Genomic DNA, 72,089 nt, shown 5'->3' with positions numbered 1-72,089 from the left:
GTGACAAGCTGCAGCGGCGGCCCCCCCTCTCCACCCCCCACCCGGAGTTCACTCCGAGTCCCGCCGCCACACTCCGCTCCGGATCAGCAGTGTGCACTCGCAACAGCTTCGGGTCCCCCCCCCCCACTCTGATCGGCACATTGAGGTGGGGGGGACCTGAAGCTGTTGCGAGTGCACACTGCTGATCCGGAGCGGAGTGGGTCTGGGCGGCAGGACTCGGAGTGAACTGGGGGGGGGGGAGGGGGGCTGCTGCTGCTGCTTGTCAGTTGTCACTGAACTTAGATGACAGAGCTCGGAGTGAACTGGGGGGGGGGAGGGGGGCTACTGCTTCTGTTTCTGCTTGTCACTGAACTTACACACTGACAGGACTCGGAGTGAACTAGGGGGGGAGGGGAGGGGCCCCCTCCCCCCCTAGTTCACTCCGAGTCCTGTCATTGTGTAAGTCTCCTCTCCTCCCCCCCACTTTCTCTGAAGTTCACACTGCCTGAGCGGAGCGGAGCTGGCGCTGCTAAGGTAAGCCAGCCAAGACACAGAATTCAGTTCAAAATGGATTTGATTTGATTGATCGCCCCATTAGGTCATCAGCGGACAGCGGTGCACTGCCTGATCCCCACCCATCCACCTTGGAGCCTGTTATTGTATTTAGACTGCTGGGACTTGTAGTTCTCCATCATCTCCTGGGGCTCAGGTGCATGCAATCCACCAGCAGTGAGAAAAACTGAACAAATATGGTGGATTGCATGCACCTGAGCCCCAGGAGATGATGGAGAACTACAAGTCCCAGCAGGTTATAATATAAAGCTCCGAGGTGGATGGATGTCTGGACAGTGACAATTGATGGGCACAGTGGTGACAATTGATGGGCACAGTGGTGACAATTGATGGGCACAGTGGTAACAATTGGTGGCATGGCACAGTGGTGACAATTGATGGCACAGTGGTGACAATTGATGGCACAGTGGTAACAATTGATGGCATGGCACAGTGGTAACAATTGATGGCATGGCACAGTGGTGACAATTGATGGCACAGTGGTAACAATTGATGGCATGGCACAGTGGTGACAATTGATGGGCACAGTGGTGACAATTGGTGGCACAGTGGTGACAATTGGTGGCACAGTGGTGACAATTGATGGCACAGTGGTAACAATTGATGGCACAGTGGTAACAATTGATGGCATGGCACAGTGGTGACAATTGATGGCACAGTGGTAACAATTGATGGCATGGCACAGTGGTGACAATTGATGGCACAGTGGTAACAATTGATGGCATGGCAGAGTGGTAACAATTGATGGCATGGCACAGTGGTAACAATTGATGGCATGGCACAGTGGTGACAATTGATGGCACAGTGGTAACAATTGATGGCATGGCACAGTGGTAACAATTGATGGCATGGCACAGTGGTGACAATTGATGGCACAGTGGTGACAATTGATGGCATGGCACAGTGGTGACAATTGATGGCATGGCAAAGTGGTGACAATTGATGGCATGGAAAAGTGGTGACAATTGATGGCATGGCAAAGTGGTGACAATTGATGGCATAGTGGCTGTGTTTGATGGCATGGCACAGTTGTTGCGTTTTGATGGCATGGCACAGTGGCTGCGTTTGATAGCATGGCACAGTGGTGATAATTGATGGGCCCAGTGAGGCTGCAATTGTTTTATTTTTTTCGTTTGCGCCCCCCCAAACAATTTGAGCACCAGCCGCCACTGCTGGAAACAAGTGCAAGCATCCAAACAGCATAAACAAAATCAAACATAAAATAAACCCTGGCCACCTGGGGCGTCTACCTTCACCACACAGGAACCTATCTATGGAGTCTAGCACAGCCTACTGCTGGGTAGACACTGCTGGTCATAAAGCAGAAAAACAATAGTCTCTTTTTGATTTTTATCACACAGAAAAATCAATCACCACCTCACCTCCTCAGAAGACTTTCAGCTACTGCTCTCCTTACTCACAAAGCCTCAGGATGCAGCAATCAGTGGTAATCCTCTGGATTACTTATAGAGGCCTTAATTGCCTCATTCTGAACAGCTGAAGTTTTCCAATGCCCTTAAACCTTTTCTGGCTACTTCTGCAGCCGACGCCTTATAACAATTGATGTATTGTCTATACAAGGCAGAAATGTATCTCCCGTCTGTGACAACACCCACAGATTTACCTGACTTCCTGTCACAACGTGCAGAGCCCGCCAGGAAGTGAGCACGGCACTGTGCTAATCACAGCCAGGGAGACATTGTCCCGATGCTCGGCTGCAGGGATCGTGAAATGTCTCCCTGGCTGTTATTAGCGCAGCGCCGTGCACACTTCCTGGCGGGCTCTGCACGCGTTCTATGCGAACACGCTGGAGCTCATCCTTAGTGTACAGCATGGCTCTCTGGTGGTGTGGTACAGCGTGGCTCTCTCTGGTGGTGTGGTACAGTGTGGCTCTCTCTGGTGGTGTGGTACAGCGTGGCTCTCTCTGGTGGTGCGGTACAGGGTGGCTCTCTCTGGTGGTGCTGGGGCTATTAGTTCCCCCAGCACAGTCCTCTCTTTCATTTTTCATGTCTCCTAAAATAGCTGCTATAAGCACTCCTCAGCGTGTTTTTGGTTTTCTCCCCCCCCCCCAGCAGAGTGCATGCTGGGTAGTGTAATCAGCTTCCTGCTATCTCTGCCCACCTATTTCTGGTGCGGCTCTCTCTCTGGTGGTGCGGTACAGCGTGGCTCCCTCTCTGGTGGTGCGGTACAGTGTGGCTCTCTCTGGTGGTGCGGTACAGCGTGGCTCTCTCTGGTGGTGCAGGAACAGTGTGGCTCTCTCTCTGGTGGTGTGGTACAGCGTGGCTCTCTCTCTGGTGGTGCGGTACAGCACAGCATGGTTCTCTGGTGGTGTGGGTACAGCGTGGCTCTCTGGTGGTGTGGTACAGCGTGGCTCTCTCTCTCTCTGGTGGTGCGGGAACAGTGTGGCTCTCTCTCTGGTGGTGTGGTACAGCGTGGCTCTCTCTCTGGTGGTGCGGTACAGCACAGCATGGTTCTCTGATGGTGTGGGTACAGCGTGGCTCTCTCTGGTGGTGTAGTACAGTGTGGCTCTCTCTCTGGTGGTGCGGTACAGCGTGGCTCTCTCTCTGGTGGTGTGGTACAGTGTGGCTCTCTCTGGTGGTGCGGTACAGCGTGGCTCTCTCTGGTGGTGTGGTACAGCGTGGCTCTCTCTGGTTGTGCGGTACAGCGTGGCTCTTCTTTTGGTGGTGCAGTACAGCATGGCTCTCTCTGGTGGTGTGGTACAGCGTGGCTCTCTCTGGTGGTGCGGTAAAGCGTGTCTCTCTCTGGTGGTGCGGTACAGCATGGCTCTCTCTGGTGGTGCGGTACAGCATGGCTCTCTCTGGTAGTGCGGTACAGCGTGGCTCTCTCTGGTGGTGCGGTAAAGCGTGGCTCTCTCTCTGGTGGTGCGGTAAAGCATGGCTCTCTCTGGTGGTGCGATACAGCGTGGCTCTCTCTGGTGGTGCGATACAGCGTGGCTCTCTCTGGTGGTGCGGTACAGTGTTGCTCTCTCTGGTGGTGCGGTACAGGGTGGCTCTCTCTGGTGGTGCTGGGGCTATTAGTTCCCCCAGCACAGTCCTCTGTTTCATTTTTCATGTCTCCTAAAATAGCTGCTATAAGCACTCCTCAGCGTGTTTTTGGTTTTCCCCCCCCCCCCCCCCAGCAGAGTGCATGCTGGGGAGTGTAATCAGCTTCCTGCTATCTCTGCCCACCTATTTCTGGGACTACATTTCCCATGATACCCCTCTATTTCTTCCGATTGGCTGCTGTTGTGGGGACATATCCTTACATGTGCTGCCGAGTCCCGACAAAAGAAGGGGAGGGGGGTGAGCGGGGGGAAACATCCTGCCAGCAGCCTGCAGCTCTCCCCCTTGCCCAACAGTGCAGACACCTTGGCTGGAGGAGGAGCAGTCCCTGGGAGCAGAGAGCGGAACTGTTCGTATCGACGTGCGCGGCCCTGGAAGTTCAAAGCTTCCACGCATGCGTCGAATCACTTTGACGCATGCGAGGGATGGCGGCCGATCGGACATGTACGGTGAGTCTGTACAGACGACCGAACATGTCCGACGGACAGGCTTCCAGCGGACATGTTTTTTAGCATGCTAAGAAACATTTGTCCGCTGCAAAACGGTCGGCTGGAAAAATGTCAGCTTGAAACCCGTTCCGGTCGGCCGTACACAAGACCGAACATGTCTGCTGAAACTGGTCCACGGACCAGTTTCAGCAGACATGTTCGGTCGTGTGTACAAGGCCTTAGGTGTATGCACTATGATCATTTTTATATTCTTTATTATTTTTACACCTTATATGTTGCCATACCCATATACCTTTCTTTGGCATAGATATTAGGCCTCATATTTATCTCCATAATATATTATTAACACTCTCTGATTGCACTTATTACGTACGGACTAATTTCCACTATCAGGAAAATGGACCCTGACGTCCTCCTGGATCTCTTACACTATACACTCCATGCATGATCCTGTTTGGAATGTATTATCTTTAATCATCACCAGGGGGCTCTTTCCAGGCCCGTTTATGCTTTGGATTGATTATCCCACTTGGCATGCTCGAATTATAGCCATATGCTTGCAGGCCTGTATCAAGCTTTGCACTCATAGCCATATGCTTGTAAGCCTCTATCAAGCATCATATACAATTTTTATTTTTATTTATTTTTTGTATACTATTTTTATTAAATACAATTTTGTCTATAAATCTTTATGTTCTACATATATGCATATTTTGAGTGTTGGTCCTAACAACTATTTCATTTTATTATGTATTATCATAAGTCTCATCATTAGTATCTGATTGCTCATCTTATCAAGGGTTTCCTTCTGAATCCAAACTGAAATGTCACTGGTAAAATTGTTTTCAACAGCGGTATGTGAATACCCCATTCCTAGTTTCGATCACGCCAAGGGTTAATGGGGGAGGATTGCTTACACCTACGGGAATAATTAACTTACGGACCAACACAAACTATCCCACCCGCCCCTTAGAAGGAGGGACGCACCTGCCGCTGTGTTTAAAGAGTGAGCGTGCGTACGGTGCTCCAATCACCTTTATTGAAAACAATTTTTATTGGTTTTTTGACATACACATCCGGAAAGGAAAAAAGGCACATTAGTTGTTACAAAATCTGCATGAAGTGGCATAAAACTAACATTTCAAACCCCCACGCCTTGTCCCCTCCCGGAACGTAACTGCACCAGTCCCTCAACGGAGGGACAATTTGTCACCAGGTGACCCAGCCTGAGCCCAAACTGGTCCTCCAGCGCAAATACTTGACTGTCAGTAAAAGAGACAGATAGAAACATGACATACCATCCACCACCAACATTCACACCAGCTCACACCCACATACAACCATACTGGCCTCCCAGCCCACCCCCCCCCACACACACCCCGGCCCAGGCCGCCCGGAGCCCCCCCCACCCACAGCCAGTTATGGCTGAGAGAGCGGGGTATCCCCCCAAAAGGAGTCCGCTATGTCCAGCCAGGGCTGCCAAATCTTGTAAAACTTCTTGGGACAGGCCCTTCCCTTATATATACACTTAAACATAGGTAATACCTTATTCACCATACGATACAACATTTGGGTATTCGGGGCAGAGGCACTCTTCCAATGTAACAAAATCAGTTTCCTGGCATAGAATAGAACAATTCGTATCAAAGTTCGAGCATGGGTGGTAGGTACAGAGTCATTGAGCACCCCCAACAATCCGATCTCCGGGGTGAGAGGAACAGAGATGTGTAAAGTGTCCTTAAAAAAAGAAAATAATTCCCTCCAGTATAATAAAACAGCGGGACATGACCAAAACATATGTGAATAGTCGGCCTCAGTGGAGTCACACCTGGGGCAGGAAGCACTGGGATTCAGACCCATACGGGCCAACCTGGCAGGAGTATAGTGCAACTGGTGAATGAATTTAAATTGCATGTATTGATCATTAGAGCCAATAAGATCAAGGAAGCACACCTCCGAGGCCTCCTCCCACCCCTCCTCGGACAGCCCCGGAATGTCCACCTCCCACTTCCGTTGAGCAATCTGAAAGGGCTTAACCGCCACCGATTGTAGGCGTGTATAGAACGCTGTAACCAGTTTCTCTATGTCTGAGTAGGACATGAGTGCCTCCAGAGGCGATTCCGTGAGCCCCTGGGTCAAACCCCCAAACTGAGCCCGAACCGCATGGCGGAGGGACATATATCTGAATAGAAATTTCGCCTATACCCCATTGCGAGCCCGCAATTCTTCAAACGAAAGAAACTGGTCATTAATAAAAATGTGGGAAGCACGCGTGATCCCAACCTGGGTCCACCACCCAGAGTCGGGATGGCCCAGGAGCTCAGGGAGATTTGAATTGTACCATAGGGGGGCCCTAGGAGACACCCCACCTGAATCAGTGAGCAAGCCGTTGCCCTCGTGCCACGCCAACCAGCCAACCTCTGACGGAGCGTAACGGGAACATCGTCCGGCCTTTGACCTGAGAAGGTCATCGACCAACGAGTCCCTGGAGCCCACTTGAGCGGTCAGTAGAGCAGTGGAGCATGATGGGGAGGCCTCCAGGAACCAATCATAAACATACGTTAGTTGAGACGCTATAAAATACCGACGTAGGTTAGGGCAAGCCAGACCCCCCTCCAGCTTAGCCGCCTGGAGAGAGGCCCTGGCCATGCGAGGGCTCGACCCCTGCCACAAAAAGGTGAAAAGGATCGAGTCAATTTTTTTAAAAAGTTTCTTTAACAAAAAAATTGGGGATGCCCGAAACACATATAAAAATTTTGGTAGGTATATCATCTTAAAAATGTTCACCCGGCCAATAAGGTTAAGTGGTAGAGAGGTCCAGGTTTTGAGCCTAGTCTCCATATGTGCAACAATTGGGGTAACATTAAGAGTTTCGTAGGAAGACAGGTCTGCGTTAATATTTATCCCCAAGTATTTAAAGGTAGGTTGAATGGACAATTTGGACCTTGAGAGGTAGGAATAATCAAGCATAGGGCCTATAGGGAATGCAACCGATTTTTCCCAACCTACCCTCAACCCGGAGACCTTCCCGAATTCCTCCACCACCCTCATCAGGGAGACAAAGGACCGCTCCGTACCGTCGAGGTAAATTAGGGCGTCGTCCGCGAATAGAGAAATCTTTTCGGAGAGGGAACCGTAACAGATCCCAGCCACCTCCGCCGTCTGTCGCACCGCCAGAGCCAAAGGCTCAATGGCCAATGCGAACAGGAGTGGCGAGAGCGGACAGCCCTGCCTGGTACCCCTCTGCAAAGTAAAAACATCGGAGACATCTTTATTAGTGCTAACCCTGGCTCTGGGATTGGTGTACAGCAAGCGGACCCACTTGATGAATCGGGCGCTGAAGCCCATTCGGTGCATGGCCTCCCACAGGAACGACCAATTGACAGTGTCAAAGGCCTTTAGTACGTCTAAAGACAGCACCAAGCCCCCCTTTTTCGTGGCCTCAGCCCTGTGGATGTGCAAATATAGTCGCCGGATGTTATCGTACGTACTCCTCTCAGGCATGAACCCCGCCTGATCTCTGTGGATGAGATGGAGAATAACCTTCTGCAACCTCAGGGCCAAAACTTTTGCTAGCACCTTCACATCGCTGTTTAGTTTCGAAATGGGGCGATACGACCCACACAACAATTTGTCCTTGTCAGGCTTAGGGAGAAGCACAATTAGGGCTTCACACATGGAGGAGGGGAGCTCACCCTCCTGCAGAGCCTGCCCAAACAAGGAGTGTAGCTTCTGTGCCAACTCTTCCGCATAGTTTTTGTACAACTCGGCGGGCAAGCTGTCTAACCCAGGGGCCCTATTTGGAGGAAGTGAATAAATAGCCTCGGTGACTTCTTCTACTGTTAGGGGTTTGTCCAAGATCGAAACATGTGATTCCTCTAGGACTGGGAACTGAAGAGATTCAAGGAATCCCAATGTCTCTTCCTCGTCTGGGGGGGGGGGGGGGGGGCGGAGTACAGGCTCTCATAAAAGGATTTAAAGGCCTGATTTATGGCTATGGGATCCGAAGTGACAGAGCCATCCAGTAACTGAATACGGGGTATCGTCCGATCCACGTACTCCGTGCGGGACAGATATGCCAACATCTTGCCATTCTTACCACTATGCTCAAATATCCTGGCTGACAAATATAACTGTTGTTTCCGCGTCACATCCACCCTGTGAAGGTCCAGGGCCCTGTGCGCCCCCACCAGGGCCCCATGGGAGCCCGGGGTGGGGTGCGCAGAGTATTGAGCCCTGGCGTTCTCCAGGGAGGACTCCAAGGCCAAAAGAGCGGCCCGGGAGGACTTTCTATGGCTGGCGATGTTAGAAATGTATGAACCCCTCACCGTCGCCTTAAAGGCATCCCAAGTGGGACCAAAGGAGGCCGATCCAGCATTGTCCCCCCAATAGTGGGACATATCCTGCCGGACCGGCTCCTGAAACTCAGGCGCGGAGACCCAAAGAGGACTGAGCCGCCACACCCGAAAGGAGGGCCTATGACCCAGCACCAAATCCACAGTCATTGCGGAATGGTCAGATAATGTCTGAGGTAAGTGAGAAACTGTCTGTACACTGGGAATCAAGTCTGGAGTCCCCAAAGCATAGTCCAACCTGGAAAGAGTACGATACGTCTGGGACTGGCATGTATATTCCTGAGCCCCTGGGTGACTGAGCCTCCAGAGATCTACATAACCAAAGGAGTCACACCACTGACTAAACAGCTTAGAATCATACTGGATGGGCCTCAAGCGGTCCCGAGCAGGGTCAAGCACCGAGTTGAAGTCACCCACTATAAGGGCAGCCATAGCCGGGAAGGCAGCAAATTGCACACTTAAGTCTGTAAAGATGTCCGCCGTGACGGGGGGGGGGCATATACCACCACCAACAATAGTGGCGTGGCATGCACTGTGCATTGGAGGAACACATACCGACCCTTAGGGTCTAACACCACCCGTTCGCAGGAGAAAGGGAGACCCTTCCGCACCAGAATGGATACCCCCCGTGCATAACTAGAGTAGGTGGAATGGAAACCATACATAACCCAACATTTCTTCAATGCCATAACCTTTGAACCCAAGAGATGCGTTTCCTGCAGACATAAAATATGGGGGTTGTATGTCTTAAGGAAATCAAACAATAAAGCCCTCTTGAATTTAGAATTTAACCCCCGAACATTCCATGAAATACACTTTACCACAGACAGGTTAAAGCTTTAAATACAATGGGACACAGGGCGGATCGAGTGACAGTGACCCAGACAGGGCGCAGGCAGGGGCAGAGAGAGGGCCAGAAACACACGCACACAAGCACACAACACACAACTTCATCCCCTGATGAAGTCACGTGATCGTGACGATACGCGTCGGGATTGGTAGGCAGGACACACCACAAACATCTGACGAACGGACATACGAGTTCGCCGCTCGTAAGGATTGTTGCTGAGTTCCCGCATTGATATGTGAGTTTTAACTGTTGCTTTTAATAAAATCGGTTTACATTGCTGACTGGGCTATACTATGGGTATGTTTCTTTCACCCCTTTTCACATTGCAAACGCCACCTGAGCGCTCCATCTGAGCTAATGAGAGAGGGATAGGAGTTACTACAAGCCCACAGCAGCTGAGACAGTGTCACACACTGAGAAACCCTGGGGAGATCAAAACAGCCAGCATCTGAACCCTGAGAATTAGTGGAAAGAAGCAGAGGAAAGATAGAGGGACCGACGAGTGCGGTACTCGTGGATATGAGTCTGAGATCTCTCACTCACATGTGAGTGCATTCCCATTCGCCAAGATCCCATTTGCTAATATCTTTTTTGTGACGGTATTTCACCATCAGCCTCTTTTTGTCTTTTTACTTTGTTTTTTCATGTTAAACATCGGATGGAGACTTACATGTGTTATTTGTGGATTGTAACCATCTAGACCATTTTAACCTGGACATATTGTGGTCAACTCGAGGTGAGCAGCTGGGTTCACCAAAGGTGTTTACATATAACTTTGGTGTTGGCTCAACTATCCTATTTTCACCTATATTACGGATCTAAGGGTCTCATATATATTTCCTTCAGGACTGTTTTCCGTGTACTTTTCGTATCTTCATTTTTTGATTGCATTTTTATTTTTACACTGGAGATTAGGATTTATCTCCGTTTGGAGCACATTAATGCACGGCAGGACTGCACTGGATCTGGACCTTCCTAGAGTGCAGACTTGCTCATTAAGGACTGTCCTTGTATTGGTCTCACTGTTATATGTTTTATAATATTGTTTTCACCAAATAATATTTTCACCAGTCACTCATAAATATTACTGTCCATTACATACTCCCTGTCCCACACCTTACAGCGCAAGTATTGCAATTTAATCTTTCTGTCACACAACACACAACGCCACATGCAGGAAATCAGTCACACCCCAAAACATACACATCCTAGACAGCAACCCAGTACAATTAACCCCTGCCAGACCCCCAAAAAAACACGGGGCTGGCTTTAACCCCGAACTACCTGTGGACACAGGGAACATGGCCCGCCGCAGGCAAGCCAGCAAGCGAGGTAGGAACAGTCAATGTTCACTTGACTAACATAAAGGTATTTCAAACAGAACGGTTATAACCAAAATAGTAGCAGCACAGTCACCTTGAGGAGACCTTAGTCCTCTTGTCACGGTGAGTATCTGAAAAACCTCCTGCCCCGGAGGCACTCTGGTGGAGCGGAGTTCAGCAAAAAAAAATGAAATACAAAAAAGGCCAAGGGGGGCTATCCCAGGTAAGAAAAACGGATGCAGGAAAATAAAACAATGAAAGTAGAGGAATCACCCATCGGATGCCCTGTCAGACGCACGGCCAGGCTGGTGCAGGGATTCAAACCAGTATAAGGCGTTGGCAGGGGTTTGGAAGAAATTCACCTGGCCCTGGTGCACCACTCTCAACGTAGCAGGAAACAGCATGGAATACTGGATGGTCTCCTCCCTCAGCTTCTGCTTGACATGCTGGTATTTGGCTCTCGAGGCACGGACAGCAGGGCAGTAGTCCGGGAAGAGAGACACCGAGGCGTTGTTGATCTTTAGGCTCCCCTTAATCCGGGCAGCCCTCAGGATAGAGTCCCGGTCCCTGTAATTAAGGAGGCGCATTATCATGGTACGAGGGGGGCCTCCGGCAGGCAGCGACCTGCCCGGCACTCTGTGGGCCCGTTCCAGGACAAAGCAGGGGGATAGGCAGTCCTTCCCAAATTCCTGGGTGAACCAGCTCTCCAGAAAAGCTACCGGGTCAGATCCCTCGACCCACTCAGGAAGGCCCACCAAGCGCAGGTTATTCATGCGTAAGCGATTCTCCAAATCGTCCATTTTGTCCTCTAGTGAGCGAATTTTTGCGCCCTGGGCTTTAACAGTAGGAAGGACGGGGCCCACAGTATCCTCCAGGTCACCGATACGGCGCTCTGTCTCCTTAACGCGGTCCCGCATCTTGTGCATGTCCTGGCGCATAATGGTCCAGCTTAAGTTCCTCCATCTTTCCCATAGTATCCGAATGGTTTACCTTCATTAACTTGAGGACCTCCAGCAGCGTAGGCTCCGGCTCCGGGCCTTCCTCCAGGCCATCCTCGCTGGGCGACCCAGGGGCAGGCAGCGCTGGTGTAGTGGAGGACTCGGGAGAGGGTGGGGGAGATGTTTCCGGATCCTCTGCAAACAACTCCGGCGTAGATGCCAGAGAGGAGAGTGGCGCGATGCTGCGGCGGCCATCATGGCCGGAGCGCGTGGTGACATTCATCCTGGCCGCGGGCTGTTTTTTCCGCTTTCCCATCCACCAGACTCCTCCGAAAAGTATCCCAGGGGGTCCCCCGAGGGATTAGCAAGGCTATCAGTCGGTGTATAAGGGCAGGATGGCAGGATGGTGCAGGATTGTACAGAGGGATCTCGGAGCTGCTAGGAAAGACGTCCGCTTACATGCCGCTCCAGGCCACGCCCCCGCTCCAATCACCTTTGAGAACGTCCAATGACGGCACGCGTCACGTGATCTCTACGTCAGCACGCACGCATGCACGCAAACCTGCACGCTCGCACGGCCACATCCTAGCCGGCTCGGAGGCTGAGGAGTAAATACACGGCGCTGCCAGCCGTCAGCAATCCCAGCCCGCCAGGGACAGTTGGCCAACTCTGCTGAGTCTTTTTTAATTTTTATTTTCAATTTTAAAGTTATTTATCACTTTTTGCCTACATCTGGTGAGATCCAGTGTTTTCTGGAGACATCAGTTGCTGTTTTTCTATATATCAATATTTTTTCTACGATAAATTACCTCCTGGAAGTTTTACAAATATACTACACTATGTGGACCTCGTTTTTTTCATTCTGAGTGACACACTGCAATCTGACGCCAGAGACAGTGCATTGGTCTCTGAGGAGCCGCACGGAAGGCAGACACCAGCTGGAATCCCATAGAGGGGAGTGCATAACAACAAGGAGCAAGGTACCACCACCAATCGCTTTCAATCCCAGCTGGGGCACCAATATCTGGTGAGTGGGGACCTAGGAGGGGGAGCACCAAAGTCACCTTAATATTGGATTGTTTGAAACCAGCACCAAGTCACCTCATTTTCGACTGCTATAGGAGCAATATTGATTGCACATGTGTGTTCATTTTTTATCCACATATTTCTGTCAGCCCAACCAACTGTTCATCATGGATTAATGGAACTTGCAGTAATATCTAAACTTACTGGGCCAGATTCATGTAGCTCAGCGGATCTTTAGATCCGCCAGATCTACCTGTTTTACGATCTGCCGGTGCAATTTAGCGAGGCTAGTGCATGATTCATAAAGCACTTACCTCGCAAATTGCACCGTCGGATCCTAACTCCCCCCGGCGGAATGCAAATTCCGCGGCTAGGGGGAGTGTACAATTTAAATCAGGCGCGTTCCCGCGCCGATTTAACTGCGCATGCGCCACCGGCGAAAAAGCCCAGTGCGCATGCTCCAAATGACGTCGCTAGGACGTCATTGTTTTCGGGGGCTAGGTTACTTACGGCCATCCGTATTCCCGACGTACTTATGCAAACGACGTAACAAATTTAAAACTCGGCGCGGGAACGTCGGCCATACTTAACATTAGCTACCCCTCATATTAGCAGGGGTAGCTATCCGCCGGAAAAATCCGAACGCAAACGACGTTGAAAAAGAGCGACGGGCGGGCGTACGGACGTGAATCGGCGGTTCTCCTCATTTGCATATGCGACGTGTAAAAAATAGCGACGACACCTAGCGGCCGGCGGGAGTTTACAGCCTAAGATTCGACTGGTGTAAGTCACTTACACCAGTCGGATCTAAGGGAGATCTATGCGGAACTGATTCTTATGAATCAGTCGCATAGCTCCGACCGTGGGATCTCACAGATCCGACCGTCGGTTCTCACAGATACGATGGCGGATCAGGAGATCCGCCGTCGTATCTATTGATGAATCTGGCCCACTGTCTTCAGAGTTGTTGCACACTTACTTTTAAGGATTGTGTATGTTTTTCCTTATTACTTTTTATTTCTTACTTTTTGTGTTCTCTATATAGCTCATTATATATCTTTATTGTTTGCCACGCTCCAGATTGTTTGGGAAGAATTAGGAATCAGCCATTCTTCTGAGCACTAGGCCCCATCACACAGCACTGACCATAAAAGGGGGCATAGATATATCCAGCAATCTGCTGGCCTGCACAGGATCCTGTGCTTTCACACAGAGGTATCTCTGAACACCAACTTACACATTTTTTCTTAAAGCGGGAGTTCACCCGAAAAAATGTTTTTAACATTAGATTGATGCTCATTTTGTCAAGGGGAATCGGGTAGTTTTTTTAAAATCGAAGCAGTACTTACCGTTTTAGAGAGCGATCTTCTCCACCGCTTCCGGGTATGGTCTTCAGGGACTGGGCGTTCCTATTTGATTGACAGGCTTCAGACGGTCGCATACATCGCGTCACGAGTAGCCGTAAGAAGCCGAACGTGGGTGCAGCTCTATACGGCGCCTGCGCACCGACGTTCGGCTACTTTCGGAAAATCGTGACGCGATGTATGCGACCGTCGGAAGCCTGTCAATCAAATAGGAACGCACAGTCCCGCAGCCCATACCCGGAAGCGGCGGGGAGATCGCTCTCTAAAACGGTAAGTACTGCTTCGATTTAAAAAAAAATACCCGATTCCCCTTGACAAAATGAGCATCAATCTTATGTTAAAAATTAACTTTTCGGGTGAACCTCCACTTTAATATATATATTTTTGCTTAGCCAAAAAAAAAAAATTCATTCTACTTTTGTACACGTCACCTGGAAACCAGCGGAGGCTGGTGACCCAGAACTAGCCACAATTTTTCTAGTTTTTTATACCTTTACCAGCAACAGGGTACCTTTATACACCCGATTTAAAAAAAAAAAACAGTGGGTGCTCATAGGGGGTTCATATACCATTGGATTCAGCCCTAATAGAGGATACCCGACACAGACATCACTGTCTTTGGAACTCGTTTTTTTGGATCTGACCTTCTACTCACCATCAGCAGCGCCACCTATCCCTTCTTTGTGTTATCAGTTCTTTTGTCGGCTATGGATTCCGGGGAGACAACACCTAGAGTGGAAGTCACGGCTGTTACTAGTGAAATCCTGACCAGAGTTACCAGTTCGTATGGGTCAGGAAAATTGAACTCCATGGTTCACAAGTCCCCAGTCTTGTGTATACCTCCTGGATAAAGATGACCGGCCTGGGAAAGATGACCGTGTGCATTTCGTCACCACTGTGGACAAGCAGGGAAAATCATTAACTTTGCCTGACCCTTGCTTTTACTGATGAATATCTAAAGTGGCTGTTCCAGTTGGTCATTTTGCAAGAAGAAGAAAATTCTCTGTTTTATTTTTTCTTCTTCTTTGAAGGACTTGGGTAACTAGTTAGTTAGTACTAGGGCATTGAAGGCTCCGAGTCAAGATTTTTCTACCAACCTCAACATTAAAAAAAAAAAAAACAAGAGACTCTGGTATATTGTTCTTCGACCACTAGATGGCGGAGATCTATTCAGCAGAAACTGGACTCTTCTGCATTTAGCTACAGATGTTTTTTTTTTGTTTTGCACTTAGTTATTCACACAAAGAGAAATATAACTGTAAAGAAAGTTTTATTTCTCAGGAAGTAAGGCTTTGCTTCCATTGTACAGAAATGTTTTATATTGCCTGCCTGTGTATACTGTTTTGTTTTTCAGGTACCCTGGATCTCCTCCTAAGCCAGGGCTGAGCGGGTTAGATAGAGAGAGAGGGACATTGTAATGTATAGTGATATGATTAATGTGTGTCTATGTGAAATGTTCTATTTTCTTGTTACCTTACCCTCCCCTCCCCATCCAAGTATTTTTTGGGGGATTCAGGTATCGACCCTCAGGATTGAGGGTCAAACTTTTCTCGGCAATGGGGACATCGTCTGTTGTGGCGGGGGATGTATGTAGCGCCCTGCTCCCAATGAGTGGGCGCTATGTGTTCAAATTATAGTTATCTGAGCAGTAGTTGGCTCAGAAGGATTGTGTCTAAATTGAGGCTCTGTCTCAGTTCAGCTGGTTGCATGATTTTCCTCCTGAGGATGGGTGTCGCTGTCACCGCTGGTCAGGGTTGGAAAGGCAGCAGGCTGAGTGTTTGGGTGCCTCTTTCCCAGAAGCAGCCCAGGGGGTGTGGTGAACCCTCTGTGCATTCTGGGAGAGGGTACTTAAGGGGCAGACACCATTTTGTGGGGTTCGTCTTCTGATCCCCACCTGAGAGCCCTCCTGGCCTGAGGAATGTGTTGGCAGTTCCTGCCTCGGGGCCACGTTGGCCTGAGGCCTCGCAACTGAGATGTAAGCCCAGGAGTTGCTGGGGCCTACTGATCCAGGGATAATCCTGTGTTGCCTTACCTGATGGAAGGGACAGAGCAATTGAGGGCTCAATTGGAGGATGTATCCGGATCGGCTGAGAGATCCTGGCACTGAGAGCTGTGTTATTTTACTTCAGAGACAAATCCAGTGAGGGGTTGACCAAGTCTGTGGCAGAGACTATTGAGCGAATCCTAGGTTCACCTAGTCTGTGTCAGAGACTAATGAACAAATTCTACTACCAAGTCTGTGGCAGAGACTTGTCTGTGGCAGAGAATATTCGTGACCTGCAAGTAAGATACCTGAGTCCTCCCCATCCCTCTATCCCTCTGTTGGAAAGTTTGTTCAATAAAACCCTTGAAAGAGACCTTGGGGCTGATTTACTATTGTCAGTGCGCTGCGCTGGTTCATGCCTTAATTCGTGTGCCGGGTGAAGCCTTAATTAGGCGCATGAACCAGCGTAGCAGCCGGCACATTGCAAGTAATATGTAAAGCCGCGCCGAACTCCCTATAGAAGTCTATGGGAGAAATCAAAAGTGTTCATTTTAAAGGCTAATCTGCAAGTTTTGTCCTAAAAAGTGTTTGGGGACCTCAGTCCTGCCCCAGGGAACATGTATCAATGCTTTTTTTATTTTTTAAAACGGCCGTTTTTTCGGGAGCAGTGAAATTAATAATGCTTAAAGTGAAACAACAAAAGTTAAATATTCCTTTAAATTTCGTACCTAGGGGGGGTGTAATGTCAGCATGTGAAATAGCGCATTTTTCCCGCACTTAGAACTGTCCCTGCAAAAAATGACATTCTGAAGGAAAAAAGCCATTTAAAATTCACACGCGGCTATAATGAATTGTCGGCTCCTGGCAATTCTAAAGGGATTCATTCATAAAGGAAAAAAAAAATTGTAGGGGGTCCCCCAAATTAAATTACCAGGCCCTTCAGGTCTGGAATGGATATTAAGGGGAACCCCGCCGTAAAAAAAAAAAAAAAAATGGCGTGGGTTTCCCGCAAATATCCATACCAGGCCCTTCAGGTCTGGTGTGGATTTTAAGGGGAACTCCACCCCAAATTAAAAAAAAATGGCGTGGAGTCCCCCTAAAAATCAATCCACACCAGACCCTTATCCGAGCACGTTGACCTGGACGGCCGCAGAAAAGAGGGGGGGACAGAGTGCGGCCCCCCCTCTCTCCTGAAATGCACCAGGCCACATGCCCTCAACATGGGGAGGATGTCCCCATGTTGATGGGGACAAGGGCCTTATCCCCACAACCCTTGCCCGGTGGTTGTGGGGGTCTGCGGGTGGGGGGCTTATCAGAATCTGGAAGACCCCTTTAACAAAGGGGACCCCCAGATCCTGCCCCCCCCCCCTATGTGAAATGGTAATGGGGTACACTGTACCTCTACCATTTCACCCCCAAAAAAATGTCAAAGTGTTAAAAATGACAGTAGCCGGTTTTTGACAAATCTTTTAATAAAATCTTCTTTTCTTCTTTCATTCGGGTTTCTTCCGCTGGTTCTTTCTTGGGTCTTCTCGTCCACATCTTGCCCGACGTGTTCTTCTATCTTCTCCGTCCGTCCTTCAGCCTTCTCGTCTACATCTTGCCCGGTGTCTTCTCCTATCTTCTTCTCCTTCCGTCGGCCTTCTCGTCCACATCTTGCCCGGTGTCTTCTCCGTCCTTCAGCCTCCTCGTCCGCATCTTGCCCGGTGTCTTCTCCTGTCTTCTTCTCGGTCCGCCAGCCTTCTCGTCCACCTCTTTTTCTTCCCCGGACGCAGCGCTTGAAATTGAATTAGCCGCTCCTGGGACCGCTCCTGGGACCCGCCCCGCTCTGACGCCACAAGTAAACTCCTTAGAAGGTCATGTGCGTCAGAGGGGGGCGGGGTCACAGAGCGTCACACGGCGGGGGAATTCAATTTCAAGCGCGACGTCCGGAGAAGAAAAAGCCGCCGCAGCTTCCAATTGAAGTTCCCGCCGTGTCACACTCATGTGACCCCGCCCCCCTCTGACGCACATATGCCACACGCGGACTTTCATATGATGATACAAAAAAATTCACTGGCGCTCTATAGGTTAACACTATAGTCCAATATAATACTTAAGACCCTCGTATGGGCTGTAAACGATCCGTGCTGCAGAAATCCAGGTACCTAGAAGCACCATCAATACACAGTTACAACAAAAAGGATTTCTGCGCTCATTAAGGCTTACCACTCTAACTCCACGTAATGTTTGTGAGGAATAATATTCAATAAATCTCAAGTTGTTCGGAAGAACCAGTTCTTTATGTAGAAAAGATATTTTCAAAAAATACAAATGTGCACAGCACAACGCAAAAAATAATGTTCCCAGTGCCTGCATGAAAACACACACAATCTTTCAGGGCTTCAAGGGTTAAAATTGTGCGGTTTTGTTTCCAGCTGCATTCATTAACAACGACCGTGCTGGTTGTAATAGAAGTACGTTACCCAGGACGTCACCATTACGTTTAGTGTCACTTCCTTAGTTGGTATCTGGCATCTGGGCTTCTGGACACTCTCCTGTATGTGTCCAAGCGTGCTCCAACCTCAGTGTTCGCAGCTGCTGGGAGCGCAGCGCAGAGATGACAGCCACGAAGGGACGTTCTTCCTGTTAGAACGCACTGGCGTCTCACGTCTGAGGTGCGGTCACGAGCAACTAGGGAAAGTTCAGGGGGGTGTTAGGCGCCCTCCAGTGGACAAAGTGCGAATTGCACTGAAGAAAATAAAAGGCTGTAAATAGCGATTGTAAATGAAAAGTCTTTTCTTAATATTGCTGACTTAGTTCTTCCAAAATAAAAGAGGGGTATTAAAACAGTCCCAGACGACGCGTTTCGCCCTATACAGGGCTTTGTCACAGTCACTGTGACAAAGAGGGGTATTAAAACAGTCCCAGACGACGCGTTTCGCCCTATCCAGGGCTTTGTCACTGTGACAAAGCCCTGGATAGGGCGAAACGCGTGGTCTGGGACTGTTTTAATACCCCTCTTTTATTTTGGAAGAACTAAGTCAGCAATATTAAGAAAAGACTTTTCATTTAAAATCGCTATTTACAGCTTTTTATTTTCTTCAGTGCAATTCGCACTTTGTCCACTGGAGGGCGCCTAACATCCCCCTGAACTTTCCCTAGTTGCTTGTGACCGCGCCTCAGACGTGAGACGCCAGTGCGTTCTAACAGGAAGAACGTCCCTCCGTGGCTGTCATCTCTGCGCTGCGCTCCCAGCAGCTGCGAACACTGAGGTTGGAGCACGCTTGGACACATACAGGAGAGTGTCCAGGAGCCCAGATGCCAGATACCAACTAAGGAAGTGACACTAAACGTAATGGTGACGTCCTGGGTAACGTACTTCTATTACAACCAGCACGGTCGTTGTTAATGAATGCAGCTGGAAACAAAACCGCAAAATTTTAACCCTTGAAGCCCTGAAAGATTGTGTGTGTTTTCATGCAGGCACTGGGAACATTATTTCTCTTATCGTCCATGGACGGACACAGCTCCTTAAATCTTGACAAGTGGGTTATGTTCCCTGTTTACAGGAGAGGACTAGGCAGAAACATGTTAAATAGTTAAATACATGTTACATTAACAGAGTTGAACAGCCCCGCCCAGGGGGCGGTCCCTCCAGACATAACCCTCCTCACTGCAGCTTGCAGCCCCAGTTTCGTTCTGCCTAGCAAAGGAGAAGGACGTATGGCTCCCTTTGGGCCCAGCGCCCTGAGGAGAAATTTTATTTTATTTTACTTTACTTTTTCTTGAAGAATCTTCTTTCAACTGTTGGCTGAGAGACAGGCTGGATATTATAGATCCTTGTAGTCTACTCAGTCCGACCAGCAAGCGTGGGCACACCTTTGCAAAGAGGCTTGGTCTGCCACGCCATACCTCATGACTCCTGAGGTGGCCGGTGAGCTTTGCTCCGAGGTCCACATATGACTGAGCTGTGGTGTTGCCTCAATCACAGTGGACCGGGCCGACAGCTACCTCCATTGCGGTTGTAGGTCTGTCAGGAATGCGTCAGCGAGTCCTCGCTCGGACGGGTAAGTACAGTCCCTCCTGCTTCGGTGGGTTGGTACAGCTGGGCATTCCTGGGGTTCGGGGGTCCCTTCCCCTTACTTCCCTGCTCCTTTCCCTTGCTGCATTGCTAACATTGCCGCTGTCAGGGGGGAGGGGGCCTTCCTGAGGGGACTGTGTTATCTGGCCTGTGTTTTTTCTTTTTTTGTATTGGGCTTTCCTGTGGTAAAAAGCCCTGTGATGAGCACAGATGTTTATGATTATACTTCAGCAGACGCTGACTGATTGGTGACACCTGTAATGGTTTTGCTTTTTATGCTGTATCTGTGTCTTATCCTTAAATAAAACAGCCCTAGGAGGCTTTTCCTGTTTAAACACAGGTCCCTGCAAAAGTTACCTCACGGTTCTTTTCCTCACAGGCAGCGCTGTGCAGTCTCCTCCTGAGGGAGTCCCCTGGTTACCCCTGGTCAGCGCAGCAAGTGGGTGAGAGGCCCTGAATAGGGCTCTAGGAGCCTTTGTCTATTTGTATGGACAGGTGTGCATATTATAATACACACTATATGTAAATATTGGAGTCAGTATCTGGGTCCTTCCCCACATGCTGGTGGTGGCAGCAGGTGTTAGCACCTGTGATTCCCACAGAGTTTTTATTGTTAGTCCTGGACACAGTTTGTGCCAGGGTGGGGGTGGACTGCGGGCGGGTGGTAAAAGAGTGCCCCCTTCCCCCGCTATCCCCTGGGGAATGCTCTGTTATGGAGCCATGGACTAGGTACCTAGTTAAAAAAAAAAAAAAAAAAAAAGGCAGAATAAGGCATTTATGGGTGCGCTTTTTACTGCTGCAAGGGACTCTCCTAAGCTGCATAGTGCAGCTGGGTTTCCGCTGAGGGCTCGGTCTTTTTTGGATCACACAAATCAGACCGCTGTATAGGTTTTTTCCTTCTGTGCCCTTCTTTGATAATTTCTGAGATGCGGAATGAGAAAAGCCACTGAGGGCTTTTGTAGTCCCTCACCGCCGGGCGGGAACCCCTACTTGTATGGATCTGACTGATAGAAGATCCGAAGTACTGACCCGTTCCATGTTTACCATGCTGGGGTCTGGCTTGCGGCCTATTGTGGCCACTACACTGGGGTCTCAGTGGTCGCTGGCGCTATTTTTTGGGAGATTTTTCAATTACATTGAAAACTCCCATTGGCGCCCATTTTGTCGTAGCCACGCTATGGCGCAGCTTACATTGTGCTGGCCTTTTTCCTGTGGCCGCGTTCTGAACGCTCGGCGGCCATCTTGGAGTAGTCCTGACCCCTAGTGCTGTATACAACTCACAGAGTGAGCATTTTGCACCAGACAGTGGAGGAGCACCGACTCTCTCCTGAGGTTATTAGCCTAGCGGACCAGCTGGTCCAGGGCCTCATATAGGTCTGTGATGCTTCATTGAATGCTGCGCCCTTGTTATCCAGGGCGTCTGTTTCAGAATGGTTTTATGCACACGGTGGTGTAGTGCTTAACTCCATTACTTGGCAGCAAAAGAGTCATTGGTTCGAATCTGCACACTGACGCCAATCTGCACACTGACGCCAATCTGCCTGGAGCTTGCATTGTCGCTCCCTGTGTCTGTGTGGGTTTCCTCCGGGTACTCCGGTTTCCTCCAAAGACATGTGTGCATACACCTACATAATATACATACACACTATGTGTGTGTATTATTTAGGGGCAACCCTCCCAGGGCGTCAAAGGCCCAGCTGGGGGACTAATCTGTCCCTGGGTGCATAAGCCGATCACGCCGGCACCCAAATCCTGCCAATGTATATAGCCTTCCCTCCCTGTCTCTAGGTGGGAGGGGCGGCTTGCAGGTTCACAATTCAGTGAAACCTCCCTGCTCTCCGACTAGTGGGTCTGCGAGGTGGTCTCTTCGGAGTACTAGATAGGGTTTCCTCCTATCCACAGAACAAAGTTCTGTCCTTGTGTCTTCCCCTCCCGGCACGTCGGTCTGCCTTGGGCAGTGTGGGATTTGCTAAGCTGCAAGGTAATTTTACCTTTCCTGCAGGACGAGAGTAGCTGCGCTTCATCCGGGGGATGTCCTGACGTCCTCAGACATCAGGGACGCATACATGCATGTCCCGTTTTGCACATGTCACAGTGTTTTTTTCTGTGCTTCGTGATGAGAGAAGGGTCTCTGTCAGCCTGTGGCCCTCCCTTTTGATCTGGCGTCAGCACCATGGGTTTTCAGCTAGGAGCTCGCACTTATTTGAATTTTGTTGGGACAGCGAGGCTTTGCCTCATTGGCTACTTTGACGACTTTCTTCTGAGAGCAGCTTCTGTCTCCGACCTAGTGGATGGGTTATTCCCATTCAGACCCTCCGAAGATTCGGGTGGATGTTAAACGTTTAGGCCAGAAAGTGTAGCTCAGTGGCAGCAAGCCTGCCCTACATGTGTGCGACCCAGGGTTCAAATTATGGGCATGCTAGGTTCCGACTCAGCGTTGGAGTATCTAGTGTTGATCCAGACTCCTCAGTGGCAAAGGTCCTTCTTCCCCTGGAGAAATTGCAGACTCTTCAGTCTGCGGAGAAGGTATTGGCATCACGCAATCGGTCTTCTCTCCGGGCGCCTGCTGGTTCAGGGTCTGTGGGTAGCCTCCTTCAAGGTGGTACTGTATGCCCAGTTCCACACCCTGGTTTTCCAGTGGAACTACTGTCCAGGTGGTAAAAATCTCTTGTCTCTGAAATCATTAGATTCCTGTGCGCCACCTAGTCAGAGTCTCTCTGAGTTGGTGACAGAGATTCCCGACTCTTCGGTCCGGGAAGTTGTTCCTTCCTTCCAGTGGTCGGTGTTTACGACGAATGCCAGCTCACGGGTTGTGAACCTGGAGGTTCACAAAACTGGGGGGTCCAGTCGGCCCTGAGTCGCTGGACTTGCGGGACCTATGACCACACCTCCTTGAATGTGTCTGGTCTCGGTAGCTACCCAGGGTCGGGCCTGGCTAGTGCCTGGTGGAAGACCGCCTGGGAATACCAGGTGCTGTCTACTGTTCATTGTCCTACTATTTTAGGCGATCAGGCTATGCTTCTCCTTGTGGTCGACCAATCTGGTTTCAGCCGGACAACGCCACGGCCGTGGCTTCAGTCTACCATCAGGTATGCCGGCAGGCAGACTACTGGAGTCGCCAGATGCTGGACCAGGGCGACTGGTCTTTGTGCTTGGGGTGTTTCGGCTCCCTTGCAGGAGGTGAACCTCACATGGCATGGATCTCCTGGCAGCTTGTCTCCGCCGCAAGGGTGTCAGTTAGTGGCCAGGTCTAGTGATCTTGTACAGACGCGTCAGTCGCGCTGGTGGCCCTGTGTTGTCTGTATCGGTGATTTTTTGCCATTCCTCCATGGTAGTTGCTTCCTCGGCCGCTCCACAGAGTGGATGCTGAGGAGATCCCGATGATTCTAATCGCTCCAGATTAATCTCGGCGTCCTTGGTACGCTGATATCGGGCGCCTGGTAGCGGAGGCACCCTGGCGATTGCCAGGGCAGGAGGTTCCTGTCTCAAGGTCCCATACTTCCTCCTGTTGTACAGTCACTGACTTGCTTAACATGGTTATTGGAAGCCAGACTTTAGGTGACCAGGGTCTGTCTGACTCGGTCATCTCAACAGGGCACCGTAGTCTTCTTCCGGAGGATCTACCGTCGCACCTCTCTTGGTGCGAAGGGATGGAGTGACGTCCACGGGCGTACTTTCAATGTCCAGGGTCCTGCTGTTTTTAAAGCTTGGATTGGATCTAAAAATTGCTTAAAGCACCGTTTGGGGGCAGATTTCAGCCTTGGCTGTGTTCTTTTAGTGGCCTTTTTGCGGCCCGTTCCCTGGTGGGTCCCCTTTTTTTGTGTGCAAGGGGTTTGTCATATACTTCCCCCTCTTGGCCCATCTCTTCCCCCATGAGTTTTGACTCTGGTGCTCTCGGTTCTTCAGGAACCTTCCTTTTGGAAACATCAGAGAGATTTTCTCTTGACACCATCTCAGAAGGTGGCCCCTTTAGTGGCCTTTACCTCTGTTAGAGGGGTTTCTGAGTTGGCGGTCTTGTCTTGCAAGCCGCCATGCTTGATCCCCCATAAGGATTAGGTGATGGTGCGCCCGCGACCTTCCCTTCTTCCGAAGGAGGTTTCGGCCTTTCATACTTTAGGCGTGGTACGCGCTTTGCGGGTATACCAGCCTACTACGGCTCCATTTCGGAGCTTCTGACTCTCTTTTGTGTCGGTGTCTGGTCCACAAAAGGGCCTGGCGGTCTCGTCGACCACCATTTCTCGGTGGATCGGGCAGGCCGTCATACAGGCCTATGCTCCTAAGGGCGGGCCCCCCTTTCCGGTCACGGCACTTTCGACCAGGGCAATTGGTGCTTCCTGGGTTTTTTTTTTTTTTTTTTTTTTTTTCGACATCATGCGTCGGTCTCACAGGTGTGCGAGGCGGCGATTTGCTCGTCCGTTCACGCTTTTTCCAGAACTTACATGGTTGCTGTGAGTGCATCTTATGATGTTTTTTTCAGCCGCTAGTTTTTGCCGGCGGCTGTTTAAAGTTGCACCTCCTCCGTTGAGGAGCTCTGCTTGTTTTGGGGTGAAGTTAAAATTGTTTTTACTGATATATTTCCCACCCCTCGTTTTTTGACACTGCTTGGGGACGTCCCACTTGTCAAGATTTAAGGAGCTGTGTCCGTCCATGGACGATAAGAGAAAATAGGATTTTTTGTACTCACCGTAAAATCCTTTTCTCTGAAGTCCATGGACGGACACAGCTCCCACCCCTCCTTTTTAGGTTTGTACTGCTTGTTACGAACTGAGGCTGCAAGCTGCAGTGAGGAGGGTTATGTCTGGAGGGACCGCCCCCTGGGCGGGGCTGTTCAACTCTGTTAATGTAACATGTATTTAACTATTTAACATGTTTCTGCCTAGTCCTCTCCTGTAAACAGGGAACATAACCCACTTGTCAAGATTTAAGGAGCTGTGTCCGTCCATGGACTTCAGAGAAAAGGATTTTACGGTGAGTACAAAAAATCCTATTTTTTTGCGTTGTGCTGTGCACATTTGTATTTTTTGAAAATATCTTTTCTACATAAAGAACTGGTTCTTCCGAACAACTTGAGATTTATTGAATATTATTCCTCACAAACATTACATGGAGTTAGAGTGGTAAACCTTAATGAGTGCAGAAATCCTTTTTGTTGTAACTGGACTTTCATATGAGTTAACCTGTGGCGTCAGAGGGGAGCGGGAACACGGCGGGATCTTCAATTTCAAGCGCAGCACCCAGAAGATCAAGAAGATGTGGACGAGAAGGTCGACGGACAGAGAAGAAGATGTGAGAAGACGGCAAGACGGCAAGATGTGGACGAGAAGACCCAAGAAAGAAGCAGAGGAAGAAACCCGAATGAAAGAAGAAGAAGGAACCGCGGAAATAAGATTTTATTAAAGGAATTGTCAAAAACCGGCTACTGTCATTTTTCACACTTTTGTCACTTTTTTTTTGGTAAAATGGTTAGGGGTACAATGTACCCCATTACCATTTCACATAGGGGGGGGCCGGGATCTGGGGGTCCCCTTTGTTAAAGGGGTCTTCCAGATTCTGATAAGCCCCCCGCCCGCAGACCCCCACAACCACCGGGCAAGGGTTGTGGGGATGAGGCCCTTGTCCCCATCAACATGGGGACATCCTCCCCATGTTGAGGGCATGTGGCCTGGTGCGGTTCAGGAGAGGGGGGGCCACACTCTGTCCCCCCCTCTTTTCTGCGGCCGTCCAGGTCAACGTGCTCAGATAAGGGTCTGGTGTGGATTTTTAGGGGGACTCCACGCCATTTTTTTTTAAATTTGGGGTGGAGTTCCCCTTAAAATCCACACCAGACCTGAAGGGCCTGGTATGGATATTTGGGGGGACCCCACGCCATTTTTTTTTTTCGTTTTTACGGCGGGGTTCCCCTTAATATCCATTCCAGACCTGAAGGGCCTGGTAATTTAATTTGGGGGGACCCCCATACATTTTTTTTTGTTTGTTTTAATTAGCAATGACTGTATTCTTTATAGCCATGAGTACTTTAAAATTACTTTTTTTTTCACTTCAGAAATGACATCTTGTACAGGGACAGTTCTAAGCATGGGAAACATGCGTGTAAACCCCCTCCCCCCTGTATGAAATTTAAAGGAATATTTCACTTTTATTATTTCACTTTAACCACTTCCATACCGCGCCTATTCTGGCACTTCTCTCGTTCATGTAAAAATTATATTTTGTTCCTGGGAAATTACTCAGGACCCCCAAACATTATCTATAATTTTTTAGCAGACACCCTAGGGAATAAAGTGGCGGTCATTTTTTATTTGATTTCCAACGGTATTTGCGGAATAATTTTTCTAACGCCTTTTTTTTTTGGCCCAAAAAAAAACACTGTCCATTTATTAAAACAAACAAAACAAAACAGTAAAGTTAGCCCAATTTTTATGGATAATGTGAAAGATGATGTTACACCGAGTAAATAGATACCTAACTTGTCACGCTTTAATATTGTACACACTCAGGGAATGGCGCCAAACTTCGGGACATAAAAATATCCATAGGCGATGCTTGATTTTTTTTTACAGGTGACCAGTATAGAGTTACAGAGGAGGTCTAGGGCTAGAATTATTGCTCTCGCTCTAACGCACGCGTCAATACCTTGTGTGGTTTGAATGGTGTTTACATATGTGGGCGGGACTTACATGCATATTCGCTTCTGAGTGCGAGCTTCTAGGGACAGGGGCGTTTTATTTATTTTTTTATTATTTTTTACCTCATATTTTTCTTTTTTGTCACTTTTTTTTATTTTGGATCACTTTTCTTCCTATTACAAGGAATGTAAACATCCCTTGTAATAGGACTAGTGTGTGACAGGTCCTCTTTATGGAGAGAGGCGGGGTCAATAAGGCTGGAAAGCATGGTATTGGAAAAAAAAAAAAAGATCTCATGCTTTCAGCTGCAATCATGTTCGTTTAGCACAGTGGTGTAGTGTATAGCACTTTGACCTAGCAGCAAAAGGGTCGCTGGTTCGAATCCCGCCCGTGACTTCATCTGCCTGGAGTTTGCATGTTCTCCCTGTGCCTGCGTGGGTTTCCTCCCACACTATAAAAACATGCTGTAAATCGGATCCTAATATGCAGTAGTATATTTAGGATTTGTGCAGCTCTAGGCCTGACTACATTTCTGCACCTCCTAATAGAAAAATGACCCACCCCTTCCTGTCAAAGCCACACCCTGTTTTTGTATGACCCGCCCAGGAATTTTCAGGGCACACACACACACACACTAGTTCTGGGGGGGGGGAGGGGGTTACTGGACTCCCTTTATTCGCATAGTTTTTCTCTCACTTCCTGTTTGGTTATGGGGCAGGAAGTGAAGGCACATCTCCCCAATTGGACACAGATAATACAAAATAAACTGACAGGGCCTATAACCCTCCCTCACTCTATCCAAAATTAAAGAAAATAAAAAGTGTTGATTATAGTTCTAGTTTAAGCACAAATTTCAGAGAGTTTTATTGAGAGGCCTAAGAAAATATAACCATGCCAATAGGCCAGGATACAGCGTTGCTAATATGTAGGAATGTGTGTGTTAGGGCCACCCACAAATGCCCCAAATGATTATTTAGTTTGGGGTTTAGTAAAGGCAAAGCCACTCTGCAGTACAAGCATAGTTGCTGAAAATCAGAGAGGAAGCACTCACGGTTTTAACATCTAATCCTGTAGAAGCAAAGTTGTTTTGTTTTCTTCCTTGCTTGTCCACTTGTAGTGCAAAGTGGATTTGCCTTTAGTAAATGGACCCCAAAGTCCAAGATCCCTAATAATTTGGGGTGTACACAGCAAAATGCTAGAGTGCAATTTACATAATGGGAAACTTATTTAGATTGATCTCTGTGTCCCCAAGAAAAGATATTAGTAAGGTTTTACCCTCACTTCCTGTTTGGCTATGTGACAGGAAGTGAATGAATTTGAATTAGAAAGGGTGAAGACACCTCACAAATGTTGTCACTATCAGGGGTGCAGACATCCCCAAAAAATGAGCAGATACTACTTATTTGCAAATTAATAATTTTTTATTTAACATTGTTTGCAGGTCTGGACAGCAATTCTTGATAAGAGAAATCCACAAAACATGTCCTGTTGGGGGTACTTGAGGGCTAAAAAGAAAATACTTACCACTTTGTCTTTAACGTCATGGAGAATAAACATGGCAAACATTTCATGATTACACACCAGGAAAGAAGCTTAGACAAAAATCACACCTAATTTGTTAGGCCCAAACCCATTTCAGCTGCAGCTGTCAAAATATGTAGCATGAAAAAGTAACAAAAAACAAAACTTCAAAATTTTAAAGTAATTTTTATTGGTCAACAAAACAAGGAAAGCAAAAAAAGACAAACAAACAAACAAAAATACATTTCAAAAATCAAAATAAACATAGGTTTAACGTCGCAACATCTTCACAAATTTTTCATAAAATAAGGCAGCAGAGACAAATACATCAAAGTGAACATCATTTAAAAATAAACAAAAACCATTGGCAAAATATAAAAAAACATGCAACAAACCACATTTCTGTTTAGCAACAGCATTCCTGCCTGCCCCTATGAGGGCAGCTGAGGACTGATCGATCCACGCTTTTTATAACATGTGCTAGTAATGAAGCAATTGAAATCACATGAACAAATTTCAGTCTCTAGTTTGGGTGAGCTTGTAAGTGCTTACACCTGGTAATAACCCAACCAAGCTCAATGAGCATCCAAGTGATTTTCACCTTTTAAAAAGAAAGGTAATTTTTTTCTAAGTGTCTGAGCAGACTCAGTTCATCACACATGTAGGAACAAAGCTGCAATGGCATGAGAGCTTTTTTTTTTTTTTCCCCTGAACTCATGCTTTCCAGCCTGAATGGTCTTAGTGAATTATTACGTAACAAAAATAAATAATAATAATTAAAATGCCCCTGTCCTTACAGTCAGAAGTGAACACGCACATTTAATAATCTTTTTGTGGGAAAAAAAAGGACGACAATTTTGATTGGGAACCACGTCGCACGACCGCGCAATTGTCAGTTAAAACGACGCAGTGCCGAATCACAAAAACTGGCCTGGTCATTGACCAGTAATATGGTCTGGGGCTCAAGTGGTTAAAAATTAACAAAACACTAAAGTTAGCCCAATTTTTGGTGATAATGTGAAAGATGATGTTACACCGAGTAAATAGATACCTTACATGGCACGCTTTACTATTGCAAACACTCATGGAATGTGGCCAAAATTCAGTACTTTAAAATCCCTATAGGCGACCTTTTTTTTTTTCAGGTTACCAGTTTATAGTTACAAAGAATATCTAGTGCTAAAAGTATTGCTCTCGCTCTAACGCATGCGTCAATACCTCACATGTGTGGTTTGAACGATGTTTACATATGTGGGCGGGACTTGCGCAAGTCCCGCCCACATATGTAAACACCGTTCAAACCACACACTCTCATGGAATGGGGCCAAAATTCAGTACTTTAAAATCCCCATAGGCGACCTTTTTTTTTTTTCAGGTTACCAGTTTATAGTTACAAAGAAGGTCTAGTGCTAAAAGTATTGCTCTCGCTCTAACGCATGCGTCAATACCTCACATGTGTGGTTTGAACGATGTTTACATATGTGGGCGGGACTTGCGGAAGTCCCGCCCACATATGTAAACACCGTTCAAACCACACATGTGAGGTATTGACGCGTGCGTTAGAGCGAGAGTAATACTTTTAGCACTAGACCTTCTTTGTAACTATAAACTGGTAACCTGAAAAAAAAAAAAGGTCGCCTATGGGGATTTTAAAGTACTGAAATTTGGCCCCATTCCATGAGTGTGTGCAATATTAAAGCGTGACATGTAAGGTATCTATTTACTCGGTGTAACATCATCTTTCACATTATCACCAAAAATTGGGCTAACTTTAGTGTTTTGTTATTTTTTAACCACTTGAGCCCCGGACCATATTGCTGGTCAATGACCGGGCCAGTTTTTGTGATCCGGCATGGCGTCGCTTTAACTGACAATTGCGCAGTCGTGCAACGTGGCTCCCAAACAAAATTGGCAACCTTTTTTTTCCCTCAAAGAGAGCTTTATTTTGGTGGTATTTGATCACCTCTGCGTTTTTATTTTTTTAGAGCTATAACCAAAAATAGAGCGACAATTTAAAAAAAAAAAAGAATAATTTTGACTTTTTGCTATAATAAATATCCCCAAAAATATATATTCTAAAAAATAAAAAAATCCCTCAGTTTAGGCCGATACATATTCTACATCTTTTTGGTTCCAAAAAATCGCAAATAACGTTTATTGATTGGTTTTGGCAAAAGTTATAGCGTCTACAAAATATGGCATTTTTGTTAATTTTTTTTTTAACTAGTTATTCGGCGATCAGTGATTTTTATCGGTACTGCGACATTATGGCGGACACATCGGACACTTTTTTGGAACCATTGGCATTTTTCTAGCGATCAGTGCTATAAAAATGCATTGCTTACTATAAAAATGCCACTGGCAGGGAAGGGGTTAACACTAGGTGCGAGGGAGGGGTTAAATATGTTCCCTGGGTGTGTTCTAACTGAAGGGGGGGTGGGACTGACATGGGTAAATGACAGATCGCTGTTCATGAAGGGGAACTCCAGACCCCAAAAAAATAAATAATGTGGGTTCCCCTCCAGGTGCATACCAGGCTCTTAGACTTGGTCTGGAACATAAGGGGTTAAACCCGTGCCGAAAACCAGCGTGGGGTCCCCCCCCAAGATCCAGACCAAGCTCTTATCCCAGGCACGCAGTCTGACCGGACAGGAATGGGGGCGGGGACGAGCGAGCGCCCACCCCCCTCTTGAGCCGTACCAGACCGCATGCCCTCAACATGGGGGAGTGTGTGCTGTGGGGGAGGGGGCACTGCCCCCCCACCCCAAAGCACTCTTGTCCCCAATGTCGATAGGGACAAGAGCCTCTTCCCGACAACCCTGGCCGTTGGTTGTCGGGGTATGCGGGCGGGGGGCTTATCAGAATCTGAGAGCCCCCTTTTATAAGGGGGTCCCCAGATTCCGGTCCCCCACCCTATGTAAATGAGTATGGGGTACATGTAAAAAAATACCCCCCCCCCACCGTCTTCTACGCCGTTTTCTGCCAAAGCCCCCTTCGCCATGAGGCTCCTTGCCTATGTGGGAGGGCTCCGGGCTTCATTGTTTTCTGCCGGGGGGGTGCTGCTGTAGCCCCCCCGGGCTGTTTTCTGCCGGAGCCCCCTTCGCCATGAGGCTCCTTGCCTATGTGGGAGGGCTCCCGGCTTCGTCGTTTTCTGCCGGGGGGGGGGTGCTGCTGTAGCCCCCCGGGCTGTTTTCTGCCGGAGCCCCCTTCGCCATGAGGCTCCTCCTTGCCTATGGGGGAGGGCTCCGGGCTTCGTCGTTTTCCGCCGGAGGGCGCCACTCTCCGGGCTTCTGCGGTGCCTTCCGCTTCTGCCTGTCTCCTCCGGGAGCTCAGGGCTTGTCTCCGCTGTCTTCCGCCGGAGGGCGCCACTCTCCGGGCTTCTGTGGTGCCTTCCGCTTCTGCCTGTCTCCTCCGGGAGCACAGGGCTTGTCTCCGCTGTCTTCTCCCTTCTCTTCCATTCGATGTTGACACGACGAGGTCCGGCGCTGGAATGCCGTGTGAGCAGTGGGCATTGACTTATATAGGGCAATGCCACCATGTGACCTCAACCCATGTGACATCACATTCCCATCATGCCCAGGGAATGTGATGTCACATGGGTTGAGGTCACATGGTGGCATTGCCCTATATAAGTCGATGCCCGCCGCTCACACGGCATGTCAGCGCGGAACCTCGTCGTGTCAACATCGAATGGAAGAGAAGGAAGGAGACAGCGGAAAGAAAGCCCTGAGCTCCCGGATGAGACAGGCAGAAGAGGGAACAGAGAAGAAAGAAGCGGAAAGAAAGCCCTGGCTCCGCGGGGGAGCCAGGCAGAAGAGGGAACAGAGAAGAAAGCAGATAAAAGACCGGGGAGTTGGCGCACCCCCGGCAGAAGACGAGGAACAAGACCGGAGCCCTGGCGGAAGGCACCGGAAAGACCGGGGGATAGGCGCCATCCCCCGGCAGAACTCGCCGAAGTCTGGATGCCCCGCCCCCTAATGTAAAAGAGCTTAAATGGGGTGGAGGGCCCCGGCGGAAGACTCCGGAGAGGACCGAGGGATGGCGCCCTCCCCCGGCAGAAATCGGCGAAGCCCAGGGCCCCCGGCGGAAGATCGGGAGAGAAGAACCCCCCCCTTGTGAAAGAGCTAAAGAAGAAAGGCCGGGAGCTGACTAATAAATTATTTTATTCTGTGTGGTGTGTTTTTTTACTTTACACTTTTCCCCAGGTGAATGGGTAGAGGTACGATGTACCCCATACTCATTCACATAGGGTGGGGGGCCGGCATCTGGGGGCCCCCTTATTAAAGGGGGCTCGCAGATTCCGATTAGGCCCCGCCCGCATACCCCAACAACCAATGGCAAGGGTTGTCGGGAAGAGGCTCTTGTCTCTATCGACATGGGGACAAGAGTGCTGTGTGGTGGGGGGGCAGTGCCGCTCGCCCGTCCCCACCCCCATTCCTGTCCGGGCCAGACTGCGTGCCTGGGATGAGGGCTTGGTTTGGATCTGGGGGGGAACCCCACGCCGATTTTCGGCGCGGGTTTAACCCCTCACGTTCCAGACCAAGCCTAAGAGCCTAATGTACCCCTGGAGGGGGACCCGCGCCGGTTTCAAGTTTGAAATTTGGCGCAGAGTTCCCCTTCATGGTCAGCGCAGGCTGAAAACCGCTCGGAGATTCCCGTGCGCCGCGTCACGCAGAGCAATCACGGGTACGCCACTTGGTATTTACCAAGATTTTCTCGGGGTACTGAAAAGGCGCACAGGAATCCCTGAAATTTCCCTGTACGCATGCCCAGTATGAAAATGGACCTCCCGAGGTTCAGGCGCACTGTGCAAGCGTACGGGGATCGGTTTCCAAAAATCACTTTCACTTTCAATTCGGCCCGCCCAACACATTCAAACAGATGTCACTTCACTTCCCCTGCATCACCCCACCTCCCCCCCTAATAAACTCCCGCCCGAATCCCCGATATTTACATTTCAATGTGCCATGCGCCAGGTCTATCAGGCGCACCATGCGCCCTCTCTTGGGCGCACTGAGCACTTTAGTAACTACTGAAATACACTGCACTAGCAGCGTATTTCAATAGTAAATGTCAAAACGGCTGCTACTCCTGCTTTTACTCCATGAGTCATGGAGTAAAGGCTTGGTAAATCAGCCCCTTTGTGTTGGTGCAGAAATTTCAAGGAGAACCCCTGAGACGAACGCAAGGAACAGTAAGGTAACAGTAGGCCCAAATCTAAACCAGCAGCTCCTCCGAGGGTAGTGCTACAATAGTATATCATACTGTCTGTCTTTTCAATTCTAGACATGTTATCTCCATGCTGATTCCAATCATAAACCTTGAAGAAGAGTTATACTAGAAACGCATCAGTTACTGTTAGGGGTGCAACGGATCAAAAAACTCACGGATCGGATATATCCTCGGATCGGATCATTTTCGGATCAGCAAAAAAAAAAAAAAGTCCCTTTTCATCGGTCCAAAAAAAAAAAAATTATATATATATATATATATATATATATATAAAATCACACACAGACTTTATAGTCATTGTCAGAACTGGGGGGAAATAACATGCAGTAGTAAATAATCTTGCTGTAAAAACAGCAAGATTGTACTTTTAACAAGTCCTGTCCAAACAGCCTCACCTGCTTCCTCTTTAATCCACCCTTGTGAATTGCTACTGTGCTCTTTTTTTTTTCCCCTCCTCTCAACCAGTGCTTCACTAACATTCCCTCTCCAAGTGTGCTTGTCAGAGCCCAGTGCACAGCGTGACACGCCTCCCCGGGGAGGCAGGGAGGCGTGTCACGCTGGGCTCTGGCAAGCAGACTGGGTGGAGCAAGATGGCCGCCGCTCTGGAGCTAGGCCGAAGCCGGGGACTTGCCTAGGCTGCGAAGCGCTCCGCGGATCGCGGGGTGTGGCGATCCGAACGGAGTGACCCGTTCGGATCACGGATCGGTGACGATCCATTGCACCCCTAGTTACTGTATGTAATTCGTTTGTATCTCTTACAACGGAGTCCATGATTATCTATTGCTGTATTGCTTGTTCATGTATTGCATCCTGAATATTTTCCATGATATAATGTTTTTCCCTATTGCATTGTAGATCTGTCTATCTACAACAGTGTTTTTTGTTAATAAACATCCTATATTTATGTAGCACTACCCACAAAGACGCTGCTGGTTTGTTTTGGGCGGCATTTTACCTCGTGTTTCTCCGATGTCTAGGGGTGTTTTGTTAAAGTTGTAGTAACGGAATGTCCACGGCAGGTGTCTTTTTCTGTGCTCTTTATTACCCAGCCGAGTAGAAACAATGGGCCAGATTCACGTAGCCTGGGCGCAGCGTAACGTAACCGATTTACGTTACACCGCCGCAAATTTTCTGTCTAAGTGCCCGATCCACAAAGCACTTACCTGGAAATTTGCGGCGGTGTATCCTAAATCCGTCCGGCGCAAGGCGGGCCAATTCAAATGGGGCGGGTACCATTTAAATTAGGCGCGTTCCCACGCCGGACGTACTGCGCATGCTCCCGACGCAAATTTCCCGACGTGCTTTGCGCAAAATTACGACGCGCCAACGTTTTGTGAATCGCGACGTGAAAAAAAGACTTGCGCCGGGAAAAAAAAATTCAAAAAAATTCAAAAGCGACGCGGGAAAGACGGGTATACTTTTACATGGTGTAGTAATTTTACACTTTGTAAAAGGTGCCCTGTCCTTGCGACGGTAAACTAACACTTGCGGCGACGTAACGACGGGAAAAAGTTTTGTGGATCGCCGTAACTGCTAATTTGCATACCCGACGCTGGTTTACGACGCAAACTCCCCCCAGCGGCGGCCGCGGTACTGCATCCTAAGATCCGACAGTGTAAAACTATTACACCTGTCGGATCTTAGGGATATCTATGCGTAACTGATTCTATGAATCAGTCGCATAGATAGAAACAGGGATACGACGGCGTATCAGCAGATACGCCGTCGTATCCCTTTTGTGAATCTGGCCCAATAAAACTTGGTGAAGAGTAGAGGTTTAGTAGAAATGAAGATAGCAGATCCAGATGTCAGTAATAGGGAAACAGTCCTGCTCCCACTTGTAATGTCTCTTTCACCACTCTAGCCAGAGTGGGTATAGCGCACCTGGACAGGCCTCTCTCACCAGCCTGGCAGCCAGAATGTTACTCGAACCTTAGGAAAAAGTCCACAGACCCTCCTGATATATGAACAGTGGAGATAATCCTCCTTAGCAGACTTGGCACCTGGATCTCCTTCGGGTAGTTTTAAATTAGGGTACCGACTGACAGGCGGCCAACATTCAGCCTTTCAGTGTTCGGTTTCCTTGGTCCCCGATGGATGGTCAGGCCCCTATCGGAACACCAGCCTCTCTTGGTACTCCTCAGGCAGACTCTCCACCGTACAGCCTCCTCCAACTGGACGGAAAGCCCAGGACATTCTTAGGTGGGACCCAGTCGATTACTGAGTCCCCATGCGGCAGATCAATTGCTCACTTTGGCCCCCAAAGCCAGGATCCTTGCATTGCACGCGCAGCCCGGCTCGGAAGGCCATTTTCCGGGGCGGCGTGAAGTAGCTACCCTAGTGGTGGGCGCCACAGGAGGAGAAGACCCAGGAAAATGGCGTCTGCCTCATAAATACTCTCTCCCAGCATGCACAGCGAGGCCAAACCCTCCTGATAGGCTGCTGGGCAAGAGCATCAAATCCTTGACTCCACTGCTGCCACCTGTCGACCTGGGGTGAGATCAGCACCCCAGAAACGACAGCACAGCCAAAGCTGAGACAGAGACCCAAATTTGGACAAATCAACATGGTCAGAGTTAACTAACCCTCTGATCCCCTCTAAATTTAACATAGCACCAATTCTGGAAAGTAACCAGGTGCTACATTTATACTCATCTTCACTTATTAGAGTAGTTTCTACCTTTAAAGTCCTACAAGAGGAACAAATTTATTTTTTCGTCTCTCCACCCACTTACCCACAAAACCCCTTGCCATCCTCTGCTCTTCTTGATGACCTCATCCTTGGTGAGAAAGAGCATAGCAACCATATTTGAAAAGGGCAAACAAACACTGCATAACAAAAGTATACACTTGGCAAATGGGCAAAGAAATTATCACATCACTACAGTTCTTTCTCCAATTTAAACCCCATCACATGCAATTTTTCTCCCCTGTTGCAGTAGCTCTGAGCTCAGCGTTTGAGAGCTTGCTTCTGTGATGGTGAACAGTAACAGCTGGACCTCTCTTAGCAATGTGCTGGTAGTCTCCCAGTCAGGCTGCATGAGGTACATATAGGAAGGGCTTTCTTCAACTTTAGTCAAATTTGTGTAGCGCCTATGTACTTTGCAGTACTGGTGCTAGTCAAATTTAAATGTAGATCAGAATACAGTAAGACTCTGACTCTGATCCTAGTCTTCTTCGTCCAGTGTGGCACCCACCTTCAGGGTGGCCACATCACGTCGCCCCGGCGCTATGGCCTACCTGGCCGGGGCGTGCGTGCTACGCAGTGTTCCTGGTTCCGGGACCATGTGAACCAGCGATGGGGGACCCAGTGAGTGACTGGGTTCCCCTTTTGAAGATCCCAAGCTGTGTGCTGTTCGGTGGGAAAGTTGGTCTGAGGAGCGCCATTGAGAGGCTGGCGGTTCAATAGGGCTTGGACGAAACCACCGGGGATCACAGGTAGCCGGACACTGCGGGACTGGTCACCTGTCAGTCGGTACCTGGGCGACAAGTTGAAGGAGATCCAGACGTAACCTATCCAAGGAGGCATACCTCCATGAATTTCACCCAGAGGGGACCTGTGGCAGAGGTATCTTCTGAGGCTCTTTGAGAGGGGTCTGTGGCAGAGACTTTCTCCCAAGTTCATGTCCACCAAGGAGGGTCTGTGGCAGAGACTTATTCCTATAATTGTCCGAGTGACACTCCGGCTGCCAGGTCAGTGAGAGAGGTCTGTCCGGGTACACTAAACCCACTCCGGCGGGAGTGGTGAAGAAAAGTGTTATGTTTGGGAGCAGGACTGTTTCCTATCATTACGCCTGAATCTGCTATGCTTCCTCTTTTCAACTTTACTTTCCTCACTGTTTATTGCTTTTACCCGGCTGGGTAATAAAGAGCACAGCAAAAGAGCACCTGTCGTGGACATTCCTTTACTTCTGTTTATGCACATACGCATCACTTACCCCTAAAAAATGCGGAGGAGCCACAAGGTAACACACTGCCCAAAAATCCAGCAGCTCCAATGGGGGTAATGCTACATTTGCAAAAAAATTTTTTTTATCTAGATGCCCCTTATCTGCACAGGCAGTTTTTTGGTAAAGGCGAACTAACCCTTTAAGGCTGGGTTCACAATATTCTATTTGCATGTCAGGAGACTGTGACCGTCTCTCTATAGCCTCATACACACGATCAGACTTCCAACTGACTTTTCCGTGGATTTTGCACCGAAGGGCGTTGTCTGTGAACTTGGTATGCACACGGCAGGACTTTTTCAGCCAACAAACATGAACGTAGTGACATAATAGACGTACTACCGTATGTGTTTTTTCTGCTCTTTACCGCCACCCTTTGGGCAACTTCTTCTATTGTTCTCTGATCTTTAGCATTGGTTCTGAGCATGCGTGTTTGTACTTTGGACTTTAGTCCGATGGACTTGTTCACACATGATCGGATTAGCCAACGTCAGACATTTGTTGCCAAAAAGTTTGTCTGTTCTCACAGCAAACATTTGTCTGATGAAAAAGTTTGTCCAACCGAGCGTACACATGGTCGGATTGTCTGCTAAAACAGGTCCGTCTCACAATTGTTGTAAAAAAGTCAGATCGTGTGTATGGGCCTTATGATTAGGTGACCAGAAATCCCCGGTTTTCGGGGACAGTCCCCGGATTGAGAACACTGTCCCTGGACCAAGTCTGTCCCCAGTTTTGTCCCCGGATTGGATTTGAACAGGGGCTGGGGCAATTTCAAAGACAGTCAGTGTCGAATAAAATAGAAAAAAAATCTGAATTACACCCCCCCCCCCCCCCGCTCCTACTAGCTTAGGGGGGTGTATTTATTCCATTCTCTGTGTCCCTTTCTGATCATGTGCTTTTTCGGAGCGGAGGGACCATTTCTTCAGTTTCGGACGCATGTACTTCTGCCTTGTCCCGACCAGCCGCCTGCCTGCCTATCTCCTTGCCTTCTCTGGAAGAGTGATCTTCCTCTGCTCCCCACCCAGTAGTAGCTGGGGCTTGGAGAGTGAGACTTGACAGGCTGTGAGGCGGGCGGCGGCGAGCAGAGAGTCGCTGATTGCCGCCATTACTAGTCAAAAAAAATAAAAATTCCCCGGATTTCATTTAAAAAATCTGGTCACCTTACCTTGTGAAGCCCATTCACATATCTCCGGCTCAGCACCCGTGCGAATTGCGTCTTCTGGTCCAAATTCAGCAAGATATTTGGGCTGAAATTTAACCTGAAATGGTGAATGGTGACGCACCGGACCCCTGCTGTGAACCACTCTGTGCTGTAGTGTGTCTTTGTTACATTTTAGTAAAGTTCTAAAAAAAGAAAACTGTGTGACGCATCATTTATCACACGGTGGTACCAGTCCCTTTGCAGGAACACAACAGTGTCCTGAGAAGGAGGCATTTTAGACATCTACAGACTAGCATGGTAAGACTACAGCACTGCTTTCTGACTGGGTCACCTAGAAATTGATTGTGAACTATGAAGAAACCGTGTAGCTTCAGTGTGATGTCTTCCTCGAGTATCAAATCTGGGAACCTATTATGTGTTCAGTAACACAAGAGACAAGAATATTATTTATCGGCATACTGCAAAACCAAAAAAAAAAACGTCAGCTTCCATATCCCCCTTTATATCAACACAAGTGTACAATATGCGCTGCCTAGTAACAAAATGGCCGTTAAACAAGATAGGAAACAAAAGGTCTTTCTGTTGAAGCGGTCAAGTACGAAAACATTTCCGGTTAGATTAGCCAATCAAAGTGTCGGCGATTAGGGCGTTTACCGTGTAAACCAATCGACACCAAGCCAGTTCATCACGTACATCCAATCGCTGTCGTCCGCGTGTCGGGACATCCCCCTTCTCCTTCTGTGGTATGCTCGTATTCGGAAGGCAGTTGCCATTTTGTTGAGTTCGCGCCTCGAGTACGGAGAGTGGTGAGTTGTATGTGTGTACATGGGGAGATTTCTAGAACGACTCCCGTCAGGAGGGTGGTGTGGGGCTGGTAATAGATGTGAGCATGGTTAGTTAGCGCTTCGTAGTCGTGAAATAATGGGAACTAATATTCGGGTATTTCACTGAGAGCGTGTGCTAGGCGGTTTAAAGCGCTGTGTGCGTTGTCTGCTCTAGGACAATGCTGGCTATACACGCATCAATTTTCAGGTACCTGTAGCCAGCTTCATCGCTGTATATGGGTGGAATGGTATCTATGGATCCGGGAAATTTTGAAAATGGAATAGTGGTGGGATGTCTGGGAGTCTTTTGTGTTCTAAAGAGGCAGCACCAGTTCAGTGGAAAGTCTGTGTGGGCCCCAATTACATCCGTTCACCGTGTTATGCCAAGCCCCCCCCCCACTGACGATAGAGATTGATGTGAATGCACTATACCAGGAGTCTCCGAACTTTTAAACAAAGGGCCAGTTTATTATCCTTCAGACTTTAGGAGGGCCGAATTGTAACCAGCGGGGGTAAAAAATCCTGGGCCCAACATTGGTGAGAGTAAATATGGCCTCAGAGTTTGCAGTCAGTAGGATGAGTAGTGCCCCTATTGGGAGTAATTGTATCCCATCATTTGTATCAGTGAAAGAAAAATTGTGCCTCCTTTTTGGTGTCAGTGGGAAGAATAGTGCCTCATCAGTGGGAGGAATAAAGCCCAAGGGCCGGATCAAGGGTAGCAAAGGGCCACATCTGGCCCTCGAGCCACAGTTTCAATTAGGAACGCCCAGTCCCGCAGATTACATACCCGGAAGCGGCGGTGAAAATGCGGTATGTACGGCAATGAAATTTAAAAAAAAACAGCCAATTACATTATGCCGAATTGTCAGAATTGTGTGAACCCCCGCTTTAACCACTTGCTTACTGGGCACATATACCCCCTTCCTGCCCAGGCGAAATTTCAGCTTCCGGCACTGTTTTGCTTTAACTGACAATTGCGTGGTCGTGCGACATGGCTCCCAAACAAAATTGACGATTTTTTTTTTTCTACAAATAGAGATTTCTTTTGGTGTTATTTGATCACCTCTGCGGTTTTTATTTTTTGTGCTATAAACAAAAAAAGAGCATACATTTTGAAAAAACACAATTTTTTGCTATAATATCCCATTTAACCACTTAAAGACCTTTGGTGTTTTTCAGATTTGGTGTTTGCAAGACTAAAACAGTTTTTTCTGCTAGAAAATTACTTAAACCCCCCAAACATTATATATTTTTTTTTCTAACACCCTAGAGAATAAAATGGCGGTCATCGCAATACTTTTTGTCACACCGTATTTGCGCAGCAGTCTTACAAGCGCACTTTTTTTTGGAAAAAATTCACTTTTTTTAATTAAAAAATAAGACAACAATAAATTTGGCCCAATTTTTTTATATATTGTGAAAGATAATGTTACGCCGAGTAAAATGATACCCAACATGTCACGCTTTAAAATTGCGCCCGCTCGTGGCATGGCGTCAAACTTTTACCCTTAAAAATCTAGATAGGCGACGTTTAAACAATTCTATAAGTTGCATTTTTTGGGCTACAGAGTAGCTCTAGGGCTAGAATTATTGCTCTAACGATCGCGGCGATACCTCACTTGTGTGATTTGAACACTGTTTTCATATGCGGGCGCTACTCGCGTATGCGTTCGCTTCTGCGCACGAGCTCGTCGGGGCGCTTTAAAAAATTTTTTTTTTTGTTTTCTTATTTAATTTTATTGATTTTATTTTTTACACTGAAAAAGGGTCAAAAAGACCTCAGATCTCATATTTAGGCTTAAATGCAAGAAAAAAAAAAGGAAATTTGTCATTTAAAAAAATGACAAAAAAAAAATTGTCTCTTTAAGAGGCTGGGCGGGACTGACGTTTTGACGTCACTTCCGCCCAGCAGAGCTATGAGGACGGGTGGGGGCCATCTTGCCCTCACTCAAGTCCTCGCTCTCCAGGCGGCAGCATCCGATCTCCTTCGCCGCTACCGACGGCTACGGTAAGCGGCGGAGGGTGCGGAAAAGCGGCGGGATGGGGGGCCCCTCTCCCGCCACCGATAACGTCGATCTCGCGGCGAATCCGCCGCGGAGACTGCTGTTATCGTTTACACGGCCACCCGCTGAAAACATGGATATCTCAGTTGTGGCAGCAGCTGCTGTTACTGAGATATCCAGTTTTAAAAAGAGGACGTACATTTACAATACGCGGGTCGGGAAGTGGTTAAAAAAAAAAAAAAACAATAAGCGACTGGTTTGCGCAAAATTTGGGGACCAAATTATGTTGGTTGGTTTTTTTTTTTTACTAGTAATGGCGGAGATCTGCTTTTTTTGTTTTGGGGGGGGGCATTCTGGCGGACACTTTTGACACATTTTTGGGACCATTCATATAAATATGCACTGGTTACTGCGTAAATGTGACTGGAAGGGGTTAACACTAGGGGGCGAGGCAGGGGTTAAAGGTGTGCCCTGCATAGTGTTTCTGACTGGGGGAGTACAAGGGACACAGCAATCGGTCTCCTCTCCCTGACAGGCAGGCCAGGCACGTGCATCGGCACTTCAGTGGCTGGAGGACGTCCATAGATGTCCTCCTGGCAATTGAGAGCCACCTTGTGGCCGTCTTTTGTCAATTGCCAGGATGTAAAGGGGTTGTAAAGGAAATTTTATTTTTTTTTTTTTTTTTTTTTTACTCCCTAAATAGCTTCCTTTACCTTGGTGCAGTCCTCCTTCACTTACCTCATCCTTCGATTTTGCTTTTAATGTCCTTTTTTCTTCTGAGAAATTCTCACTTCCTATAACTACACACCGTAATGCAAAGCTTTCTTCCTGGTGTGGAGAAAGCCTCGAGGGGGTGAGCATGAGTGTCAGGACGCCCACTAACACACAGCTCCTTTCTATCTGCAAAGTAGTGTCCTGACACTCCTGCTCGCCCCCTCAAGGCTTTCTCCACACCAGGAAAAAAGCTTTGCATTATGGTGTGTAGTTGGACAGAAGAACAGGAAGTGAGGATTTCTCAGAAGAAATATGGACATTTAAAAGCAAAATCGAAGGATGAGGTAAGTGAAGGAGCACTACACCAGGTAAAGGAAGCTGTTTGGGGGGGGGGTCCTTTACAACCCCTTTAATGTATAGCTGTGCAAATAGCAAGATATTGTAAACACAATGACTTGTACAACTGCAAAATAAACGTGTAGCGAACTGCGTACCATCAGTCCAAATATTAAACATAGCAAATAGGTGTATTACACTTAAGATTAAAGCTAAGTGTGATACCACTAAAGTGCAAAAACGATCCAAAAAGTTGCAGAGCATGCGCTTCAATGTGCAAAAAAAGCTGAGAAAATGCAAAAACCATGCGACTTCACATGTGCAAAAATGCAAATTAACAGTCCGTGATTAACAGTCCGTGAGTAATGAAGATGTCTGTTCCTTTTCTTGTGCAGGGTGCAACTGGGGCCAAAAAAGGGGGGGGCTGTGTTATGGGGCTGTCTGCTCTCGTTCCTGTGCAGGCACACTTCCATGATAGAACACATTATTGTAGATGGCCTCTTATTTAAGGGCAGTGAGGCAACAGCATATGGTAAATAAATGCTCTATGTTCACACACTGTATGCCCAAGATACTAATTCTCCAAGTGCTCGGTACCAGGGTGCTATGTGGGCTCTCATGAATGAAGTGTCACATGTACATGGGGAAGTATAAATGAAGAGGGAAGATATCAGATAATGTAGTATGTTTAAACAACCATATGTGTTAATCCTTAAAACCGTGATAAGAAAGGTACTCACAAATGGTCAGTATTAAAAAATGTATATCCACGAGCCGCAAGCTTCTAGTTCCTATTGCCATCCCTACGCGTGGCGTCACGTGACTTCATCAGGGGATATATGTTTTTAATACCATTTGTGAGTACCTTTTTTTATTATGACGGTTTTAAGGATTAATAAATATTGTTTAAAGCGGATGTGCCACTAAAAACATATATTAAAAGCCAGCAGCTACAAATACTGCAGCTGCTGACTTTTAATATAAGGACACTTACCTGTCCTGGAGTCCAGCGCCGATCGCAGCAGATGACGAGCCGATCGCTCGTCACCCTGCAGCTCCCCCCTCCATCCACGGTGAGGGAACCAGGAAGTGAAGCGCTCCGGCTTCACTGCCCGGTTCCCTACGGCGCATGCGCGAGTCGCGCTGCGCCCGCCGATTGGCTCCCGCTGTGTGCTGGGAGCCAAGTGTTCCCAGCATACAACGGGGGACGGACGGGAAGCAAGGAAAAAACCCGTCTTTTGCCCGTATCGTAGGGCCGGAAGTGGGTGCAGATACCTGTCTGTAGACAGGTATCTGCACCCCCCTCCCCCCTGAAAGGTGTCAAATGTGACACCGGAGGGGGGGAGGGTTCCGATCAGCGGGACTCCACTTTGGGGTGGAGAACCGCTTTAAACATACTACACTATCTGGTATCCCTCCCCCCTTCATACTTCGCCATGTACATGTGACACTTCATTCATGAGACCATATAGCACCCTGGTACTGAGAACTTGGAGAATAGTATCTTGGGCATACAGTGTGTGGAACCCGTCAACCAGCAAAACTCTAGAGGAACATGGAGCATTTAATTACCATATGTTGCCTCACTGCCCCTAGATAAGAGGCCATCTACACTAGTGTGTTCTCTCATGGAAGTGTGCCTGCACAGAAAAAAAGAGCAGACAGCCCCATCACACCCCCCCCCCTTTTTTTTTTTTTTGGCCCCAGTTGCACCCTGCACAAGAAAAGAAACCAACATCTTCACTACTCACGGACTGTTAATTTGCACATTTGAAGTTGCGTGCTATATCATTTTTGGAACTTTTTGCACAAGTAAAGTCGCATGTTTTTGCAATTTATCATTATCGCACTTTACTTTATCTTTCAAGTGTAATGCACCTATTTGCTACGTTTTAGTATTTGCACTGTTGGCTGCGCGTTTATTTTGCAGTTGTGTAAGGGCCCTTTCACACTATTCGACCCGTGAGGATCTGTTACTTTAATATCTGCTTGCTCAGCAGGGATCACTCCGTTGACACTGTGCAGGGACCGCCCTGTCAGATATCCGCTCTTCTCTATGGGGGGATCGGATGAAACTGGGGGGATCGGATGAAACTAGGACCGTCTGTCCGTGTTCATCCGATCCACAGACGGATAGCATTTTTCTCCGTCTGTCGAATCGGACCATAGCGGGGACCGATGAGATCGGGTGTCAGCGGATGTTCATCCGCTGACACCCGCTATCCCATAGGGATTAATGTATGTCCATATTTCATCCAAAATGGATGAAATACGGACATATTTGTCCACGTGTGAAAGGGCCCTAAGTCATTTTGTGCTTACATGTATCTTGCTATATATTAAGGAACTACACATGCTTCCATCACTGTTATGTTTTAAACAGCGCAGCATCACCCCTTTTATCTACAGTATATGATAATCTGCCATAACATTATGACCAAAACTACAGCTCTTTTGGGATGTTCCTGCAGTGATCAAGACCGACTAAAAGTGGTCCAAGAAAGGAATTAACAGGGTTGCCCAAGACTTGCCAATACACAAGGGAAGTGAATGCTAGCCTGGGCAGTCCTGCCCAGTAGAAGAGCTAAAATTGCTGTAAAAGTTAGTGCTTGTCCAGATGGGATAGTGCCAGAACATACAATGCAGCACAGGTTGTTGTGTATGGTGCTGCTGACCTGTTTCTATAGCCGAAAAGCCTGTACAATGGAAGGAGGTGGCCTGGTCTGATGAATCATGTGTGGGTTTTTTTTTTTACATAATGACTGGACGTGTGTGTCTCTTACCTAGGGAAGAGATGGCACTAGGATGCAGCATGGGAAGAAGGCAATCTGGCAGAGGCAGTGTGTTGCCTTGGGCAAAGTTCTGCTGGTAAATCTTTGCCCCTGCCATACATGTGGATGTTACTTCGGCGTCCATGTCTCACCGTGTGAGGGTTGTTTTGGTGGCAAAAGGGGACTACACAACCTTAGGCGGGTGGTCATAATGGTATGACTGGTGTATGTAAAGTACTGTGCAAATTGTCAGTGCTATATAAATACGTGTAAAAACTAGTCCATTAGCACGGACAAAAAAAATGTGTGTGTGTGTGTATATAATATGCGCCCCGTATACGCAACAGAGAGGCCATTTTTCCAATGGGAGGGAAGTCTTGGGGCTCAAACCTGTGTGGTTTTCTATAGACATTTGTACACGGCTGCATTAACCACTTGAGACCCGCGCTATTGACAAAAGACGTCAACAGCGCGGCTCTCAGGTGCCAACTGGACGTCTTTGGACGTCATTTGAAGTGCATTACCCGCGTGCGCCTCTGGGGGGCGTGCAGCGGGTAAACACTGTCCCGGCACATCGCTGGGAAGCCGATGTGTGTACCTGGTGGCCGCAATGTCCGCCGGGTACACGCGATTGTCGGTGACACAGCAGGGACGTGGAGCTCTGTGTGTAAACACAGAGCTCCACGTGCTGTCAGAGGAGACCGATCTGTGTCCCTTGTACATAGGGTACAAATCTGATCAGATTTGTGAAAAGGAGAAACAAGTGTATATACAGGCACACTGAGTATAAAGGGGTTGGGGTGACACTTGACGCAGAAATGATCACTTTACCCGCATGGGTAAGGTGACCGTGTCTCTTAAAAAAAAAAAAAAAAAAAACGATGTCCCGATATTTTTACATAATTGCATTGCTCCAGCTTGGACTAATGTAAGTATGTATCATACCTATGGGAATCCTAGAAACTAGACACTGCTACTACAGTGATCTCCACTAGCTCCTGAGTCCCATGCCAAGCGGCTGCCCTTCTGCTTGCTAAAAACAAGAGGTTACATGCTCTGCATGGAAGACATTCAGAGAACACTTTTTTTTTTTTTAATGGGGAAACTGATGTCACTGCCTTGCCTCTCCACTGTATTCAATCAGAATATTTTTTATTTGTTTGGAAAGTGATCTCTGAATGACACCCATACAAGCAGGCGACTGTATGGCCCCTTTCACACTGCTTTTTAGGCATTTTTGCACTGAAAAGCGTCTCTCAAGCCACCCCAGTGTGAGCCTAAATACTTTCATACTAGAGCAGTGTGCTTGCAGGACTGGAAAAGTCCTACAAGCTTGATCTTTTGAGGCGGTGCCACCCCTGTCATTGAAATCGATCGGCAGCACTGCCAAAGTGCAGTGGCACTTTTAACCCATTCGGCCGCTAGCAAGGGTTAAAAGTGGCCGAAAAGCACCGCTATAACGGCAGTAAAGCGCAGCTAAAACTGGCAGCGCTTTACCGCTAACACACACCACTCCCCCCAGTGTGAAAGTAGCCTAAGTGTTTAGTAGCAGGGAAGCTGCTTGGTGCAGGATGCAGAAGCTAGTGAAGCTGAATAGTAGCAGTGTCTGCTACAGTCTTTTTCCAGCAACTGTAGTAGCATCTACCACTACAGGGATTGCACTGATATGCTATATGCACAGTTACATTGATCCAAGCTGGATTAATATAACTTTTTGTAAAAATACCCATGCCTGTATTTATTTTATTTTTTTATGTATATTTGGGAAAACTTGTTCTCTAACAACTGTCAGAGGAGGATGTTGCCTCATTTTGCTCCACAATTCAGTAATTTATATTGATTGGGACAGAGCAATCAACATTTAGCCCAGGTTCAAAATGAGCTGCGGAATTTATTTCACTCCTGCATGTCTGTCCTGATTTTGGCTGTGATTTAAAAGACATCTGTGCAGGTTTCTGCACAGACATCAATGTAAATCACAGCTGGCAATTGGCGCCGATTTAACATGTCAAAATGCTCCAGTGTGAACCAGGGCTAAATCTGACAGTAAATGGTATGCCTCCCCTATTCTGTCCAAAATAAAGTTGTTTAGGTCAATGTCTGTTGTGACTGAGCACTACATAAACCTGCTTATTTTGCTGTAGTTGCCTGTTAATTGTTTTCCCCTTTTTTTTTTTTTTCCTCTCTCAGGGTTATCAAAATGGTGAAGCTGTTCGTAGGTAACCTTCCTCCTGCGGCAAATCAAACAGAGCTCAAATCTCTCTTTGAGCAGTTTGGTAAAGTATCGGAGTGTGACATCATAACAAATTATGCCTTTGTTCACATGGAAGACAAAAAGTCTGCAGATGAAGCTGTGAATAATCTGAATCAGTGTAAGCTTCATGGTGTTTCCATCAATGTGGAACACAGTAGAGGCAAACCTAGAGCTTCCACCAAGCTTCATGTTAGCAGCCTTAACACTGATTGCACACCAGATGAGCTACGGGAAAAATTTGAGGAATATGGGAGCGTGCTGGAGTGTGACATAGTTAAAGATTATGCATTTGTTCACATGGAGAAAGCAGAAGAAGCATTGGAGGCCATCAGAAATCTAAACAACTTGGAATTCAAAGGTGAAATTTTACAGCTGGAATAATGTTTTTAAATTTAGGGGTCTTCAATGAGGTGTAGTTGTGTTTCATGGTGGAGTCTTGTTAAAAGAAATTTGGGGGAGGTACTAAAAACAAACATACATACCGGCATGTATGCTACAGCTCTCCCCCTGTCTGCCCTAAGACTGAAAACTGAGCGATCACATGACCTCCATTTGTTAAGATCTCGCTCTGAGTGGAGAGTGACTGTCGGTCACCTGTCTCCCCACTCTGCCCCTCCTGCATTCTCTGGAGTGCCAGATAGGAGAGGGCAGGCACAGCTGGCTTTGGTTCTAAACCATATGCTGAGAGCCTAAGATAGCTGTTCATCAGTGCAAGGCCCTTGGTTTACAGGAAATTTCACATGCCTTTTGAATGAACAGTGCATCACATTTTATCTGTCGCTGCCAGAGAAAGCCAAAGAGGTAATGTCAAGTCTGTGTACCATGCTGTTTGCTTGAGTGTGAAGGCGGTACGGAGACATAAAAGGGGAGAAACGTGGGAGGCCAGAACTCTTATGTTTGTACTTGATCATACGTTCTGGATTACTTTACCATATGCACAATACTATTTATGAATAACTTGATCATCGGCACATTACTCTGAATAGGAAAACGGAGGAGAGGGAGCGGAGGTGTCTGTGCTGTAATTCCCCTGTTGGAATGATCTTAAATTGGGTTTTAACCTGGAATGGGGCATCAGGCTAGGTTCACACTTGTGGTGTGAACCAAGCTTAAAGCGGTTGTATACCCTCATGGTATACTTGCACCTACAGGTAAGCCTACATTAAGGCTTACCTGTAGGTGCTTGCAATTTCTTCTTTTAATCTACATGGTTAAGGAGATATTTGCAGAAAAACGGGCATCATGGTGGCGCGACGGAGGACGTGTCCGAGGGCAGCTGCGGGGGCTTCGATCTAAGGTAAGTAATTGATAATGAGCTAGTATGCTAGTCATACTAGCTCATTATGCTTTTGCCTTGCAGGTGTGTTTTATTTTTTTGTTTTTTTTCCTAAAACGGGCAAGTGCTACATGGTTCCCTGGGGGGTTAATAAAATTAAGTTGTGGTGATATTACTTTATGGTTCTTTCTCATAGCTTGGGCTGCATTCACACCTGAGCGTTTTGTCGCATGAAGCTCCAAAACGCTAGAGGGGGAAAAAAATACATTATTCTCTATGGAGATGGTTCATGTCTCCACTCAAACGCCTGAAGCTCAAACAAGTTCCGGACCCTTTTTTGTCCCGTGAATTGGCCGAATTTGGGCGTTTTAGAACGTTTGTATTCCCATAGAAAGTAAAGGAAACGCTCAATTCAAGCATCTAGCGCGACAATGAGCGTTTCTACGGGCGTTTTGTCGCTTTAATCTGCTCTGTGAAATGGAACATTTCACCCAGGCAGAAGATAAACAAATCTACAAACATAGCAACAAGTGATGAAAGAGATGATCATTTTTCCTATTGGCTAAAAAAAAAAAACGTCGGACAACGCTGTATGCATACGCGCGTCGGAAAAAAACGACCAAAAACGCTACGCTCAGGTGTGAATGCAGTCTTGGGGTTAAGTTAACTAAGCATCTAGGTTCTTATTTCTTAAAGGTTCCAGAGTAAGATTTATTCTCAGCTCAGTATATCTTTACTCTGCATTTAAAGTGACTCTTCCCCAAAAATGAAGTGCCTAAAAAGCTCCCCAATTATAAATGAAGAAAAACATTTCAAAGTGTGTTATGTCTTGTACCAACATGGCATTCCCTTGATTTGAAAAGGTGGGCCTGCCGTGTCTCCTGAAATGCAGGCAAAGGGTCCCTGCTCAATGCAAATACAGTGCGGTTTCCAGTGCTTATAGCATGACATCTCCTGCGTCTTTCTGTGTGGGGGGGGTTGCGGCTGTGGGAACAGTGGCGATTCCACAGTGGCAGTTGCCCACACAGATGTGAACCTAGCCTTAAAATAGAATATCTCAATCCACATTTTTCATTTAAAGCAGATTTCCACCCAAAAGTGGAACTTCCACTCACCATGTATCCTTTCCCAAGTCCGGGCTGTGGCCTGTGATGTTGGCGTGGTGCTCCCTCCACCGGGCCAGTAGGAGAGAGGGGTGGGCCTTGTGCATGTGCTGTAGGATTCCAAAGGGGGAGCCAAAAGGCTACACTGCTGGGTACCCTTACCTGCAATGGTGGTGGCAGCACCCATTAGCTGATGGAAACATCAGCTGTGGATCCGGACTCTGCTGAACTCCAGGACAGGTAAGTGTCCATTTTGTTAAAAGCCAACTGCTACAGTATGTGTGACTGCTGAGGTTTTTCCTTTTGGGGGTGGAACACTGGTTTAAGTCCGATCAAATTTGGTAAAAGTGTTTAATTTCTGACTTCTAGAGAGCCTTGCTGATGCAGACTGGTGAGTATGTTTTATGAAATCCTTTTGAGTGGGTGTATACTTGGAAGTGCTGTTCCCACTGGCAGAAGGTTATGGAGAGTTTGAAGACTTTGTACATCAGTGTTTAAGCTGTTTTATGTAAAGTTACTGAAAGAGCTTTTTAATTTGAAAGGTTTTATGAGTAGTTTACAGACCCCTTGGTAGTGCTGCTGCCTGCAAAACATGCGTAAATTTGTGGTTTTTTTTTTTTTTCTTGCATTTTTGAATCCTGAGATTCTTCTATCAACTGCCTACTGGGTGACAGGCTGGGTCTTGACTCATGTTCGGCCATCGAGCGTGTGCCGGCACTCGGCTCAGCTCTGGGTCGTCCAGGACACACATATGACCTGTCTCTATGGCCTTGTCACAGTGTGTCTGGCCGACAGCCATGCCGTTTAGCGGACGTTGGTTCTGTCCGGGATACCTCCAGCCGGTGGTCGCAGGACGGGTAAGTAATGGCCCCTTGCCCTGGCAAGGTGGTATGGCTGGTGTTTCCCCTGAGGAGGTCGACTGAGGGTCTGCCCTGCTTTCCTCTGCCTCCTTCCCCATACTGGGTAGCGGCTGTGAGGGGGGGCCTCCTGGGGTATTTTTATTACCACTGGGGACCGTGTGTTGCGGGGGGGCTGTGTTTTTTAATGTGGAGTTGCTGCTCTGTGTTTGGTGCGTCACTGGGGGTTTTTAAAACTGCGCACAGCCGCCATTTTGCCGTGGTCGCGGTTTCCATAGCTCAGCGGCCATTTTCTTGTAGCCCGCTGGTGCTTTTTTTTACCACAGAAGGCAGCCATCTTAGATATGTCTTGGCCTCTTGTGACTGTAATAAAGCTGCAAAAGACAGCAAATCATCCGAGGTGACAGATGTGGCGCAGCCAGCTTTCAGAGCACACTTCAGTTTTTTCAGCTCACACTGCACCCGGGTGGGGTGGTGAGTTCCCTGGGGGCCTCTGCCTTCTGTTCTTTGCAGCCGGGAGGTGACCGGTGGGTTGTTCTGCTTTGCAGTGCTGGGTGACACAGCGGTGGGGCATCATAGAGCCTGAACCTGGTGCTTCTGCCCCAACAATGCCTGAGTTAACCCTTAATCCCCCTGCCGCATCTGTTGAGGCAATGTCGGCTGTCCTTGAGGCGTTTATCGCCAGGTTTGAAGCGACAAGTGGCCAGAAGGGGGGTAAAAAGCGCCCCCTCCCTGAGCCTGCTTCTGGGGACGTTTCTGACACAGAATCATATCCTGCAGGTGCTTCTGGCTCTGGTTCTGTCATGTCAGATGATGCGGGCTTAACCCACGTGGGCTGTGAGGATGGCTCTGCTTCAGGGTCAGTGACAAGGAATTTGTTGGAGCTCTTATCTCTGCAGTGCGGGTTACTCAGAAACTTGAGGATTTGGCGGAGGCATCGAATGTGCCGGTCCCTTTTGGGTTCCGCAAGCCTCCCCGCACCACAAGTGTTTCCTTGTATTCCATATTTGGACAAATTGTTATGCAAGGAATGGGATTCGCCGCAAAAGGTTTTTGCTGTTCCAAAATACTTTGCGGTCCGTTATCCCTTTGAGGAGGACTTTTTGAAAAAATGGGTCTCTCCTCCATCAGTGGACCCTCCCGTGTCCAGATTGAGTAAAGCCACCACATTGAAGGCGGGAGCCCCTTCCACAGGCAAGGACCCCGCAGATAAGAGAGTGGAGGCTGTGGCCCGCTCCATGTTCACAGTAGTGGGCTCGGCTGTGAGACCGGTTTTGGCTCTGGTGTGGCAGACACTGACTGAACGGGCAAAGTTGTTGCTGCAGGAGCTGGAGGCACAGGATGCTTCCGAGACCTGTAAGGACCTGGCTGAACAATTGGTTCAGGGTCTAAAGTTTGTCTGAGTCGGCCCTGGATACGCTTCCTCCGCGGTGGTACTAAGCTTGTGTGGCTGAAGTGCTGGTCTGTGGACCAGTCTTCAAAGAAGGCCTTAGTGGATTTACCCTTTAAGGGTGAACGGCTTTTTGGGGCGTCCCTGGATGACATAAAGGATGCCACAGGTGGCAAGAGCACACTGCTCCCACAGTCTGGGAAGGGCAAGGAGCCTCGCCGTAAGCAAGGGCCCTCTTTTACTACCCCAAAGCGTTTTTCGTGCGGTGGGAAGTTTGCAAGGTGCCAAGGCCCCCGCTGCGGGGCAGAAGCGCACCTGGTGCCGCAAGCCTGCTTCCGCATGAACGTCTGCCCGTGTCTCGGGTGGGGGGGCCGGCTTCGTGAATTCGCGGCTCGGTGGAGGTCTCTTCTTTCCGACCGTTGGGTTTGTGAAGTAGTTTCCTCGGGGTACAAGATAGTTTCTCTCTTGTCCACCAAACAGATTTTTTTTTCCTTCCAACCTCCAGCTTCCTCCGGAAGGCTCTGTCAGGGGCTGTCCAGGATCTACTGGGCAGGGGAGTGATTGTACCAGTTCCCTCGATGGAACGGTTTCAGGGGTTTTACTCCAATCTGTTTGTAGTCCCCAAGAAGGAAGGGGTCCGTCCAATTCTGGACCTAAAGGCCCTCAATTGTTTTGTCAAGGTGCAAAAGTTCAGGATTGAGTCGGTTCGCTCAGTAATAGCAGCGCTCCATCAGGGGGACTTTATGGCGTCCTTGTATATCATGGACGCGTACCTGCATGTTCCCATATGCACAAGGCACCAGAGGTTTCTGCGGTCGGGGAGGACCACTTTCAATTTGTGGCCCTCCCATTCGGCTTGGCATCGGCACCGCGGGTTTTCACCAAGGTGCTCGCCCCGATCCTAGCCCTGCTGAGGCAGCGAGGGATGACTATCGTAAAATACCTGGACGACCTTCTCCTGAGAGCTTCCTCAGAATTAGAAGAGGACGTGTCTATCACGTGTCAGACTCTCCGAGTTCGGCTGGCTTCTGAATATCCAGAAGTCAGTGTTGGTTACGTCTCTGCATCTGGAATACCTGGGACTAGTCCTGGATTCCGCGGAGGCAAGAGTTTTCCTCCCAACGGAGAAACTTCAGACTCTGCAATCTGCAGTGCAGCAGTTGTCGACCCAGAAGTGGTCATCTCTACGATTCTGCATGAGGGTTCTGGGTCTGATGGTGGCCTCTTTCGTGGAGGTTCCGTATGTCCAATTCCACACCCGGGAGCTACAGAAGGAAATTCTGTCACGTTGGGACAAGCTCCCGTCATCTCTGGATTACCAGATTCAGTTGAGCCCTCTGGTCAAGTCTTCCCTGTTGTGGTGGCTGACGTCTCCGGTGCTTCGGCCTGGGAAGTTGTTTCTGCCGTGCCATTGGACAGTGGTCACGACGGATGCCAGCCTCTCCGGCTGGGGGGGCATTTGGGGCACCCAGTCAGCCCAGGGGCGCTGGACTCAGGAGGAGTCCTGCCTGCCAATCAATATACTGGAGCTCCGAGCAATCAAGCTGTCCCTTGCCAGGTGGTCCCTGGATCTGCAGGGCCGACCGGTCAGGATCCAGTCCGACAACGCCGTGGCAAACGTCATTCATCAGGGAGGCACACAGCTCCGCTGCAGCGATGGAAGTCGCACACATGCTTCGACGGGCCGAAAGGTCCGTTCCGGCTCTATCGGCCGTGTACATCCGGGGATACAGAATTGGCAAGCCGACTACCTAAGTCGCCAAACATTAGACCGAGGAGAGTGGTCACTCCACCCAGAGGTGTTTCAGAGTCTGTGCTGAAAATGGGGCACTCCAGACGTTGACCTTCTAGAGTCCCGTCTCAATCGCAAGGTGCCACGGTTCGTGGCCAGGTCAAAAGACCCGTGGGCAGACACATCAGCCGCACCTTGGGGTCATTATCGCCTAATTTACGCCTTCCCTCTGAAGCTTCTTCCTCGCCTGCTGCGCAGAGTGGAAGTTGAAGGGATTCCAACAATCCTGATTGCCCCAGACTGGCTGCGCCGCTCCTGGTACGCGGACCTGGTGCGTCTGGTGGCAGACGCCCCCTGGTGTCTACCCCCTGAGAGAAGATCTTCTGTCGCAGGGTCCGATCTTCCACCCTGCTTTGCAGTCCCTGGCTTTAATGGCGTGGCTGTTGAGAGCCAGGTGTTGAAGGACCGGGGCCTATCGGGCTCGGTGGTTTCTACCATGCTGCGTGCAAGGAAGTCTACTTTACGGAGGATTTATCATCGTACGTGGAAGGCCTACATCTCTGTGTGAAGAGATGAAATGGCACCCCCGTACATACGCAGTGTCCCGGATTCTGCTGTTTTTACAGCGGGGAGTGGATCAGGCTCTCGCCTTGAGTACGGTTAAGAGTCAGATTTCGGCTCTAACTGTTTACTTTCAGCGACCCTTGGCAGCGCACTCCTTGGTGCGTACGTTTGTGCAGGGGGTCCGACATGTGGCCCCCTCCTGTGCGCCCTCGACTGCCCCCATGGGACTTAAATTCGGTGCTTCAGGACGCTCCCTTTGAGGACATTCGGAAGATCTTTGTTGACTCTGTCACAAAAGGTGTTTTTTCTAGTAGCAATTACATCAATCAGACGGGTGTCTGAACTGGCGGCCTTGTCCTGCAAGGCTCCGTACTTGGTCATCCATGAGGATAAGGTGGTGCTGCGGCCGCAGCCGTCTTTTCACCCGAAGGTCATTTCGGCTTTTCACATTAATGTGTTGCCATCCTTATGTCCTCGGCCGAAGGAGGCCACTTTGCATTCCCTGGATGTGGTTCGGGCCCTGCGAGTACTTATCAGCTACGGCTCCGTTTCAGAAGTCGGTCTCACTGTTTGTGTCGGTGAATGGTCCTAAAAAAGGTCTGGCGGTCTCGTCGGCCACCATTTCTAGGTGGATCAGACAGGTTGTGCTTCAGGCCTATGCCCTGAAGGGGCGGGCGCCTCCTTTTCGGGTCACTGCGCATTCGACCAGGGCGATCGGTGCCTCTTGGGCTTTCCGGCATCAGGCCTCTGTGTTACAGGTGTGTAAGGCAGCGACCTGGTCGTCAGTCCACACTTTTTCGAAGTTTTACAAGGTGGATGTAAGTGCATCTTCAGATGCCTCCTTCAGCCGCAAGGTGTTACAGGCAGCTGTTTAAGGTTGGAGTTCCTCCGTTGAGTAACTCCGGTTTGTTTGGGGTGTAGCTTGGTTTGCTGTGGTTTTCCCACCCCTCAAATTTTTTGACACTGCTTGGGGACGTCCCTAAGGTCAAAGGCTGCTGTGTCCGTCCATGAACGGAAGAGAAAATAGGATTTTTGTACTCACCGTAAAATCCATTTCTCTGAGTTCATGGACGGACACAGCACCCACCCCTCCTTTGTTTCTACTGCTTGTTACTAACTGGAGCTGCTGAGGCAGAGTGTGGGTTATACCCGGGGGACCACGCCCCCTGGGAGGAGCTGTGCTGAGCAAAGTGTTTTTAACACTTAAAGTGCTTTTTTTTTCCTGCCTAACTCCTGGAAGGAAGTGGATATAACCCTAAGGTCAAAGGCTGCTGTGTCCGTCCATTAACTCAGAGAAATGGATTGTACGGTGAGTACAAAAATCCTATTTTTCCTCGGTTTAGGCCCATACGTATTCCTATTTTTGGTATAAAAAAACGCAATAAGTGTTTATCCATTGGTTTGCCCTAAATCTGATAGCGTTTACAAAATAGGGGATAGTTTTTATGGCATTTTTATTAATCATTTTATTTTTTACTACTAATGGCGGCTATCAGCGACACATCGGACAATTTTGACACATTTTTGGGACCGTTGTCATTTTCACAGCGAAAAGTGCTATAAAAAATGCACCTTTTTTACTGTAAAAATTTCAATTGCAGTTTAGGAGTTAATCACTAGGGGGCGCTGAAGGAGTTAAGTGTGACCTCATGTGTTTCTAACTGTGGGGGGCGGAGCTGGACGTGTGACATCAGTGATCGCCTTTCCCTGTATCAGGGAACAGACGATCACTGACATTGCCACAATGAAGAACGGGGAAGGTGTGTTAACACAAACCTCTCCCCGTTCTTCAGCTCCTGTGACCGAGCGCGGGATACCGGCGGTGATCGGGTCGCGAGCGCGCCGCCAGCTGGGCTCTTAGAGGACGTACTGGTATGTGCTTGTGCCCAGCCGTGTCCTTCTGCCGACGTATATTGGTGTGAAGGGGTCATTAAGTGGCTAAAAAAAAAAAAAACATTGGGGCTATTACAGCGAAAAGTACTAAATATTGTGTGGGGTGTGCTGTTTAAAAATAAAAAAATGATCACGTACAACTAAAAAGCTCTATTTGTGGGGGAGAGGACATCAAATTTTGTCTGGGCAAAACATTGCATGACCGTGCAAATGTCAGTTAAAGTGACGCAGTGCCTAATAACAAATGCTCTGGTCATTGAGCAGCCAATTCTTCCTGGTCTGAAGTGGTTAATGAGACATCCAGTGCTCCATTGAATGCACTGCATTATTCTTTCCCGGAGTTGATGGCTGGGAAGACTGTCAACAGGGACCTGGAATTGATGTTATGTGTGGAGGCATTTAGGCGACAGTGCAGCAGCACAAATGCTGCCTTCCACCAAGTAAACCCGGCTGACAAAAGCCTAGGTGTTTGAATGCAATTTCTAGTCGCCATGGCAACCTGGCACTTTTGATTTGTTGAACCCTGTTTGGTATATGGAGCATATTGGATGGCCTGAGGAGAATGTTCAGAAGAGACCAGTTAGGAGCCAGCCACCCTCATACATATATTTGTGGTAAAAGCGCAATAGAACTGGTGGCAATTTGTTTTCTATGCATTCTGTATTGCCATTTCAATTTGTATTTGCACTGGTTTTCTTTACATTGGTTCACAGTGGAATTTGGGACTTTATTTTATTTGTAAATGTATATTGCATGGTTGACAGCTGTTCCTTCTCTTTTTGATGTTTGATATTGCTGTAAGACCCCTTTCACACTGGAGTGGTTTGTAGGCACTATTGCGCTAAAAAAATGGCGCCTTCAAACAACCCTTAACAGCCACTGCTGTGTCTCCAGTGTGAAAGACTCAAGGGCATGACAGTTAATGGTGACAATGTATAGGACAATAGCTGGGATGTATAATTTCTACATATACAAATTGTAGTTGCGGCCTACACTGGCATGAACTATTTTAGCACAACGTGTGGTGGATACAGCTTATTTAAGGTAAGTGTTGGGAAGACTCTCCCCCCCCCCCCCCCTTCCTCTCCCCCCCTCCCTCTCCTCGTCTAAAATTTTTTGAGTGAACTGTTTGAAATATGTTTGCAACTTGCCCTTCAACTGTTATTTGGGATTATTTTTTGTTTTATTCACCTAGTGTCAGATGTAATGTCTTGTATCTCTAGTGCTTTCAGAGAAGGGAATTGTTCACACTTCTCACCATGAACCCTTGTCGCGTGTTCTCTCTTAAAGGGAAAAAGATGCACGTTCAGCTTTCTACAAGCCGTCTGCGAGTAACACCGGGGATGGGAGAACAAAGTCGATGCTACCGTTGCGGGAAGAACGGCCACTGGTCCGGAATGTGCCCCTTAGACCAAATGGCTCAGGAGCTGGGGCCATCTTATCATGATCCTTTCGCTGATCCTTACGTCCCAATGCGCAGTGCGGCGGCTGCCTACGCGGAGCGCATGTTATATGATGAACGCCGCAGCCTCATAGACTACTACCACCGTTACCGTATACGCCCGTCATCGTATGATACCTTTATGGATCGTCGAATGCCTCCTATCCCCCCACCATCAATGTCCACTTTATCACACAGAAAGCGTTTGGAATCCTATCCATATGAGAGGCATTTGTTGCCACCTCCACCTCCGCTTCCCAGCTATTATTCACGAGATCGAAGCCCAATACGTCGTGCCACTGCAACAGCTGGTGTGGAGGGATATGGTGCGGAGCGCAGATTAACCCCTGCCGTACGGAATTCTGTCTATGACGCCCCACGATACATGCGGGATGCTGACCGGTCGCGGTTTTACTAGATTGAGGAGGTGAGGCTTTATAGTTTCTACTTTATTTCGTTCCCTGTATCCTTTTTGTGTGCTGCTTCGGGTCAACGCTTTGTAGTTTTTTTTTTTGTTTTTTTTTTAACCGTGCAAATTTCAAGGCGCGCTTTTTAAAGGCGTATCGTGCACATAACGCTGTAACGTAGTTGAGACCAATCTAAATCCAAATAAGTATGCCATTCTAAAAGAAGTTACCCTTGCGTTAAAGAGAAAATCGTATCCAGGTCATTTCTGTACAAGCGTTTTTCAACATTTGTTACAGGACAGATGTTTGTAGAAACATCATTTTAAGCTTAATGATTTTGCACAGAGAAGACAATTTTTGGAGTGTCCTTGGCTCAATAACTAAGATATACTGGTACAAGGTTTCAGGTAAGTAGTTAAAATGTATCTAACCATTTTTACTAGCTGGCCATTCTTTGAAAGAATCCTCCTTTTTTTCTTTTTTTTTTTATGTGGCTTTAGAGGAGCAAAATGAATAATCTCTACTTGACTTGCTTTGCACAGTGAATGGGTTTTACGGAGATCCTAGTGACCCTGAACTTCGTTCAGAACCCTGCTGCAATCTGACCAGAAGTGGGAGCTGGTACCTGGCAAAAAAAACGGGTACCCACTCACCCCCAAATGTGGCAGTGGAGGATGCAAACAAGTGGAACGTCCCCTTCTGGGGTTCTGCTTTATATACTCAAAGTAGAACCCTAGGCAAAGGGAGAATTATAACTCCTGTCAGTGATTTTTGTTTGTAGAAATTACCTTCACTTCCTGTCCCTTAGCCAAAACAGTGAGGAAATTCCTGCAAATTATTGGGATTCATTGGGGCTTTGAGTCACCAAATTTATTGTCCCAATTGGAAGATTTCCCCTCTATTGCTCTTCTGGGGACAACCTTTATTTAACTTTTCACATGTTTAAAAATTTTTTTTTTTTTTTTTTAAAGGGGTGAATCTCCAAATTTGGGGGCATGCAGGTTTTTATTGCTAAAAGATGGTCTAATCCATCTCCACATCTTAAGTTTGCCTGTTACTTTCACTTAAAGGAGAAATCCAGCCTGAGCTTGTTTGACTGGACTTCTCCTACGGGTCACAGGAGTGCAATTCGATTTGCACTCCTGTGACCCGTTTTCAGCAGAGTGGTCTGAAGTCTGCCCTCTGAGGACGTCGCACTGATCAGTCCAGGCGCCGCGTCATCCTGACTCTGAATCCACCGGGTGCCTTGACTGATCAATATCTCAGCCTCTTGGCAATCTGCTGAATCAGCCGCTCCACAGCTTAGCGCTCCAGTGAGCATGGATGAGGAGAGCTGCTGATTGCCAGTCAGCTGCTCTCTGCTGAGAGAACCAAGCCATCCGCGATGTTCGATGGCTCGATTCTCAGTGCAGAGATGCTGGGGGGACAGATGCACCATCATACCTAGGTAAGTATAGAGCGGCAAAAAAAGCCAAACCCATAATTCACCTTTTTAACCCAGGACAAGTGTGCAGATTAGGTATTTTTGCTTTACATTATATTCTTATAGATGCTGAACAAGTGTGCAATTAAGACTTCTGACATGCATACTTTTTCTGGGTCAGAGGGTCAACTTGACAGCAAGCATTGAGCAGCTGACTGAAAAATGTAACTTTTAAAGGTCGCTGCATTCTTTTTAGTGTGAAAATTACATGACATGCATAATTTGAAAAGATCTTGACAGGTTTGCAGCTGTTAAATCACTAGCACAAAAACATCTATCTACTTTAGGCCCAATCATGTATCCGCATCGGTACTGCAGATGAACATTAAGCCCTAGTTTACACTGATACGATGCAGGAAACGCAAGATTAGCTGTGTTTCCCCTGCATCGCACTGCCTTTATTTGATCTGCGGCTGTCAATGTTAGATTAATGACACCCAAAAACGGTGCAATTGCCAGAATTGCATTGTATGGTTGTGAATACGCATCCTACACAATTGTAAATCCAGGCTTAATATTGTGAACTTATTGGACATCCTGTTACTGATCTATATATCTGTATAATATGTAAGCAAAGTGTTTTAATGGATGAGAAACTTTGAAAACTACAGTTTTTCTACTTTTTTTGTTTTGTTTTTAGGTAAGCTACGATGTCCGGTGCAGTCTCCAGTTGCATTTGCAGTACAAAGTTTTTACCTTCATACGCCAGATACATGCTGTCACATCTGTTTTTGTTTTGTAGTTTTATTTTTTGGGGAGATGTAAATGTTTTTATGGCAAGTAGTCTGGGCACTTTTCAACTTGGTTATCTCTGCAACACATTTCAGATTTTTTTTCTTTCTTTATAAAATGTTAAATGTGTTATCTACAGTCTAAAAATTGCCCTTAAAACCTGTTAAAAAGGTGATGCATTAGAATTGGGTCTATAATCAAACAAATGTTTTTGCTCTAGGTATTTAAAAAAATAAAAAAAAGTTAGACATTGTAATGTTAAGGGTTTGCTGCGCAGTGAAATATTAATGTATTAGCAGAACAGGGCAAATTTGTATGCAGTGTGCCTGTTAAATGCTATCATTTAAATTTTTTTTCCCTTTTTTCCATCTTCCAATAATAAACAACAAGTTGAAAATTGTCAGTTTTGTGTCAATGTTTTCTTAAACCTAGAAGAAGTACCGCTTGTGTATGACATGTGAAAACGAATACAGTGGAATAGAGGTCGACCGATATATCGGTCGGCCGTTTTGGCGAAATCGGCATCGGCTTTTTTTTTTTTTTTTTAACCTAATTTGGCCGATATTTAACATGGCCACTAGCGGTGCCGCGGCTCCGGAGCTAGGCCGAAGCCGCGGCCTTTCCTGATGCTGTGACCGCGGCAGCTATCCACGGGTTGCCGCCGCGGTCACAGCATCTGTTTACACCCACAGAGGAGGGGCCCGTGCTCGTGGGACAGACACCGCTCTCTGGTGTCTGTACTACGAGGGGGGTGGGTGTCTATACTGGAGGGAGAGGGGGTCTGTGCTGAGGGTGGTGACACTCATTTTTTTTTTTGCGCCATCTGCCAATGCCACCATCCAGTGCCAACTAAAGCCACCAGTGCCATCTGCCAGTGCTATTGCCATCCAGTGCCAATTGGTGACACCTGCCAGTCGCTGCCACTTGCCAGTGCCATCTGCCTGCCAGTGTCAATTAGTGCCACCTGCCAATCAGTGCCTTTTGCTAGTGCCATCTTCCAGTGCCACCAAAAAAGGGGGGACGTCCCCTCCCGTTGCCTATAAGAACAATCAATTGGTGTAACTGCCGCTTTGATCGTGCAGAGAATCGGCGGCTGAAGACGCTAATATCTGAATGATGCCTGTAGCTGCAGCCATCATTCAGATATCGCCGCACAAATTGAGGACGTTCATGGACGTCCTTGGTTGTCAAGTGGTTAAGAGTAACTTGGTTTGAGAGCGTTTTGATTTGCGAGTAACTTTTTTAAATTCTGACTCAGTTTGCGAGTGACTCGCAAGACGAGCAGAATTCACGCAAAATAGGCCTGCAGTAGCTAATTTGGCCTGAGGTAGGGGTTGCAGGAAACGAGCCGAAGTGTCCTCGGGAGCCTTTTCAGCGCTCTGGCGCTCCCACCTCCTGGCTGCATTCGGTATTGCATCCCATTGAAGTCAATGCAGAACAAATTATTTTCGTTTCCATCGACTTAAATGGGAAAAGTCGCTTTGATATGCGAGTACTTTTTTTAAGTACCTTTTACAACCACTTGTGGATAATCTGGAGTTTGTTTAAAGCTGCCTAAAAACATGGAAGGCATGGAGAGCCATATATAAACTGCCAATTTTGACCTTTTTAGTTGGTCCCTGCCACATGGTAAGCTTAAATCGGATTCCTTTTGGTGGTGATCTGCCCCAAGAGATGAAGTCTTTGGCTTATTGTGTTATTTCATCTGTTTCAAGGAAGAATTTTGGACGTTGGCTTAAACTGATTTTGCACATGTATGTTGTTTTTATAAGGACTTGAAGAAAATCTATGCCTTGAAATTGTTGTCTGTGCCAGGTACAGGGTTAAAGCGGTGGTTCACCCTTAGAGGGCACTTTTTAGCCTTAGATTCCTGCTCGTTTTGTCTAGGGGAATCGGCTATTTGTTTTAAAATATGAGCATTACTTACCCGTTTACGAGATGCATCCTCTCCGTCGCTTCCGGGTATGGGCTGCGGGAATGTGCGTTCCTTCTTGATTGACAGTCTTCCGAGAGGCTTCCGACGGTCGCATCCATCGCGTCACGATTTTCCGAAAGAAGCCGAACATCGGTGCGCAGTATAGAGCCGCACCGACGTTCAGCTTCTTTCGGCTACGAGTGACGCGATGGATACGACCGTCGGAAGCCTCTCGGAAGACTGTCAATCAAGAAGGAACGCCCGCTCCCGAAGACCCATACCCGGAAGCGACGGAAGAAGATGCATCTCGAAAACGGGTAAGTACGGATCATATTTTAATACAAATAGCCGATTCCCCTAGACCGAACGAGCAGGAATCTAAGGGGAAAAATTTTATAAATGGGTGAACTCCCGCTTTAAGGGCATCCTTTTGATATCCATGTTGGTGTAGCCAGGGGTTGCCCCCTACTTGAACCCCCAAGCATAGAACACTTTCCTTCTTTCAGTACCCAAGAAATGGCACTAATTATCTAAAGTATTTATTTATGCAAAAATTGGTTAAAGGGCATATCTCCATAAAACAAACAATGGTTGCAATAACATATTTTGTGCGTTGGTAGTAATGGGGGGAAGGTTCTTATTACATTGCTTACGCAGAGAACCAACAGCCAATTATAACCGCAGGGGAATGTGAAGGTACTCCTCCATGGGACAGCCACAAGCACACTTATCTAAAAACCCTTTAGAACAGCGGTGCCTAACCTTTTGAAGCACAAGGGCCACTTAAGCAACTTGGTAACTGGTCGCGGGCCACAATCAGCAGAGTGGGCGGATGGCAGGTCCGTGTCTGCACTGCATATACAGAGTGGACACAGACACAGCCTGATCGGATTGGAGGTAGGACACGGGTTGGGTTACATCTGCTACTCCTTAGAGGTGAATGGAGGGTCCAACTGACCATGTGAAAGGGGCCCATGGCTGCTTTCACACTGATGCACTGCAGTTTACCTTTGGTTTTTCTGCACTTTGCAAAAGACTTCTATCATATTCTGCAGGTTTGGTGCACTTTCAGAAAGCTCATCAAACAAGTCTATGGCTCAGTGCAGGTAACCCGCAGGTTATCGGATTTGTTTGAAAGCAGCCCAGTAACCACTGCAGAACAGATGTGCATATATATATATATATATATATATATATATATATATATATACACACACACAAATACAATGTGATTTTAGTAATAAACTGAGCTTTAATAACGGTATTCTATTACAGAGCAGGAGGTGGCTGGCCACATAAGAGGGCTCCGCGGGCCACATGTTGCCCCTGGGTCACTGGTTGGCCACCCCTGCTTTAGAATAAGGGTGGTTATATTCCATAACCAGTATGAAAAATCTCACTTGTGAAACCTGACAAAAGAATCAGGGAAGGCGATGAGAGGAACCATTGAATATGGGGGGGATGAAATGAAGGGTGAAAACCAAAACTGGGGGAAGGAAATGGTGGCAGGGATCGGGGGGAGATGAAAAGTTGGTATTGTCAATGGTAGACCAACCAATATAACAGAATGATCATACAAATGAATCTGGGGGAGGGGGTGTTTATCAACCACTATGCACCCCATCTGCATGGGGGGGAAAAGCGCTTCAGAATAGTTCTTGCCATGCACTTGGTGTTTTTTAACACAGAGAAAAAAATAAAATGGGTCCTGTTCTCTTAAAGCATGTTATACAGCACAGTGCTTGTGCTGTATCCGTTGGCCTTTTGTATCATCTGAAATACCTGGCTGGTTCTCCTCTCTCTATAAACTGGCCACGTTTATCATGGTTTCTGAGCCCCTGATACAGTGGTCAGTTTGTTTCTCAGTTATCTGATTTCTCTTGTTGCTCCCTCTTCTCCCATTTTGTGTGTCAGTGCTGATCACTCCCCCTCTTACTAAAATTACTGTTTTCTTTTCATCCCCAGTGTTATATTACAGTATGTGCCCCAATGTATGTTTATATACAAAAAAAAATGCTGCTGTATATTAAATTTTAGAGTGCTCCTCCCAGCTGGCGCTAGCAGTGTATTCTCAGTTCCGCCTGCTGTAGCGGTCAGATCGGGGCAGGCAGTCATGTGAGGGCTGAGTGGCACTCTGAAATTGGTTATGAAGTGTGTTTTTTTTTTGTTTTGTTTTTTTAAATAAATACACTGGGGCACATACTGTAACAGAACACAGGATTATAGGGAGAAAAGGGTGTCTATACCATGCCATCCACTTTCCTGTGACTGGACTATCCAGGTTGCATTGGGGCCCTTAGAGGATATATAATGCATACAATGAGTGGGAGGGAAAACAATGAATATCCCCATAATTTGGACTGTTAAATCCTGTACAGGACAGTGTCAATTGGATCATAGCCCCATATACATGCTCCCCCCTACATTCTACAGAAAGGGTTGGTATGTTAAAACCTCATTGAGGCCCGGGAGGGATGTTAGCACTGGGCTGCTCTATCCATAGTGTTTACCGTTGTAGAACCAATCGGTCTCAGTCCCCTCCTGGGGATCCTCGGACAACCTTCAATACCATGAACTTGATTACGTCAGGTTTGAACTTGTGGTGTAAACCAATTTGATGTCCTATGGTAGCTTACCATTAAAGGAGTAATAAAGATGAGGAAAAGGGTCATCGATAAACCTCTGCCAACAATGTGGCACAGGTATGCCATGTATGCTTCCTTCCCAAATACCAACCTCTCCCATTTGCCTAAGTAAAGATTGGCATATGAGGGTGCACAGAATGTGGCCATAGCAACACCCTTGGTTTGGAGATAAAATTCAACTACAGTTTATTTTACCAGAAATTACCTTTCTGGTGCCATGGGCACTCTCGTATGCCAATCTTTATTTGGGCGAATGGGAGAGGTTGGTATTTGTGGAGGAAGCATACATGCCATACCTGTGCCACATTCTCTGTTGGCAGATGTTTTTTGACCTATAGATAAGGAAAACCCCCTCAAAGTGGGACTTAAACGGTACTGGGTCATTATATTAAGTATATTTTTTAATAGTGTAAAATTTAACAAATCTTTATTAATACAAAATATTACCATACTTCCTAAAATTATGGAAAAGTGTTCTTGATACTGTACTCAAGTTGTCATCGCCAAAACAAGATGAAAAATTATGACCATCCAACACGTTTAGAATTAGATTTTCTACTTCAGAGGTGCATAAACATTAAGAAAATAAATTACTTTCTTAATAAGCTAAGAGTACATTTTGAATGAAGAACCAGAATTAAAATATTTGTTGAAGTTGTCCTATAAATGTCAACGAGAGGCATACAGACCAGTCCACAATGAGTCATTGGGGGTCAGGTCATTCACAGCGGACAAGTGGGGATATGTGATAAAACTGGTAAGTCCATGCAATGCCAATCGCTCTTAAATACACAGTCACCAATGGTCATGAAATTTTTTACATGACGTAAATTTAGTGCTACACCACCTGTATATCTTTACTGAACATCACTCATGACAGTCCGGTCAATATGTGTATATGAACATCGATCGGAAAGGGGGAAAAAAAAAGAAGTCTATCCCAAAGACTGCAAAGTGCTGTGATATTGGGATTTAAGCTGTGTGGATGGTCTGAGGACAAATGGACAATTATTGACAACCTGTTCCTCATCTGGACAGGACCAGAAACTCTCCTAATCAACTATTGAATTCGTCAATGACAAGAACCTAATGACTTGAACTATGGGAGTATTTCTTTCTTGGATATGAGGATCATAATAGGTCCTGATGTCCATATTCAAACTGATCTTTATCGCAAACCATCAGCCGGCAATACATGGCTGCATGCCTCTAGTGCGCACCCCCTCTTGTTCACAGTATCCCATATGCCCAATTTTCATGGAACTGTACGAAGGAGGAAGATTTTCTCACACAGGCCAATGCCCTTCAGCGAGCACCTTCTTGCGGGGGGGGCTATATGTGGATCAATTGAAAAAATACTTTAATAAGGCTCTAACACATACCAGAACATCTTTGTTATATGGTCCTCCTCAACGTAAATACCAAGATATGGTCAAAATAATCACTAAATATTCTACCCATCTCCATCAATTATGTATGATCATTGGCACCTATTGACAGATCATATTTAAAAAAATATGTTAGGACCACCCCTTAGTGTTCCACAGAGCCATTTCACTAAGAGATCGATTAACTAGCAGCAACTGCAGAGTGGAGCCGCTTTGGCCCCCGAGGCACATTCCGTTGGGGACACTGACCTCTATGCCCCTGGATCCAGGAGGTACCACCTTCATACTCCCGAAGGGTGATCTTTTCTCATCCACTACATTTGCTGATTGCGGCATGAGCGGCGTTATTTACTTAATGATTTGTGTATGCAATGCATATACTATGTTGGCAAAACTATCAGAGAGCTTTGAAAGTGGATTAAAGATCAGCTTTGTTACTCCTTGTGACCATAGGATGTCACATTGGTTTGCGCCACAAGTTCAAACCTGATTTAATCAAGTTTATGGAATTGGAGGTAGTCCCTGAGGACCCGCAGGGAGTGAACTGGGACCGCTTAGTCCTACAATGGGAAACCCTGTGGCTAGAGCGGCTCAGTGCTAATACCCCCCTGGGCCTCAATGAGGTTTTAGCGTACAAACCCTTTCTGTAGAGCAGGGATCAGCAACCTTTTTCCACTTAAGGACCGCCTAACGCCGATATACGTCGGCAGAATGGCACGGCTGGGCACAGGCACATCGCCTTTAACCACTTTAGCCCCGGGCCTGTTTTTCAGAGTCGGTGTTTACGAGACAAAACCATTTTTTTTTGCTAGAAAATTACTTAAAACCCCCAAACATTATATATATTTTTTTCTAACACCCTAGAGAATAAAATGGCAGTCATTGCAATACTTTTTGTCACACCGTATTTGCGCAGCGGTCTTACAAGCGCACTTTTTTTGGAAAAAATTCACTTTTTTAAATAAAAAAATAAGACAACAATAAATTTGTCCCAATTTTTTTATATATTGTGAAAGATAATGTTACGCCGAGTAAAATGATACCCAACATGTCACGCTTAAAAATTGCACCCGCTCGTGGCATGGCATCAAACTTTAACCCTTAAAAATCTTGATAGGCGACGTTTAAAAAATTCTACAGGTTGCATTTTTTGAGTTACAGAGTAGGCCTAAGGCTAAAATTATTGCTCTCGCTCTAACGATCGTGGCGATACCTCACTTGTGTGGTTTGAATACCGTTTTCATATGTCGGCGCTACTCGCGTATGCGTTCGCTTCTACGCGCGAGCTCGTCGGGACGGGGCGCTTTAAAAAAATTATTTTTTGCTTTTCGCATTTATTTTTATTTATTTTAGAATTTTTAACACTGAAAAAAAAAAAAAATTATCACTTTTATTCCTATTACAAGGAATGTAAACATCCCTTGTAATAGAAAAAAGCATGACAGGTCCTCTTAAATATGACATCTGGGGTCAAAAAGACCTCAGATCTCATATTTGGGCTTAAATGCAAAAAAAAAAAAAAAAAATTTGGAAATGTCATTTTTTCAAAAAAAGTTTCTTTAAGACGCTGGGCGGGACTGACGTTTTGACATCACTTCCGCCCAGCAGAGCCTATGGGGACGGGCGAAGGAGATTTTTCCTTCAGTCTCGTCCCCGCTCAGCTGCCGGATGGTCGCGATCTCCTCCGCCGCTACCGACGGCTACGGTAAGCGGCGGAGGGCGCGGGAGAGCGGCGGGAGGGGGGGGGCCCTCTCCCGCCACCGATAACGGCGATCTCGCGGCGAATCCCCCGCAGAGACCGCCATTATCGTTAACACGGCCGCCCACAGAAGAGATGAATATCTCGATTGTGGCAGCAGCTGCTGCCGTTACCAAGATATTCATCTCTAAAGTGAGGACGTATAACGACGGTGGGCGGTCGGCAAGTAGTTAAGAGCCCAGCCGTGGGTTGCCGGCGCATGCGACCAGGTCCGAAGCTCCGTAACCGCGTCCGCGGGACCCAATCGCCGCCGGTGTCCTGCGATGGGTCACAGGAGCTGAAGAACGGGGAGAGGTGTGTGTAAACACACCTTTGCCGTTCTTCACTGTGGCAATGTCCGTGATCGTCTGTTCCCTGATATAGGGAATGACGATCACTGACGTCACACGTCCAGCCCCGCCCCCCTACAGTTAGAAACACAAATGAGGTCACACATAACCCCTTCAGCGCCCCCTAGTGGTTAACTCCGAAACTGCAATTGTCATTTTCACAGTAAAAAGTGCATTTTTATAGCACTTTTCGCTGTGAAAATGACAATGGTCCCCAAATAGTGTCAAAATTGTCCGATGTGTCCGCCATAATGTGGCAGTGACGAAAAAATGCCTTAAAACTATCCCCTATTTTGTAAACGCTATAAATTTTGCGCAAACCAATCGATAAACGCTTTTTGCGATTTTTTTTTTACCAAAAAATAGGTAGAAGAATACGTATCGGCCTAAACTGAGAAAAAATGTTATTTTATATCTTTTTGGGGATATTTATTATAGCAAAAAGTAAAAAAATATTGTAAAAAATAAAAACCGCAGAGGTTATCAAATACCACCAAAAGAAAGCTCTATGTGTGGGAAAAAAAGGACGCCAATTTTGTTTGGGAGCCACATCGCACGACTGTTAGGTCAGTTATCAGTTAAAGCAACGCAGTGCCGAATCGCAAAAACTGGCCAGGTCCTTTACCTGCATAATGGTCCGGGTCTGAAGTGGTTAAGGGCCGGATTCAATGAATGTAAATGCATGGAGAGCAACATTCACCTGATAATAAATGATAATAATAATCCTAACAGCCAGCATGGTCTGGAGATGGGGTTCCTGTCCCCAGGGGAAAAGGGGTGTGTTTTCTGTCCCCCATAGCAGTGTCCTCTGTCCCCCTTCACATCACTCCCATAGTGTTCTCTGCCCATAGCAAGTGTGCTCTGTCTCCTGCACCCCCCCCCCTCCAACTGTAGTATCCTCTGCCCCTCTACACACACACACTGTGTAGGTAGAACTCTCCTACTTTATACAGATGTACAGCGAGCAGAGATCAATATCACAGGGCTGGATGGGGGTGGGAACTGCTGGTTAACTTTAAACATTAACAGACTGGTGATTGGTTGCTAGGATCGCCCGGCAACCAATCACATGCTGTGTAATGTAAAAAGTTAACTCCAGCGGTTCCCGCCCCCATCCAGCCCTGTGATACCGCTGTCCAATGAAGAGGACAGTGGGGAAAATGTCCACGGGCCAGGTGCCTGTGAATTAATTGGGTCAGACATCTAGCGGTGGCGGGCCACGGGTTGCCGAGCTCTGCTGTAGAGAAACCTTAGGAGCATACAGTATCTCACAAAAGTGAGTACACCCCTCACATTTTTGTAAATATTTTATTATATCTTTTCATGTGACAACACTGAAGAAATGACACTTTGCTACAATGTAAATTAGTGAATGTACACCTTGTATAACTGTAAATTTGCTGTCCCCTCAAAATAACTCAACACAGCCATTAATATCTAAACGACTGGCAACAAAGTGAAAAGTGAAAATGTCCAAATTGGGCCCAAAGTCAATATTTTGTGTGGCCACCATTATTGGTTCCAGTAATCCATGTCCTTAGTCTGCTTTTCTTCAGCAAACTGTTTGCAGGCTTTCTTGTGCATCATCTTTAGAAGAGGCTTCCATCTGGGACTACAGCCATGTAGACCAATTTGATGCAGTGTGCGGCGTATGGTCTAAGCACTGACAAGCTGACCCCCCACCCCCTCAACCTCTGCAGCAATGCTGGCAGCACTCATATGTCTATTTCCCAAAGACAAGCTCTGGATATGACGCTGAGCACGTGCACTAAACTTCTTTGGTCGACCATGTCGAAGCCTGTTCTGAGTGGAACCTGTCCTCTTAAACGGCTGTAAGGTCTTGGCCACCGTACTCAGTTTCAGGGTCTTAGCAATCTTCTTATAGCCTAGGCCATCTTTATGTAGACCAACAATGATTTTTATTTCAGATCCTCGGAGAGTTCTTTGCTATGAGGTGCCATGTTGAACCAGTATGAGAGAGTGAGAGCGAAAACACCTGCTCCCCATTCACACCTGAGACCTTGTAAGTGTCATTTCTTCAGTGTTGTCACATGAAAAGATATAATAAAATATTCACAAAAATGTGAGGGGTGTGCTCACTTTTGTGAGATGCTGTATATATGATGCTATGATTCCATTGACACTGTCCTGTGTGGGATTGAACAGTCCAACTGTTATCGTGCTATCCATTCAATACCCTTTGTGTTTATTCTCCCCTTCTCATCCCCATTTATTTCCTTTCCTGTTTCACGTTTCTCCCATCAATTGTGATATGTTATCATTTATTTAACCCTTCTTGTACAAAGAGTTTTATTAAAGTTACAGATCAAGAGAACAATACAGTAACATTGATGGTCACATCATGGAGAAATATTTATAGAAAACTTCAAGGAGTAAGAAGATTATTCTGAGTCATATACATTTAAACAGACCCTTGGAGTTCCAAGGGCGATCATTGAAAGTCTTCAATAGGTTGTCATCACCTTATAAGTCCTGGTAATATGGCAGTATGCTGTACTAGGTGTAAGTGCTGCTGGTCTTACAGAGTCATAAATGAAACAGGTATCAAGAGGTAAATACAAAACACAACATTTCATGAAAAAAAAAAGAAAAATAGCATATTACATTATCAAAAAGGAATGATTTTTCACCATGTATACAATCCCATCAGTGCCAGGCCTGGTGGGCCGGAGAGGCATGAAAAAGGTTAGGAAGAAAGAGGAGGGGAAGCAGAGAAAGAATAGGATAGGTGTGTAGAACAGAAAAAGAGAGTGGGAAAGGGAGGCGGGGAGTCCACAGGGCGGGGAGACAGACATACTAGAGTGAAAGGAGCGCTGGATCAAATCGTGAAGGGTGATTATGAGCCACCCATTGTGGCCAAACCTGAAGGAATTTATCATGAGTGTCTGATAATACAGCTGTCAGTTTCTCGTTTACCATAATATCATTTACACAGTTTTTAACTGCTTCGAACCTGTCAGTGTCTTCCAGGCCTGGAAGTTGCAATTCTGTAATTGGTTACCACAGAAGGGCCTCGAAATGGTTCCTCTTTAGGTTGGTGTGGAAAAGGTTGCGGAGGAGTGTATAGACACTGACCCACAATCTGCACACCCTTGGACACGTCCACCAGATGTTTACCATTGTATCCTCTTGAGTACACCCACAGAAGCATAAGGGGGAATAGGATGGGATGAAACTAGCTAATCTGGCCGGGGGGTAATACCATCTGTAAAATACTTTATAAGCATTTTCCAGGAAGAGAACATTCTTGGAGCATTTAGACGGTGCAATAGTCATGGCCTGCCAGTCTTCCAGGTATAGCTGTTTCCCAAGCTCTGTCTCCCATTGGAGGTGATGAGGTCTTAAAGGTGTTTTTTTTTTTAACCAATTATAGCTGCATAGATTAAAGAGATTAGACTGGAGGACTGGAGACGTGATCTACAAAGGTTTTCAAAAGGGGTCCAAGTATAAGGGGTGGGTCAAGACTTTGAGTTGTTGAAGAAAATGTCAAAGTTGCAGATAACTGTAGTGTTCTCTGAGGGGGATGTCATGTGAGGAATGTAGGGCTTCAAACGGGATAAACTTAAGAGAAACGGGGGGGGGGGGGCACCCTCTCTTAGTGTTAAAACTAGAGTTGTCTCGATACCGAGCATTTGCCCCGAGTACTTGGACTCAGGCAAATGCTCCGATGCTTCACCTGATACCTGGGCAGTCAGGGTGATCAGTGTGGTGGGAGAGTTACCAGCATCAATCTCCCTGTATAGATTTCAAAGTCTGACAGCCGGCCCGTGTCTCTCTTTCCCTCTTTCTATTAAGGCCC

At 47.3% G+C, this 72,089-nt stretch overlaps 1 protein-coding gene across 2 annotated transcripts; it reads left to right on the top strand.

The window, feature by feature from the left end:
- The first annotated feature begins 39,151 nt into the window (after positions 1–39,151).
- On the top strand, positions 39,152–60,636 carry RBM4B (RNA binding motif protein 4B). 2 transcript variants are annotated; one of them, XM_040328799.1, is made up of 4 exons: positions 39,152–39,259; positions 47,292–47,713; positions 57,461–58,038; positions 60,142–60,636. In XM_040328799.1, the coding sequence occupies exons 2-3, from the start codon at positions 47,302–47,304 to the stop codon at positions 58,027–58,029; spliced, it is 981 nt and encodes a 326-aa protein (XP_040184733.1). In that variant the 5' UTR covers positions 39,152–39,259; positions 47,292–47,301; the 3' UTR covers positions 58,030–58,038; positions 60,142–60,636. The 2 variants fall into 2 exon arrangements, with proteins under 2 accessions (XP_040184733.1, XP_040184734.1); XM_040328800.1 differs by lacking the exon at positions 57,461–58,038.
- Positions 60,637–72,089: the final 11,453 nt, after the last annotated feature.

This window comes from Rana temporaria, chromosome 11 (assembly GCF_905171775.1).
Source record: "Rana temporaria chromosome 11, aRanTem1.1, whole genome shotgun sequence".
NCBI lineage: Eukaryota > Metazoa > Chordata > Amphibia > Anura > Ranidae > Rana > Rana temporaria.
Note: the sequence above shows the minus strand (reverse complement) of the source record. Positions and strands in the feature narration are given on the sequence as shown.

Coding starts and splice junctions, on each gene's coding strand:
- RBM4B (XM_040328799.1), top strand. CDS start 47,302: ATGGTGAAGCTGTTCGTAGGTAACCTTCCTCCTGCGGCAAATCAAACA. Junction 47,714..57,460: donor AAACAACTTGGAATTCAAAG/GTGAAATTTTAC, acceptor TCTCTCTTAAAG/GGAAAAAGATGCACGTTCAG.